At 38.4% G+C, this 57,860-nt stretch overlaps 1 protein-coding gene across 3 annotated transcripts; it reads left to right on the top strand.

The window, feature by feature from the left end:
- The first annotated feature begins 2,160 nt into the window (after positions 1 to 2,160).
- Positions 2,161 to 48,554, top strand: TEX26 (testis expressed 26). Of its 3 annotated transcripts, XM_020997258.2 has the most exons (8): positions 2,161 to 2,363; positions 3,708 to 3,786; positions 30,907 to 30,991; positions 32,211 to 32,376; positions 37,367 to 37,523; positions 40,230 to 40,406; positions 44,770 to 44,931; positions 47,833 to 48,554. In XM_020997258.2, exons 3-8 carry the CDS (start codon positions 30,942 to 30,944, stop codon positions 47,892 to 47,894), a joined length of 774 nt encoding a protein of 257 aa, XP_020852917.1. In that variant the 5' UTR covers positions 2,161 to 2,363; positions 3,708 to 3,786; positions 30,907 to 30,941; the 3' UTR covers positions 47,895 to 48,554. The 3 variants fall into 3 exon arrangements, with proteins under 3 accessions (XP_020852917.1, XP_020852916.1, XP_020852915.1); XM_020997257.2 differs by lacking the exon at positions 3,708 to 3,786; XM_020997256.2 differs by lacking the exons at positions 2,161 to 2,363; positions 3,708 to 3,786 and adding an exon at positions 18,062 to 18,182.
- Positions 48,555 to 57,860: the final 9,306 nt, after the last annotated feature.

Here is a 57,860-nt window from a genome sequence, read left to right as displayed (position 1 = left end):
GGGTAAGGTTTCATGAGAGAGAAGAGGTTTGAAAGCTTAAAGGAAATTTTGATTTCATATGTTAGAAACAAACAGGCTTGCCTTGAGCTTTTTTTTTTAAAAGGTACTTTTAATCAATTCAGAATTAATTTAAACAACTATTCAATATCACAGAGATAGAGCTGGTTTATTAACAATCAATTTGTTACTGTATTTTACCCTATTAAATATACTATGGTGCTACTGTATCCGCGTAGTCTATCTTGATCTTGCTGACTTTTTCCCTTCTCAATTCCCAACTCTCTCCCTTGTAGTCTGTCTTGAGATGAACTGAAATGGATGTTTGAGTGTCCCAACTTTAACTGGCAAATTTGTGACTCAGTTCAATGAACTTAAGAGCTCTGCTTGAAGTGGGTTGTAAATTGTTTGCTTGGATATTAACTATTAACATGATGTAAAGCATTAAAAAATAATAATCTAAGTCCCTATCCGAGTGATTGCTAAATAATCTAGAAATACCTTGGATAATCATTTCATCCATTGATCAGAAATAATAATTGTGTCCTTTAAGATTCATTGCTGAAAAATAATACTAAGAAAACCATTCAGTCCTCATTTTCTCAGACTATAAAAGTGACATGAAGAATTCAAAGTCTTGAAATCTGGATAGTACAACAAGAAATATCTACTGCTTTAGCACTATTGGCAACTCTTCCCCATCAGTTAACTTAGGAAATATCAGTGATCACGTGGGGTGTTTCTTTTTTAATGAAGATGTCATTTCATCAATTTCATTTCACCTGAAGTGGAATGACCCTCTGTTGATGAAATCTTGCTTTGAGCTGTGTGTAGAAAGTGGTGGAACGTGTTATGATGGGTGTTGGGACCGCTCAGTTCCCTTTTTAAGTCTCTTAGACTGTTGGAGTGGACCTGGGAAGTTTGTGGACATTTAGGATATGGCATGAAAGGACATTCCTTTCTCTTGGATCATTTAGTGACACCTTAAATAGAGGCAGGAGGTCAAAGTACAAAGTTTAGATTCTTTCACAGAAAATAAGAGGTTAATGATACATTTCTCCACGTAAATAATAAACAGTGCTAAAAAAAGAAGAGAAATCTGATGAATAAAGACACTTTGTGAATTAGAAGTGCTATGTATTAAATAAATGCCACTATAATAGGAATTCATGGTTGGGTGCTATTCAGCCACTCTCAGTGTGATATTTCCAGAGCCTGAAAACAAATGAACTTCATTGTTTAAAGGGGTTGCCTTGGACAACCAGATGACATATGCAGAAACAGTCCTCAGATCACAATAGAAAGAGCTAACATGATGCCCTCATATAAATATTGAAATAGTAAAGCTTCTTCAAAGGAATGAACTACAGAATAGTAATACTGTTTTACAAATGCAAGCTGTTATTAACAAGCACTCTTTGGAAATTCTATAGACTTCCCATTCATTTTAGAATATATTTTTCATGAATGAAGCCATTTTTACTAGTTCTATCAATTTCAGAAGGGGATCTGTTGTGATGATTGCTATCTTATTTTAGATGCTAATGTAGACTCATAGGGGCAGCTGAGTGATGCAGTGGATAGAAAGCTGGGCCTGGAGTCAGGAAGACCTGAGTGATAATCTAGCCTCAGACACTTACTAGTTGTGTGATCCTGGGCCCTTAAGTCACTTCACCCTGTTTGCCTCAGTTTCCTCATCTGTAAAATGAGCTGGAGAAAGAAATGGCAAACCATTCCAGTATCTTTGCCAGGAAAAGCTCAAATAGGATCACTGAAGTAGACTGAACAACAACACAGGAGAATAGCTGTAAGGATATATCCAAAGATTCCCTCGACTCCCAACACCTTTTTCCATTGATCACACTTGAAATGATCGTATTTCTAGGCTGTGTGTTACTTTAGGTGAGAGTATGTTCAGTTGAATTGAACCAAGAACCTCAAAACCCTGAGCAGGCTGAGAGTTTTAGTAGAGAGTTGGTGAGCAATGGAAGGGAGGAGGGCAGTGTCACCTCCCCCTCCCACTAGTCCCAACACACACATACACAGCCCGCTCCCTCCCAGCCCAACGGTATACTACAGCCCACGGACCACCAGCTCAGGAAAGCTCACTGGGACACAATGCGCAGTGATCGCGTGGTGCCCACGTAGAGCCAGGTCTTGGGGACGTGTCCCCGAGTCTCCAAGGTGACGGGTCATAATAAATGCGCGGGACCCTGTCTTCCGGCCCCCAGATCTCAGCCGGCTGCTTAATGAGGCCGGGCAAAGGATCCTAACGTCCGAAGCCCTGCTATCAGAAATACACAATCAACTGGTGACTGAAAGGAAACTTTGTTTCCCAACATCCATTCCCGCTATGTACGGGCCAGGTAAGAGAGCGGCCGAAAAAGGGAAAGGGTCAGGGCAGAGAAGGCTAGATAGGGAGAGAGGAACTACCTGGAAAGTGGAGCTTCCTGTGTAGCTTAAGGCAATATCCCTCCCAAGCCAGTGGAGAGAGAGAGAGACAGAGAGACAGAGAGAGACAGAGACAGAGAGACAGAGAGAGACAGAGACAGAGAGACAGAGACACAGAGACAGAGAGAGACACAGACCGAGAGAGACAGAGACAGAGAGACACACACAGAGACATAGAGAAACAGAGAGACACAGAGATAGAGAGAGACAGAGGGACATAGAGACAGAGACAGAGACAGAGAGATACAGAGACAGAGGGACAGAGAGAGAGAGAGAGAGAGAGAGAGAGAGAGAGAGAGAGAGAGAGAGAGAGAGAGAGAGAGTGAACACAGAAAGGGAAACAGAGAGAGAGTTGACTCGTGTGTGCATGGCTCATTCACAGCCACCCTCCACCTGGGATCCTTTTTCCCCAAATGTGCACTTAACTGCTTTCAGTCCCTTATGATGAGTCTAAAAAAGGCCAGGATGGGGTCAAGCCGATCAGTAGAACAAGGAGACAGGCAGAGCAGGGAAGGAATCAGGCAGCTTTGAAGAGAGAGTGGGCACAGACAGCATCCCGGAATCCATTCTCAAGGGAGCATCACACCCTCCTCTTCTACTTCCCTTCCCCCTCGTCAGTTTGCAACTGTAAAAGCAGTTGGAATAAGTCCAAAGTTAGCACATCAGTAAAGGGAGGGGGATGGAGGAGGAGAATAGCAATAGAAGCACTTGAAATCACTGTGGTCGTGGTCATTGAAAGCAGACCTGGCTTTGGACACCCGTGGAGACTTTAATATGTAGTGGAATGAAAATAAATTCCAAAGCAAAGGGTTTCTGTTTCACAGTGGTATGGAGGCAGGACAGCTCAAGCTAATTCTAACCTTGACTGGGGAGGGGAGACAGTGGTTATTAAAAAGTAGATTTGTATGTAACAGATGTGGTGGTGTTCTTAGTGCAGAGTACGCATACATATGCAGCAGCTTTCCTGAATTTAGCTATTCGATCTACATGGAGTTGGGGAGGAGAGAACCTCCTCCTGCTGTGATACTAGTGGCTGATTACTGTGCCTTCAATTCCATCCTTGCCATTCTAATGACCCAAAATACCCAGCTGCAGCTGTCTTGCTGTGTAATTGAGGCTCCAACATCTATGGAGCTGTGGGATGTTGTGAAACTTTAAGTTAACAGAATTGTGGGCCTGAGCATGAATGAAAGGTGTATTTCTATAGCCAAGGGAGAAGAATGGTGGGTTCATGGAGAAATCCACCTCTTTATTCCTAGGTCACAAATTGATTTAGAACTGGAAGAGGAAACAGAGATCAAGAGAGGGGAGGAGACTTTTCCTAAGGTCCCATATGCAGTAAGTCACAAAGCTAGAATTTGAACTCAGGTCCTCTGACTTCAGACTCAGAGCTCTTTCCACAGCACTGAGCCTGCCTCCTTGGATTCTTGGGTTATGGAAATATTTGGGAGAGGAAACAACCTTTATCTTCAGGGCCTTTGCTGGGAGTATAATTTCAAGGACCCTCCCCCAATTTTCTTGTTGAAGCCTGCAATTACCTTATTAGGTACAAAGGCAGGTAAAAGAGGCTTAAAACATCAACAATGGCTGGATAAAAGTCACAAACATATTATTGACTGAAACTCATTCATGTTAAAGTGTAATCAGTTAACCTATCTGTTAAGAGTAAATAAATGCCAGATATAAGATACCCAGCTGGCCACTGGAGTTAGAAGGCAGGGGGCATTCTGGAATTCTGAAGAAGCAGGAGAGGAGGAAAAAAGGGTATAGAGCAGGGTTTAAACCATAGACTTCATTAAAAAATGTATTTTGATAACTATTTCAATATAATGGGTTTCTTCTGTAATTCTCTGTACTTTATGCATTTAAAAAAACATTATTCTGAGAAACGGTCCATAAGGCTTTTAACACAATGCCTAAAGGGGGTCTATGACATGAAAAATAGGCCAACAACCCCTGGCGTACGTAGCAAGAGAAACTTCACTGACTCAACAATTTTGCTTGCCAGTAGAGGCCTTGTTTATGTCCAACTGTGATCAGATGAAAAGACACTCAATATTTTTGTTCCAGGCAGCTTATGTACTAGTCCAGCTCAGCAGAAAGTGTCACTAAGCTGTGTAACCCACTGACATTACTTTGTACAATTTGTGAAGTCATTCTTTTCTTTTTTTAATTTTTTTTCAAGTAACAAGTTTTTAAAAATGAATGTGTCCCTTCCACTATCTTTAATTGAGCAAATTAAGAACAAAGAAACAAACCTCCAAATAGACAAATCCCTCAACGCATATCTACAGAGTCCTGCAAAATAAATCCCCACAGTAATCATGTCTGAAAAAGTATGTTTCTTTCTACATTTTGATCACCTCTCTGGCAGGAGATGAGTAGTAGGTTTCATCTTCATTCTTTCGGATTCATGGTTTATCATTGCATTGATAAGAGTTCTACAGTCTTCCAAGATTGTTTTTCTGTATAATCATTATGTCAATAATAATAATGCCTGCTTCAGTCTTCTCCCATCAGTTCTTAAAGGTGTGGCAAAATAAAACTCCATTACCTTCATATTCTACACTTTGTTATTGTTGTTCAGTCTTTTCTGACTCTGTCCCTATGGATTTTTATTGAAGGGACTTTCTTGGCAAAGATACTTGAGTGGTTTGCCATATCCTTTTCCAGTGTGCCCCCATTTTACAGATGAGGAACTGAGACAAATGAAGAATAAATGACTTACCCCAGGGTCATAGCAGCTGCTGTCCAAGGCTGGATTTGAATTCAGGTCTTCCTGACTTCAAGCCCCAGTGCACCACCTTTGTTTAGTCATTGCTTACTAGAAGAACATGCCTTTAATGTCCAGTACTAAGTTACCTTAAAAGGAAGTGCTATAAATACTTTTGTACATATATATCCTTTTCCTCTTTAATTTTTCTGGGACATAGACCTAGTAAAGGAATATATTGCTGGTTCAAAAGGTATGCACAAATTCAGTAACTTTTTGGGCATAGTTTCAAATTGCTTTCCAGAACATCTGAATTTCCCAGCTACATGAACAGTGCTAGAGCACCTGCTTTTCTCAAAGCCCTTCCAACATTTGCCATTTTCCTCTTTTGTCATCTTTGTCAGTATGATAAGGATGATGTAGAACCTCAAAAGGACTTTAACTTGAGTTTCTTTTAATTAATAGTGATTTAGAACATTTTTAATATAATTGTTAAGATGTCTGATTTTTCATTTGAAAACTGCCTGTTCATACCCTTTGGACATTTATCTATTGGGAAATGATTCTTAGTCTTATAAATTTATGTCATTTCCTGTGTATCTTGGAAATGAGACCTTTATCAGAGAAACTTGTCGCAAAGATTTCCCCCCCAGTTACCTATATTTTCCTTCTTTGGCGTTATATTTATTAGTGCAAAAACTTAAGTTTTATCACAATTGTCCATTTTATCTTGTGTGGCTTCTCCATTACTTCTTTAGTCATGAACTCTTCTCCTAAATGTAGATATGAAAGGTAATTTCTTCCTGATCCTCTAATTTGTTTATGATGTGATGTTTACGTGTAAGGTCATGTATCCATTTGGAGAGCCTATCCTGGTATATGGTATGAGGTGTTGGTCTAAACCTAATTTCTGACAGATGGTTGGTTGCCTGGTTTTGCCAGCAGGTTTCTCTGCTATTGGGTTTGTTTGATTCTGAATGTCATGTGCCTAGTTTGTGTTCCACTAATTGGCATCTCTCTCTCTCTCTCTCTCTCTCTCTCTCTCTCTCTCTCTCTCTCTCTCTCTCTCTCTCTCTCTCTCTCTCTCTCTCTCTTTCTTTCTTTCTCTGTCTCTGTCTCTCTCTCATAACAAATTGCATTAATGATTACTGCTTTGCAGTACAATCTGAAATTTGGTGTTGAGAGACTCTTTTCCTTCCCACTTTTTTTTCTTTCTTACCTGTAACATTCTTGATCTTTGGTTCTTCCATGCGAATTTTATTATTTTCATATCATTTATTTATTTTAAAATTAAATTTTATCTATCTTACTTCATTATGAAGGAACTTAATTCCCAGGGAATTCATTTATGTTGGTAAGGCATGTGTGGGAGTAATCTTAATCAATCAATTGAAGAACATTTATCAAACACTTACTAGGTGCCAGCAGGCATAGTACCAAATACTTGTTTATCCAAAGAAAGGTAAAAACAGCTTTTACCCTCTGGGAACCCACATTCTAATGGGGAAGACAACATTGGCTATTCAATCCAATGGGCATTTGTTAGGCACTTAATAGAACTAGGTACTTTGCTAAGTGTTGAGGCTATAAATAAAGGCTTGGGTCCCTACCTTCAAGAAGTTCATATTTTACTACAGGAGATAACATGTGTATACACACAGATACACACACACATATGCATATTTTATATATATGATCATATCAAAGGGAAGATACTATCAGAGGACTGGGGATGAGGGAAGGGAAATGGGAAAGGCCTTGTGTAGGATGCCAACTTTGATTTGAGTCTTGAATGAAGCAAAGGAAGGTCAGGAGTTGAAAAAAAAAAGAGAAGAGGGTTGAACACTGTGATAATTTAACAATTCTAAGAGACATAGTTTCTGGGTAACTTAATAATTTTTAATAAGGCCAACATGTTTATTAATAAAAGGAGGGCCATTTGGTCGTCATCTCTCTTAGACCAAATACTCCTTCTGGCTATGGGCTCGCAGTTTATATGCCCTTTGAAGAGTAGGTGTTACTGAAGGGTACCAGTCAACTCTGATTGGTTAACAACAATGGGAGGTGGACTACATTAAAATGAGGGGCTTGGGGTACATGACTTGGGTCACCCAAATCTTGGTCAAAAAGACTTATCAATTTCCATATCAGCTGTCTACAAAAGAGAGAATCAACAGTTCCCCAGACCTATCTGAGCAAACATAATGAGGAGGAATATATCTATTAACCCAAACTTAGAATTTCTTTTGCTGTCTGATTAGATCTTGGCCTGGGTAAGTCTTTCAGAGAGATTTCACACACTGGTTGGTTTCTGGATGAGGAAGTAAAAAAGGGGAAAATCCTTGGTCTCCTAATACAATAATTAGTTATTAAATACAAGAGAGAAATATTTCTCACAGCATTCCAGGAAAGGTGAAAAGGTACCAATTCAGGAAATGGAGCATTATGTATAAGGAACAGGAAAAAAAGGGGGGGGCCATGGTGTCACTCAATCTTGGAGGAGAATAGATTGGGTTTTTTTTTTTGAGAATAGTTTGTAAGATTTGAAAGGTAGGAAGGGAGTCCACATTGTAAAGGGCTCCTAGATTTCGAAGTGCTTTAAGAGCCAAAGAGAAGAGGATTTTATATGAGGAGAGGATTTTATATCTGATACTGGAGGACATTGGGAGCCACTGGAGTTCATTGAATAGAGGGAAAAGGGTGACAGAGTCAAATCTGTGCTTTAGGAAGACTACTTGGGTAGCTGAGTTGGAGGGTGGAGTGAAATAGGGAAGGACTTGAGAGGAAAGAAGAGAATAATACCCCTCTTGTAGGCAAACAGAAACATTAGGAAACATAAAAGCTAAGGTAGTCCAAAAGTCATCACCAATATTAAATAACATCAAGTCTCCTTGTAGCCAACTCCAAATCAGAAATTGCATTTTTTAAACTTTTTTATTTTTTATTTATTTTTAAAAATTAATTTATTTTTAGTTTTCAACATTCACTTTCATAAGCTTTTCAGTTTTAAATTTTCTCTCCTTCCTTCCCCACCTCCCTCCCCAGGAGAACTTGCAATATGATATAGGCTGTACACATACATTCCTATTAACATTTTCACATTAGTCATGCTGTAAAGAAGTATTAGAACCAATAGGAGGAACCACAAGAAAGAAGAAACAAAACAAAACAGAAGAAAAAAAAAAGAGCAAATAGTATACTTCAATCTGCATTCTAACTCCACTTCTCTGGATGTGGATAGCATTTTCCATCATGAGACTTTTGGAGAGATGTCTTAGATCCTTGCATTGCTGAGAAGAGCTAAGTCTATTAAAGTTAGTTATCACACAGCATAGCTATTACTGTGTACAATGTTCTCCTGCTTCTGTTCACTTCACTCAGCATCAGTCCATACAAGTCTTTCCAGGTTTTTCTGAAGTCCGCTTGCTCATCATTTCTTATAGCACAATAGTATTCCATTACATTCATATACCACAACTTGTTCAGCCATTTCCCAATTAATGGGCACCCTGTCAATTTTCCCTGGGAAATTCTAGAAGAGGCCTCATTCTCAGGGCAGCTTTGGAGGGGGTTTCTAGTATATCTTCTTCTCTGGTTCCAAGTCACTTTTGGAGATTTCCTAAATTTCTGCTAAAATCTGCCAGGAACAAGGACTTACCACAATTTAGTATAATCTCCTTAATCTGGTTTTCTGGTAACTAGTTCAGATGGTGAAAACCAGCCCAAAACTTATGGAACAAATCCTATTAACAATAGAGCTATGAGAGGAACACAAATTAGGAATCCATATTCACCTGAAACTTCAGAGAATATCAGTTTTTGCATATCTCTTGCTCTTTCTATCTTTATCTAAAACCTGTACCCAATATGGAGAATGTAATCAACAGTCTGAAGAAAGAATTTTAAAAAGATCCTTGAAGACCTGACTTGTAAAAATGAGCCCTTCTGTCTTTTTATATTATCAGAGATTTCAAAATAGGAAAAAAGCCAACATGATAAAAAATTTCTTTATAATCATTAATGTAATTTTACATGTAAAATCCTTAATCTAGTTTTGAGAACTTATTACTAAAATATACTCAAAGCCTGTATACTCCATTAGAAATGTTTGGAAGCCAAAGATATGTGTGTGTGTGTGTGTGTGTGTGTGTGTGTGTGTGTGTGTGTGTTTGTGTGTATGTATTGTGTGTGTATGCATATATATATATATATTTTATATATATATATATATACTATTAATAATCTAATATCATCCAGATTTAAAGATAAGTTCCTTTTCTAATGATATAAGTGTGTCCTCTTCTAGGTATCATTTTTCATATTAACAGCATTTTTTATACAATGGCTTTTCAAAATTTACAATACAAGAAAAATTAGAAACCTAACAATAACGAGAATATCATGGATTTTAAAAAATCCCATAATACAAAACATTTTGCCAGTCAAATAATATAAATTGATTTGAATTCATTTCTGAATCTTCTTACATAAACAAAAATCACCGTCTATCAATTTGGCATTCTATAGTAAATCACATTAAAAAACAAGTAGAGAGTAATTACACTTATTAACAATACTAATGTGGAGCATTTATATAGCACTTACAATGTGCCAGGCACTGCACTAAGTGCTTTACAATTATCATCTGATTCTCACAACAAACCTGAAGAGGTGGTGCTATTATTATCCCATTTTATAGATAAGGAACCTGAGGAAAACAGAAGTGAAATGACTTGCTCAGGTCACATAACTAATAAAGTTCTGAGGCTGTATTTGAACTCAGGTCTCCCTGAGCCATGCAGTTTCCATGCATGTATCGCCTTAATTCCAGATAGCAAATGTATTTTGCATTAAGTTCTTATTTACCACAATTATCCTAATATGAGAACACTTGTCAATTAATCATTGCAGTTGTGTTAGACTCTTTGTAATGCCATTTAGGGTTTTCTTGGCAAAGATATTGGAGCTTGTCTGCCATTTCCTTCTCCAGCTCATTTTAGAGGTGAAGAAACTGAGGTAAACAGGGTGAAGTGACTTGCCCAGGGTTACACAGCTAGTAAATGTCTGAGACTGGATTTGAACCCATGAAGATGAGTCTTCCTGACTCCAAGCCCAGCACTCTATCCACCATGACAACCCAGATGCCGGTATGTGAGAACACATCTCATTGTAAACGAGACCACATCATGACTTTGTTTTAGGACAAACTTCAACCAAATCAAATCTCAACTTACAACAAATGGTAACATTTAAAATCTCAATTTTCCCAAGGACCATAATCTTAGAACCAACTGCTTTCAGTTAGCTAATCTTCAAAGACGTGGTGTCAGTCTCACATTCCCATCACCCTCTTTAGGATCCCATGAGGCTCTGAGGATTTGTATGTCCCTTTCCAATGGTCCTTCAAGGACAGATTTTTAGTATGCTATACTCAAATAATTTCAAGCTGCAGATTTATTTCTACAGCTTCCATTTGGTAACCATTATAATTTGATAGAATATTATCTGTCTGAAATTAACAGGCATTCCCCCCCAGAAGTTTCTCAAATCTTTATCTCAATAGAATCAAAAACCTTAAATTTCTTTCCAAAACTCCCAAAGTCCTTGACTTTCAAACTCTCCATTTCAGTCAGTGAAAACAGACTCCAACTTTAACTTTCCGTCCATTTTCCTCCTATCTCTACTTATTTAAACCTTCTTTCCTGTAGTTTTTTTTCTTTTCAGTGGACTACCAAGTTCAAAATTGACCTCTCATTTTCATTCTGATTCCTCACTTTGCTTCACCTTTATTGCTTTTTCTTAAATCCATCTCATTTCCCAGTCACATTCTAGTCTTAACATCTCCTATGCAGATTTTCTTATATAATGCCAATTAACTGTTCTGCTTTTACTTCTTGAGTTGTATAGTTTATTTTAACTCTGGTGACTTTTCTACTAATTTACATAAACAAATTATGATAAATCATTTCAAACTAACTTCAGTTCTGCCTATTCTTTAGTAGGTAAAATCACCACCTACTACAACAAAATGCATCTGTCACCCTCAAGAAAGGGGAGAGAGGAAATTAAAGGATGTGTGTGCCATTTGCCTCTCTTTATCTCTGCAATCTCCAACCTGGCCAGAGTTGTGAAGGCAGTGAGAAAGAAAGAATCTTACACTAAACTCCCACTAAGTAAAAAGGTCAGTGGAAGTTAAATCCCTGCTCAATATGCTGTTGTTGCTGTTTGTCCTTCATTCCTGAAGAGGACCATGATATCAGAGAGGTGATGCCATGACGTGCAAGTGAATTGGCCCTGCTCAATATTGCAGATAGTTGGAAGAGATGTTTTAGTGATGCAATGCATTAGCTTTCTCTATCCTAAGGTTCCTTTCTGGGCTTTTTTACAGCAGTTTTTATGAGTGATGAGGTACTGTTCTCATTCCAAGTTCTCCAAGGTAGACAAGAAGCTTGTGAGCATAAGAGAATTTTGGAAGCAGAAGCCCCCAACAAACCCTCCACCTCATCGCCTACCAAGTTTCTCTCACTAATCCTAGGCTCATCCTAAGTAAATGAGTGTAAAAGTAGGATATCCAGGTTGCTACTGACCAGTCTCATAGACCAGGTATCCCATTGAGGAGAAATGCAAAAAGAGAAAGAAAAAGAAAGAGAAAATTAAAAGAAAAAGTTCTACTAAACGACTTCCAGCCTAATTTTAACTATTTTTTTTTTTAGTTTTTAGCAGTTGCTTACCAAGCCCTTGAGTCATCAAGTCAAGGGGATCACTTATTTGCCAATTAGGGCAGCTTGGGCATATCATGCCCCACCTGAGTCTTAGCCCCTTAATATTCTGGATACCTGGATTTAAGGCCTTGATCTTGTCTGACTTGAACCTGAGGGGACCAGGTTCTCATTGTGTTTGATATGATCCTGCTGGTCAGTCCTGCCCACGGTCAATTCTAGAATCATAGGTACTTACTCAGATTCCATGGTCTTGGAGAAGCTTTGGATTTATTCAGGCAACCACCAGGGAATCTCATTCCTGATACCATATTGTTGTTCCTGAGAACAAATCCCAAAACCTGAAAGAGTTTTATAAAGAAATTTATTAGGTTGTTTGATAGAGAGAGTGAATGAGAAAGAAGGAGTGGCTGTCTCTCCCAGGTTCTGGAAGGTTTACATTATATAAAATTTTGACAAAGGTTTCTGAAGCACACAAATCACACACAAGTCACCTGACAAAAGTATCACGCATGAGTCACACAGGAATCATATGAAGGGAACCCAAAACATAAGTTTGGGTGGACTTCAAACAAGATCTGGGTGTGGGTTCTCAAACCAAGAATGCTTTGGGTGGATCCAGGACCTGAGGGAATCCAAAATTTCTCAATCCATCTCCAGCATTCCTAAAGAGTTACTGAAGTCATTCTGGATGCAAACAACCTCTAATCACATAAAGTTGGATCCAAACATCATTTTTTTTATTAATTAATTTATTTTGAATTATCAACAATCTCTTCCATAAGCTTCTGAGTTTTAAATTTTTCTCCTCCTCCCTCCCCAAGATGGCATGCAATCTGATATAGGCTCTACATACGCATTCCTATTAAATATATTTTCACATTAGTGATGTTGTAAGTAAGAATTAGAACCAATAAAAGGAACCACCAGAAAAAGGAAACAAAACAAAAATAGCAAATAGTATGCTTCAATCTGCATTCAAACTCCATAGTTCTTTCTATGGATGTGGGTAGCATTTTTCATCAAAGGCCTTTGACAATGTCTTAGATCCTTGGATCCAAACATTATTAATAAATGATAAATAATCCACAAGAGTCAGGCAGATAGGAGGAGGCATACCAGATGAGAGCATGTCACAAAGACCTAGTCTAGCAAACAGAATAGCCGGGAGAAGATAGTGATCAACTATGTCAAAGGCTGCAGAGAGGTTAAGAAGGATGGAGAGTGAGAAGAAGCCATTAGATTTGACAATCAGGAGATCACTGGTAATTTTGTAGAGAGCAATTTCAGTTGAATGATGAATTTGAAAACTAGGCTTCAGAGAGCTTAGAATCCAGTGAATGGAAAGGAAGTGGAAATACTGATTATAGACAGTTTCTCAAGGAATTTAGTCACAAAAGGGAAGAGAAATAGATATAGGATGATAATAGTAGGGATACAGTAAGATCAGGTGAAGGTTTTTAGAGGATAAGGAAAACATGAAGGGGTTTGCAGGCAGCAGGAAAGTTGCCAGAAAAAGGAAGAAACTGAAGATTAGTACAAGTCAGAAAATGGGGATATTAGACAGGGCAACCTGCTGGAGAAAATGAGATGAAATGGGAGAAAAATGGAATGAACAGAAAGAGGACTTTGTCTTGACAAGGAAAAGGGTTGCCTTTTCATGTGAGACAAGGGTGGAGGAAGAGATGGTGGAGGAAGATGTATGAATGATATGAAATGAAAAAAAAAAGGAAAGAGGGAACTCTGTGAGAATGGTCTCAATTTTTTTGGTCAGGTATGAGGCAAGGTCCTCAGCTAGGAAGGTGGGAGGAAGGAAATGCCATGAGAGGCTTGAGGGGGGTAATGAAATGTTTTGGAAGAGACTATATGGTGACTGGTATAATTAATTGATGAGGGAGGCTTAAGAGGATTGCTGTGATTTGGAGAAAGCCTAGCTGATATTATGGAACATAACTGGAGTGGACCCAGACAGCATGGTTTTCTGCTTTTCACTAGGCTCTGTTCAGAGCACAGGTAAGGTCTGAAGGCAGTAGATACTGGTTGGTTGGTTGTCCTTTGTTCTTGAAGAGGAACAAAATGACATCACTATGTTAGAATCAAGTTACAATGTGTTCAGCTGTGGCTTTTCAAACCAATAGGACTCAAAATATTCCACCACAGGTCGGCACAAATAGACCATGTGAACATTTGGGGTGGATTTTCTAAATCTGCGCATTTCGTATTTCTTTTGAATTTCAATTCTGCTTTGCTCATAGAGCACACAGCACCTCTCATGAAGGCACGCTAAGCTGAGTGGTGCTGTTGCCAGTGTCTCTCATATTATACAGTCAATTCCAAAGTTCTTAAGAGAGACCTTAAGAGTGTCCCTGTATCACCTTTTCTGATGAACATGTGAGTGCTTGCCCTGTGTGAGTTCTAGATGATGGAAATAATTCAAGGTTGGGACTTGGCAAGACATAATCAATGGTGTTAGAATAAAGGTGAACAATGCACTCAAGTACAGAGGAAAGTATAGAAGATGATTGGTGCACCAAGGAGTCAAGATATAGGGAAAGAAGAATGTATTTAGTACGAGGCTGATAGCCTGGGAAAGAATTGAGGGATGGAGGAACTAAAGGTGATGGTGAGGATGAAGAACAGGATTGGGGTGGGGTGGGGAGAGGATAGAACGATAAAGGAATTTCAGAGTTCATGAACATGGAAGTGGAACACTAAGAAATGATGGCAAGATCAAGGGCATGACCATCTCTGTGTGTAGCTGAGGTGGAGTGGAGGAGGAATAGGTGATGAGAACTGAGTAGATTTAGGAACTGTGAAGTTAGGGTGTTGGAGGGAATAAGCATCAATCCATGTGTTGAAGTCCCCTAATATGAGGAAAGGAGTTGGGGTAGAGGGAAAGACAGTGAGCTAGTCACTGAACTCACTGAGGAAAGAAGAATGTCCTGGGTATAGGGGTGTCGGTAAATAATAGCTATCAGAGTCTTGATTGGGTGATAAATTTGGATTGAATGAACCTCAGAGGAGGTGTTGCTGGTGAATAGAGATGATGCCATGTTAACAGGAGAGAGCCGGGACTTATTAAGACCCAGAAAATGGAGGGAGGAATGGAAGAGTTTTAAAATGAAAGCACATTTGTTAGCTATGGAGTAGGCATTTCATAGAGTACAGTGGAAGGAGCAGGCAGATCTAGAATGGGACATTTGCAGGGCAAAGTTGAAGTAGAGAGAGATTGAGATATAAGAGTAAGGGAGCAGGCAACTGGGGATGAAGGATGAGGTTTGTATGATTATGTTTGAGAGTTCCAGAAATATCAGGATAGGGGAGAATAAGATGGGAATATGTTAACCATTAAGTGATAGTGCCAGACCAAAAAATCAATTTTTGAAAAAATCATATTAGACTGTTCATAGCCTTCCTTCAAGGCCCAGCCTTAGGACAAGTAGTGATTCTGTGTTTTGTGAAGCACAGGGAATACTGCCTCATAGCAAACAGAGGTATGGCTTGGAGGAGTCCCAACAGGAGGCAGGAGCTGGAAATTTTCTGAGGAGAGGTGAGGAGGCAGTGATAACACTTCTAAATCCAATCAGCAAACATTTATTAAGGCCTACTCTGTGTCAGACACTGTGCTGGGATTTGGGGAAACTAGGACAAAAAATGTTTCTGGTCTCCAATAAGACCTTCTACTTGGGAGGAGGAGATGGGAATCCTTTGGTCCCTTGGAGCTTGCCTGAGTGCCTTAGAAGGAGAAGAAAGGAGTGGTTAGCTTTGGAAATTAAAATACTAGAGGAGTAGGATCCTCCTCTGTTCCCTCTCTACTCACATTCTCTCTCTGTGACCTCATCATCGACATTTTAACCTGGAAAGACTTACGTGAACAGAACCAGGAGAACATTGTACACAGTTACAGCAACATTATGCTATAATCAACTATGATAGACTTAGCTCTTCTCAGCAATACAACGATTCAAGACAATTCCAAAAGACTCCATGATGGAAAATGCTGTCCACATCCAGAAAAAGAACTGATGAAGTCTGAATGCAGATCAAAGCACTATTGTTCATTTTTTGTTGTTTTTAGTTTTTTCTTTCTTGTGGTTTTTCCCTTTTGTTATGATTCTTCTTTCACGACATGACTAACATGGAAATATGTTTAACATGATTGTGCATATATAGCCTATATTAGATTGCTTGCTGTCTTGGGGAGGGGAGAAGGAAAGAAAGAGAGGGAATAAAATTTGGAACTCAAAATCTTATAAAAATGAATGTTGAAAACTATATGAGTAATTGGAAAAAAATACTATTAAGTAAAAACAAAAGACGTTTTAGTGAAAAAGGAGCCAAATTATGGTGTCAAATTTTTGGTGTTCAGTGTAGAACATCTCCTTTAATAAGACTTTGGAAAAGCAAATGAATGCCTGGATGAGGTAACAAATACACGACTCATTCACATTGTAATGTAAACAATTTGTTTCCTATGTAACAGGATGTCCAACTTAAAACTTCCTTCTGATGGTAGAAGGAGATTCCTGAGATTCTGAAGAGAGAGGAGAAAATATAGAATAGGTATAAAATAATAAAAAAAACTTCAACAACATGACTGTTTGCTTACAATGGACCCTATTTAATTCCATCTATATATAGACAAAAAAGAAACTAAATATTTTTGTGCCAGGTACCCAGGATAATGCAGCTCAGCAGGAACATTGTCTGTCCCTATGTGCTAACATACACCAATACTGCTTCTTTGTAGGATTTATGAATTTTTGAAAATTGGACTGACTCCACTTTTAAAGAGCCCAGTGGCCCAATGTGAAGAATCCTGTAGGTCAAAGGACCTGAATTTGAATTCTGGTTCTACTGCTAGTCTTATCTGTATGACCTTGGAAAAATCATTTAATATCTGAGCCTCTGTTTCCTCCTTTGTAAATGTGAGGGGCTTGGACTAACTGGCCTCTCCTGTTAGTGCCATTTCTAAATGTGTTATCCTATGGTTCTGTGATCTATGCAAGTCATTGATGGGTCAGGGAGGTCTGGGAGTCAATGGAGAAAACAACTCAACATATGGTTATTGTTACCTTATGTGCCAGTGCTAGGAGCTGGGAAACACAAGAACAAAGCAGCCTCTGACCCCAAGGAGTTTTGTCTGCTTGGGGGAGTGGTGGTGGTGGGGGAAATCTCTAGATACTTAAGATTCTCATGCAATTGTGTCATTGGCCATAGCCAGCCTTTGTATTAGAGGTTAACCACTGCTGCCTTAAAAGAAGAAAGGAATGGTTAAATTTGTCTAGTGAGAGATTTTAAAAAATAAAGGACTGGAGTTGCTGTTTGTCCTTCATTTTTTATTATTATCATTTATTTTTAGGCAATTGGGGTTAAGTGACTTGCCCAGGGTCACACAGCTAGTAAGTGTCAAGTGTTTGGTCTGAGGCCAGATTTGAACTCAGGTCCTCCTGATTTCAGGGCTAGTGCTCTATCCACCATGCCACCTAGCCACCCCTTGTCCTTCATCTTTGAAGAGGACCAATGATATCATGGGGTTATGTCTTGCCTTGCACGTGAATTGGATTTAAGTGAAGCAGAATTGCAAAAAGTTGTTAGCCTCGTGCTATTTTACAGAGTCATCTAAGTCCCATGGCAGGTCAAAAGTCAGGACAACTGGTGATGGCCTGGGATGCAGTGGATGATGACCTTCGTGTCTTTGATGTCTGACCAAGCTCTAAGCATTCCATAGCATCTACTTCAGCCTCCTTCATATTGTTGTTGGAACAAATTGTTCTCATCCACCCATTTAGCTGGGGGTTGAGGGGGTCTTCACATGCTTGGGGTAGACATCGCCTTAACTGACTAGTTGAGGCCTGCCGGTTACCCTCAACCTAGTTTAGCCCATCTGCCTAGATGGTTTTATCAGGCTGTGGCTGTTGTGCATTCTATACAGCTTTTTGGAGTCATAGGTGAGAGCTGGGTGACCAGTTGGGACACCAAAAGTGGATGAGTAGCCTTTGGCAAGCCCTGACACCAGAAGTGTAACGCCCCTCACACCCAAAAGGACTAGACTAGTAATTAAAGAAAAAGAGAATCAAGCCAGGATGTCCAGGTTCCAGGGTCTTGTCTCCTTTAAGAAGAAAAGCAAACAATGCTTTGATGAGGTAACAAATACCCACCACTTTCATATTACGGTGTGATAAGGCCATCTACTCAATAGACAGTGGCTGTCATGAGATCTTTATCTCTTCTGAATATGAAAAAAAGAGTTAAAGACTTCGAGATGAATCCCAGGATTCTGCACCCTAGGCTCATAGAAGGTCAGGAGTGGGGGCAAAAGTATAGTTGAACTTAACTGGGTATACACAATTATGTGGATGGGACCTTGGGCTGTCAAAACCTCTGCACAAGCTTTGGGCACTTTAAATTCAGGCCTAGGGATGGATTGAATAAGTCTGGATATAGTCATAACAGTTCTCAGAGATTGCCTCCTGATTCATAGAGGGGTTACTGTGTTGGGTTAGAAGCAGTTACACCAAGAAAAGAAAGGGTCCTTAAACTATTGGCATATAGCATAATTAGACAGTTTTGTGTGCTGTCTTAGAAAGTAAGATTATAGGTTCATAGATTTAGAACAGGGATTTGGAACCTTTTTTTGGGTCATAAACCTCTTTGGCAGTCTGGTAAATCATATGGCCTCTTTCAAAGAATTTTTTCTACTTCTTTATTCTTTAGTTTTTGATTTCATGTAAAATATTTAACATTCATTTTTAAAATTCCTTTCTTCCTCCTTCCTTGAGAATGCAAGCAGCTTGATATAGTTATACATGTAGTCATGTAAAACATATTTTCACATTAGCCTATGTTGTAAAAGAAAATACAGACCAAAAAAAAAACCCAAGAAAAAATAAAATAAAAAAGTATGCTCTGATCTGCATTAAGACTCCATCAGTTCTTTCTCTGGAGGTGGATAACATTTTTCATCACAAGTCCTTTGGAATACTCTTGGATCATTGTATTCCTGAGAATAACTAAGTCATTCACAGTTAATTGTTGATCAATGTTGTTACTGTGTACACTGTTCTCTTGGTTCTGCTCATTTCACTTTGCATCAGTTCATGTAAGTCTTTCTAGGTTTCTCTGAAAGCAGCCTGCTTGTCATTTCTTATAGCATTATAGTATTTCATCACAGTCATATAATATAACTTGTTCAGCTATTCCCCAATTGATGGCCATACCCCTCAATTTCCAATTCTTTGTCACCACAAAAAAAGGCTGCTATAAATATTTTTGTACATATATGTCCTTTTCTTTTTGAAAAAAAAATTTCTTTGGAATACAGACCTAGTAGTGGTATTGCTGGGTCAAAGGGTATACTGGATTTTATAGCCCTTTGGGCATAGTTCCAAATTGCTCTCTAGAATGGTTGGATCAGTTCACAACTCCACCAACAGTGCTTTAGTGTCCCAATTTTCCCATATGCCCACCAACATTTGTCATTTTCCTTCTCTCTAGCATTTTTTTTTTTTTGGCGAGGCAATTGGGGTTAAGTGACTTGCCCAGGGTCACCCAGCTAGTAAGTGTCAAACAAATGTTTAGTCAGAGGCCAGATTTGAACTCAGGTCGTCCTGACTTCAGGGCTGGTGCTCTATCCACTGCACCACCTAGCTGCCCCATCTTTAGCATTTTTCATATGACTATAGATAACTTTGATTTCTTAATCTGAAAACTGCTTGTTCATATCTTTTGACCATTTATCAATTGGGGAATAACTCTTATTCTTATAAATTTGATTCAGTTCTCTACATATTTGAGCAATGAGGCCTTTATCAGAGAAACTTGCTGTAATTTTTTTCATAGTTATGATTATTGTGTATTTCCTTCTATCCTATTTTCTTTCATTTATCTCTCTCTCCTTTCCCCCTGTACTTCCTCAAAAGTATTTTGCTTTTGAGTTCTGCCTCCCCCAATCCACCCTATCTTTAATCAATCCCACCCCCTTCTGTTACCCCTTTCCCCTCCTCCCACTTCCTTGTAGGGTAAGATAGATTTCTATACCCTACTGAGTATGTGTGTTATTCCCTCTTTGAGCCAATTCTGATGTTGTTGTTTGTCCTTTTTGCTCAAAGAAGACCAAAATGACATCATGATGTTGGGTTCAATGTACTATGTATCTGGCTGTGGCAGATCAGACAGTATGAGTTTGGAAGACTCTTACCACAGGTTGGGTACAAATAGTCTGCATGATCATTTGGGAGGAAAATGTCTAAATTTGTGCATCTCACATTTCTTTTGAGCTACTATGATTCTGCTTTGGTCATAGAATATAGTACCTTCTTTGATGTGGGCATGCCATGCTGGACAATCCAGTGCCAGTGTCTCTCATGTCTCACAATCAATATCAAAGTTCTTCACAGAGACCTTGAGAGTGTCCTTCTATTGCTTTTTCTTTCCACCATGTGAGTACCTGCCTTCTGTGAGTTCTTCACAGAACAGTCTTTTAGGCAAACCTATATTTGATATTTGAACAATGTGGCTAACCCATTTGAGTTGTGTTCTCATCTGTAGAATCTGAATGCTTGGCAGTTCAGCTTAAAAAAGGACCTCAGAGTCTGGTACCTTATCTTGCCTAAGACAATTTAAATGGAAGTGGTTCAATTTTCTGGCATGGTGCTGGTATACTGTCTGGATTTCACAGGCATACAACAATAAGGTCAGCATAGTGGCTCTATAGACCTTCGCTTTGATAAGCAGCCTAGTGAACTTATCCACAGCATTCAAAATTTCTGCATTTTCTGCAACAAATGGTTCCATGTATGGATGGTGTGGTGTTGGCTGGTGGAGAACCTCTATTTTTCCGTGGTGTTTGGACAAAGTTAGCATAAGCAGCAGAGAATCCATACTTTGTTCTCAGACTTAAAGACTGCATCGACTACACAATCATCTGGAACAAAAAGTGGAGCACCAATTCTTCCTCCATTTTAGTCTCGGCTTGTAGCCTTTTCAAGTTAAATAATTTACTGTTAGTGTGATAGTTGATCTTGATGCCATTTTAATCCTTGATGAAGGTGTCTGACAGCATCACTGAAAACATTATGCTAAAAAGCATGGGAGCAAACACATAGCCTTGTTTCACTCCAGCTTCATCTTCCCCTTCATTGTATAAGCTCTTTCCTGTCTCTTTTATGTGAAATAATTTATCCCATTATACCTCTTCTCTCCCCTTTCTCCCAGTGCATCCCTATTTCTCACCTCTTAATTTAATTTTTTAAAAAATATCATCCTATCTTAGTCAATTCACACTCATGTCCTCTATGTATATTCCTTCGAAGTGCCTTAATAATGATAGAGTTATTAGGAGTTACAAGCATCATCTTCCTATGTAAGAATCTAAAACATTTTAACCTTTGAATTCCTCATGATTTCTCTTACCTGTTTATCTTTTTATGCTTCTCTTGAGTCTTGTATTTGTGGCATGTGAAATTCCAAGAGACAAAATTTCCAGGTATTAAAATCAATTTATTAATTAGGCTAGCCAATAATCAATAAATTGATGATCAATAATTTCTCTTGGTAATCAAAGATGCTAAGGGAGAGTCTCCCACCAGTATAAATCCAGGTCTGTCTTCTTGACAGCAAATTACCGGGAACTCCCCTAGCAAGAGAAAAGCAACCCTGATATTACATGAAAAGGTGGGCTAAGAGTTCTTAATAACTTCTGCTGAGTACATGGCTTGATCATGAGACCCAGTAGCCTCCAGCAATCTGGGCAGGGGAAGCCATTTCAATCTTGAGTCCTCTGGCTAGTTTTCTCCTTCATGAGCCAGGCTGCTCTAAACTCTAATGAAGGGAACAAGGACCGAAGCACTGCCCTTTGGGGTGTGTGTGTGTGTGTGTGTGCGTGCGCGCACATGCATGTGCATGTGTGTGAGGGATCTAACTTAAGATGCCTCCTATTTATAAACAGAACTCAGATTCCCAATTGGGTGAGGCCCAGCCCAACCTAGTTAATGAGCAGATGCCTTGAGAAGAGTTAGAGTGAGATGGCATTCCTTAGCTAGAAAAGAATATGACAAATTAATAATTAAATGATGCAGCATTAAAAATTAATTTTCCTAATAATTTGAAAGTCACATTTTCTATTTAACTCTGGTCTTTTCATCAGGAATGCTTGAAATTGCCCTCTATTTTATTAAATATCTATTTTTCCCCTGAAGGATTATACTCAGTTTTGTTGGGTATGTGATTCTTGCTTGTAATTCTAGCACTTTTGCCCTCCATAATATCATATTCCAAGCCCTCTGAAACTTTGCTGTAGAAGCTGCTAAATCTTGTGTGGTCCTGATTGTGACTCCATGAAATTTGAATTGTTTCCTTCTGGCTGTTTGCAATATTTTCTCCTTGACCTGGGAACTGTGGAATTTGGCTATAACATTCCTGAGAGTTTTCATTTTAGGATCTTTTTCAGGAAGTGATTGGTGGAGTCTTTCAATTTCTGTTTTACCTTTGCCTTGATAATTTCTTGAAAGACGATGTCTAGGCTCTTTTTGATCGTAGCTTTCAGGTAGTCCAATAATTCTTAAATTATCCCTCCTGGATCTATTTTCCAGATAACTTGCCTTTCCAATGAGATATTTTGCATTTTCTTCTAATTTTTTCATTATTTGAATTTGTTTTATTTCTTGATGTCTTAGAGAATCATTAGCTTCCACTTGCCCATTTCTTAGTTTTTAAGAAATTATTTTTTTCAGTGAGCTTTTGTATCTCCTTTTCCATTTGGCCAATTCTGCTTTTTAAGGAGTTTCTCCTCTTCAGTGATTTTTGTGCCTCTTTTTACCATTTGGCCTATTCTGTTTTTTAAGGTGTTATTTTCTGTTATTTTTTGTGCCTCCTTTAACCAAGATATTGGTTCTTTTTTTCATGATTTTCTTTCTCACTCTTCTTTTCCCAATCTCAATCTACCTCTCACTTAATTTTTAAAATCCTTTTTGAGCTCTTCCAGAATTTTTTTTGGGGGGGCGGGGCTGAGACCAATTCCTTTTTTTTTTTTTGAGGCTTGTGTTTTTTTTCTGAGTTTGTGTTTTGACCTTCCCTGTCACCATAGTAACTTTCGATGTTCAAGTTCTTTTTTGTTTGTTCGTTTATTTCCCAGCCTATTTCTTGACTTTTAACTTGTTGAAATTGGGCTCTGCTGCTAGGGTGGAGGGATCACTGCCCCAAGCTTCATGTTTTTCATGCTGCAGTTTTCAGAGCTAGTTCCAGGGGTCTATAAGTTTTCTGTATTTCCAAGGTGGCGTGGTATAAGGAGAGGTATGGTCACTGCTCTCCTGGCCTGTGCACTGTCTGTGAGTGACCATAAGCAGTCTTTTTCACCCTAGAACTGTGACCAGGGTCCCTACTCCTTTTTGGCCACAAGTTCTAGTGTGCTAGTCTAGCACTCCTCTCTACCCTGGGACTGAGACCAGGAATCGAGTATGTACAATGCGACAGAATCCTAAACACAGCATCAGCAAAGGGGCCTATGTTCAAACCCCTTACTTCTGGGCTGAGTATTCCAAAAGTCACTGCTGCTGCTGATTCAGCCGCCCTCAAGGCCTGTGCTAGACTGTGCTCCATTTTCATGCCAGTGAGACAGACCTTTCTTGCCAACCTTCTAAGTTGTCTTGGGCTAAAATAATTGCTTCACCCCATCTTCATGTTGGTTCTGCCACTCCAGAATTCATTTTGAGTCATGATTTTGAAGTTGTTTAGAGGGAAATTTGGGAGAGCTTAGATGAGTCCCTGTCTTTATTCTGCTAGGCTTGGCTCTGCCCCTATGAAGGACAATGTTTCAAAATGCTTAGAATAAAATACTTAAGGATTACAAAGGAAAGCCATTATATTGAAATACAATTATATATGGGTAGCTAGGTGGCAAAGAGGATAGAGTTCAGGGGCTGAAGTCAGGAAGACCCATCTTCCTGAGTTCAAATCTGGCCTTAGACACTTACTAGCAATGTGGTCCTGGGCAAGTCACTTAACTCTCCCTCAGTTTCCTCATCTGTAAAATGAGCTGGAGAAGGAAGTAGCAAACCACTCCAGTATCTTTGCCAAGAAGACCCTAAATGGGGCCACAAAGTCAGGCACAACTGAAAACAAGTGAACAACAAAAAACAGTAGATTCATACACACATATCTATATCTATATCATAGATCTCAGGTTAAGAACCTTTAATTTAGAGCTTGAAGAAACCCTCAAGAGGCGATTTACTCCCAAGCTCTCATTTCATAGACAAGGAAAATGAGAACCCTGTGACTTATCTATCCAAGGGGCAATAAGAGGCGGAGTCAGAATTTGAACTCAGGTCCCCTAACTCATCTGTGCTTTGTGAAATTCAACAGAAGGTAGACAGAGGTGCATTTTCTCCAAGCAATATAGTAGTGTATTAACAGGGTACAAATTTATCAAGTCTAATTACTGCCTCAGTTTGGCCAAAAGACAAAAAAATTGAAGATGCATTTCCTTTTTTTATAAGCATAGAACAAAGAAAGCACAGAGTAGATGAGGAAATCATACCATTGGTTATAGGGTTGGCAACATCCTGGGGTTGAGGAATCATGATTGGTTACATTAAGGGAAGGGGTTTACACATACATGTGACTAGGACCACCCCTCTGTCTTAAAGGAATGCTATGGATTTATGGGGCCCATCTGCATCCCAAGGCTATTGAGAGTGAACCAGGTGTAGTAGTTCACTGGTGCCTGATAATGAGATAAGATCACCTTTAATTGGGCAATGAGGGGCTAAGCTGGGGCCAGGTCAGCTTGTGTGCTCTCAAGGCTAACATACAAATGTCACGGGGTTTCTCAAGAGATGAAATTCTGAGGGATAACAAGCTTCTTTGGCACAAAATGATTTACAGGTGGTTCTAGGATAACAGTTTCCTTAAAATTAGAGTGTTTTGTGAGAGTATTGGACTTCCAAACTTTAGCTCAGTGTTTTTCTTTAAGTGATCAATAAGGAGAATAAACTTTGGTATCCAACTGTGAGAGAGGAAGTCTGAACTTTTGAATTCATGAGCTTCTACACTCACAGACAAAGAAAAGGCTTAGGTTTGTTACACAGAATGCAGATCAGGTTACAGAATAGAATCAATTGCAGAGTGAAATCAATTATAAAATATGGGATCAATAATTAATTTTCACAGCTTTTTCTGCTGTAACCATGATGCCTCTTTTATTGTAGCAGTCTTCAAGTAGCCATTGTACCTCAAATAACCCTTTCCAGCTTCCTCATAATCATAATAATAGCCCCCATTTTTAGAGTTTTGATATTTACAAAGCAATTTTCACCCAGTTTTTTAAAAATTCATCTTTGTTGCTGTTTGGCTATCACAGTCCTTTCTGAGCACTTTTTTACTACAACTTTTTGAATAGTAAAATGTCCTAATATTCCCATTTTATAGATGAAGAAATTCTGGCATAGTGAGTTCAATTGACCTTCTCATACAGCTCACGTTTGGTAGAGCAGATGGCCTTGAATTCAAGTTTTCTACCTCCAAATCCCAGGGCTCTTTTCACTATACTACAACCAGATGTCACCAAAGATGATGACACTACCCTTTCGAATATTATTTTTGACTTTGCTCTCAATCACCCCCTATTACTTGCAATCCATCAATCCATCAATCATGCTGTTCCATTCTTTTCAGTTTCTCTGGATTCACCTCTTCCTTTCTATTTTTGAAGGAACTGTGACCCCAACTTTTCATTGCTGGATGATGGAGATAGTGCATGTAAAGAATTTAAAGTGATCTATAAGTGAGAATTAGTTAGCTGGCCCCCTTCTTCAGTGGATCCAGCTCTAATGATCTCCTTCTAATAACTTTGTATCACATCACTCCCCTGATGAAGAGCCTCCTATACTTCCCTGTTGCCTGTTATAAAAAGGTAACAACTCTGGAATACTATTTGAGTCTTTGCATCAATTACTTTTTCCATCTCCTTCCCCCACTTCAACTTTCTACCCCTCCAACCTTACTTTCATATTTTGATGGATCTGGGATAGATGTGGGTACTTGTTCCAGCAATATAAATTACAACCCATCCTTACACCTCTCATCCTGATTCACTCTCATGCAGTTGTCCTGTAGATCCTCCATAAAGAGGCCCACTGTAGTGGCTCATCCTGGCATATCTTCCCAGCTATGACTCATTCCCATCTCTAGGTCTAGACTCATGTAACTCCTCTTATCTGCATTACCCCCACTCCCTCACCTTCAAAATGAAACCATCATTTGCTTTAAGCTCAGCTCAGAATCTATTTTCACCAATGAACCTTTGCAGACCAACTACTAACAAAGGATTACTGAAATGAGAGAATATATTTGAAAAGGCTAGGTAAAATTACGTATTGAGGATAGTTAACTCATTAGATTACAGTCAGGATGCAAAATAATATTGGTGGATAGATGGAGTCAAGATGGCATAATGAAAGGAAACATTAGAGGCTAGATCTCTTTCCACACCAAGTAATGCAAAACAGAGAAAGAAAATTATAGACCAATTTTCCTAATTAATATTGATGCAAAATTTTTAAATAATATATTAGCAAGGAGACTACAGTAATTTATCACAAGGATAATACACTATAACCGGGTTAGATTTATACCAGGAATGCAGAGATGGCTCAATATTAGGAAAATTCTAAGCATAATTGACCATATTAATAACAAATCCAACAAAAATCATATGATTATTTCAATAGATGCAGAGAAAGCTTTTGACAAAATACAACCCCCATTTCTTCTGAAAACCACTAGAAAGCATAAGACTAAATGGAGATTTCTTTAAAATGATAAAGTAGTATCTATCAAAAAACAAGAGCACACATTATCAGTAAGGGGATGAGCTAGAAGCTTCTCTAATAAGCCCAGTGGTGAAGCAAGGATGTCCATTATTATCATTAATATTCAATATTGTACTAGAAATGCTAGGTATAGCAAGAAGACAAGAAAAAGATATTGAAGGAATAAGTGTAGGTAAAAAATAGAAACAAAACTTTTTTTTTTGCAGATGATATGATGGTTTACTTAGAGAACTATAGAAACTCATCTAAAAAACTAACCAAAACAACTGCTTTATCAAAGTTGCAAGGTTTAAAGTAAACCCATGCAAATCATCAGCATTTCTGAATATTACCAACAGAACTCAGCAGGAAAGGATAGAGAAATTCCATTTAAAACAACTACAGACAGTATAAAATACTTGGGACTCTACCTGCCAAGAAACACACAGGAACACAATTATAAAACACTCTTCACACAAATATGGATCTAATAGTTGGAGAAATATTTATTAAGTATGGGTACACAGATCCAATGTAAATAAAAATGACAATACTACATTAAATTACTTTACTTATTCAGTGGCATACCAATCAAACTACCTAAGAATTACTTTATAGAGCTAGAAAAAAAATAACATAATTCATCTGGAAGAACCAAAAAGTCAAGGGTTTCAAGGGAATCAATGAAAAAAATGGGAAGGAAGGGGGCCTTAGTAGTGTAAGATCTCAAAGATGTAATTGTCACAACAATTTGGTGTACTAGGTAATAAATAGAAAGATTGATCAGTAGAACAGATTAGGTACACAACATACAGAAGCAAATGAATGTAATAACCTGTTGTCATATAGTCATTCAGTCCTGTCCAACTCTTTGTGACCCCATAGACTTGTCCATGGGGTTTTCTTGGCAAAGATACTGAAATGGTTTGCCATTTCCTGCTCCTGTGCTTCCCCATTTTACAGAAGAGAAACTGAGGCAAATAGGAATTAAAAGTGACTTGCCCAGGGTCACACAGCTAGTAAGTGACTAATGCTAGATTTGCACTCAGTCTTCACAACTCCAGACCCAGTGCTCTATGTACTGTATCACAACAACCTGGTTTTTGATAAACCCAAAGATCCCAGCTATTGGGGAAAAAAACCTCACTATTCAATAAAAACTGTTGGAAAATCTGGAAAGTAGTCTGGCAGAAACTAGGTATAGACCAACATTTTGCACTGTATAGCAACTTAATGGAACATGGAAGAATTACTTGTCAGATCTATGGATAAGGGAAGAAGTTTATGACCGAACATAAGATAGAGATGCTCACAGTAAGTAAAATGAATAATTTTGATTACATAAAATTGAGCAGTTTTTGCACAAGCAAAATTAATGCAGAGAAAATTAGAAGTTTGGAAACTGAGAAAAAAAACCTTAGCAGCCAGTTTCTCTGATAAAAGTCTCATTTCTGAACTATATAGGTAACTGAGTAAAATATACAAGAAAAAGAACCATTCCCCAATTAATAAATGATCAAAGATACGAGTAGACAGTTTTCAGAGGAAGAAATCCAAGCTATCAATAGCCATACGAGAAAATGCTCTAAATCACTAATAATTAGAGAAATGCAAATTAAAACAACTGTGAGGTACCATTTCATACTAATTAGATTGGCTAAGATAACAAAAAGGGAAAAACCACAAATTGTGGAAGGCCTGTGGGAAAATAGGGACTCTATAATGCACTATTGTTGGAGCTCTGAACTAACCTAACCATTCTGGGCAGCAATTTGGAACTATGTCCAAAAAGTTATTAAAGCTATGCATCGCCATTAATCCAGAAATACTACTACTAGGTCTACATCCCAAAGAGATCAAAGAAAGAGGAAAAGGACCCATATTTATAAAAATATTCATAGCAGCTCTTTTGTGGTAGCAAAGATTTGGAAACTGAGGGAGGATGGTCATCAATTGAGGAATGGCTGAACAAGTCATGGCATATGAATATGATGGGATAATACTACTATGCTATAGGAAATGATGAAGGGGATAGTTTTAGAAAGACCTAGGGAGATTTATACGAACTGATGCAAAATGAAATTAGTAGAACTCAGGACAATTTTATACAGAACAATTTTATGCAATAGTGGTAATATTGTGAAGATAATCAACTTTAAACACTTGGTAACTCTGGTCAACACAATGACCAAACACAATTCCATAGGACTCATGATGAAACAGGCTGTTCACTTTCAGAAAGAGAACTGATGGTGTCACAGTGCCAATGATACATACATACATATATATATATATATATATATAGATATATATATATATATATATATATATATATATATATATATATATATATATATATATGTATATATATATATATACACATACATACATATATATATATGTATATATATATATACACATACATACATATATATATGTATATATATATATATACACACACACACACACACATACATACATATATGTGTATATATATATATGTATATATATAATATATATACATACATACATATATGTGTGTGTGTATATATATACATATACATATATATATACATATACATATATATATACATATACATATATATATATATACATATACATATATATACATATACATATACATATATATATATATTTGGATATGGCTAGTCCTGGAATTTATTTTACATGATGATTATACATATCTACAATGCATTTTGTTTTACTTGTCTTCTGAATGGGTAGTGGGGTGGTGAGAGGAAAAGAATTTAGAGCTGAAAATTAAATAAAATTGACTTAACAAAACAAAATAATCTTGGTTGGCTATAAGGTTCAGCAAACCACAGCTTGAGGACCAGATCCAACCATTCTTAGTTTATGGTTCACACAAAAATAGGCTGTGATAAAATTCAGACACCCCTAGGCTAGAATAACCCTGGGATGAGATAAATTTATGAAAATGAAAATTAATAGGGATAAATGTACTGTACACTTGAATTTTAAAAAATCAACCTCATAAGTTCAATATGGGGGGGGGAGGATATGTGTCTAGCGAGTAGTTTTTCTGAAACAAATGTGGGGATTATAGTGAGCTGTAAGTTCAGTGTGAATCAACAGAAATGTGAGATAGCAGCCCAAACAGCTAATACAACCTTAGGCTGCGGAAAAGATACAGAAGTACAACAGTATTACTAGAGAACTAAGAGTTCTATTGTAATTTGCTCTGGTCAGATCACATCTGGAATATTGTATTCAGTTATGGGCTCTACATTTTAAGAATGGCATTGAAGAATAGCTTAGCTGGAGAACATCCAGAAGAGGCCATTGGGATGGTGAAGGGTCTTGAGAATCCTCCAAATGCCATCTGAGGATTGGTGGAAGGAACTTGAGGTATTTAACCTTGAGAAAGGAAGACTTAAAGGGAAAATGATAGCTGTCTTCACCTCAAGAACTGTCATATGGAAAAGTGATTATACTTGTCCTGCTTGTGTCCCAGAGGGCAAGACTAAGGACAAAGGGTAGAGGCTATAATAAGGTGTATTTGGGCCTGATAATGGGAATAGTTCCTAACAGTTCCCTGTCCAAAAGTGATTTGGATTGCCTGGGGAGGTAATGAGCTCCATCTCCTTGAAGAGTTAGAAACAGAAAGGCAGGATGATGACTTGCCCCAGGACCCATTAAGTTGTAGAGGGGATACTTGCTTAGATATGGACTAGACTATAGATGGCTTCTGCAGTCTCCTTCAGCTTTGTTATTCTGTAATCCTGTGGCTGTCTATTGAAGCAAAAGAACTTAGAGTCAAACAATTGGCCAAATTCTTATAAAGGAATTTCTTTCAATGGGCACAGAGAATTTGGATGATCCAAGTCCACATCCCATCTTTTTCTTAGTAACTGGATTTAATGGCTTGTATTATCCAGAGAGGTGACTTAATTCACGCATAAGATTCTTTCCAGTTATGATCCTCTAATTCATTACCTTATATGTGCATAGTCTCCAAACAACGAAAGAAAAAACTTTCTACTCTTTTCTCTTAACCATTCTGAGCCTATTTCTAATAGTTAAGGGGCTACATTTGCATTAGAAAAGTTTCCTTTATAGCAAAACTGTTCTTATGCCAAAACATTTTCCTTGTTGAATTGATTCTCTCAAACAGTATGCAAACAGAAACTAACCTATGTTTGTCAACTCTGAAAATGCTATGTTGTGCTTTCAGCGGGGGATACCAATTGGAATTCCTATGAAACGACAATGATGCATGTGTACACTCCTAAACGAATAGAAGTTCCTGACCCAATTCGGTGAGTTATGTTTTGATATAAATACTTCTGACTAGTTCATTTTGTTTTGTTGTGTAGCACCAAAATTTTAAAAAATAATTATCAGTCAATAAAAGCATCACTGAACATCTACTGTGTGCCCAGCACTGTTCTAGGTGCCATCAGCACTGAAAAATGGAAGGAAGAGCCATCCATACATCTCCTGCCCTCCAGGATTTATAGTATAATTTGGGAGGTTGAAGAGACTGACAAATAAATAACAACAATGGGTAGGATGGCCATAACATAGCATCAGATATCATAAAAGTTTTGTATTTGGAACCAGAAGACTTGGATCCAAATCCCTGCTGGCTACATCACTTGTTTGGCCCTGGACCAGTTACTTCCCATCTCTGGAACTCAGTTTCCTCATCTTGAAAATGAGCAGGGGGGGGTTGGATGTGGTAATAACTAAGGACTTGTCCAGCTAATAAAAAGATATAATCCTATGATCCTGGGAAATATGAAATTTATAATATCTATATCTACATGTAATATAAAATGTATGTAAAACATAGAAACATGTGCATGGCTCATTAGAGCTATCCCAAAAGGGTTGCCAAGAGGATTTTAAAAAAAAAAACTACCCAGGGATTCAATCTAAATTTAACCCATAAGAAGACATCAAGAAGGGTTAAATGGCTTTCTTAAAGGTCCTGTAGAAAATTGCTCTAGCCTGTGATTTGACCACATGTAAGATAATTAATATATTTACACAGTTCTCTATCATCCCAAAATGTTTTCTCATTTGGTTCTTAGAACAGTCCTATGAGGTAAGTTATCCCAAATACAGTTTCCATTTTAAAGTTGAAGAAGCTGAGGTCAGAGAGATTATGTTTTAAAATATATAGCTACTTGGCTTTCCTGTGGATACAACCTGAATTTTCTCAATGGTTTGTTGTGTTCAGTCTTTTAAAATATATGAAAATACTTTTATTAGAATATGGCCCCTTCCTTCTTTTTTTCTTTCCAAGTCTGGCATACTTTTGCAAACAGCCATCTCGCAGCATTGTTTATCCTCAAGAAACTCTACAGAGTTTATTATATTTGGCCTTGTCTACTTGGTTCAGCCTATCTTTAAAAGTTAGAAGTTTCTACCAGTATTTCTACCAGAAATACTTCTGGTAGAAGTGCTTGGCATGCTTTGTTGTAACATATGTCATCAGATTCCCTTTTACAATTTCTGTTGTGTTTCTTACAGTCATAGTGATTTCAAAAGGTTAGGATATTCATACAAGCTCAATGATCCTATCGGCAACCAAACGGTATACAATGAACAGTATGATTGGAAACCATACTCTAGAGAAGAAATGATAAATACTGCAACATCTTTGGGAGGTGTCATCAATAGGCCCCATCCTAGCAAGGTAAGCCATGTAAATACATACAGATAAACCTAAGCAGAATTTCATTGTACAGCAATAATGAATCTGAAAACGTACAAATACGTATGTCTCAAAGAAACTTCAAATGCCATTATGAAGACCATAGTTTCAAGTAGCATTTCATTGGATCAAATGTGAATGGAACCACCTAATAATAAAATTCCAGGGTTAGCAAGTGTTATTATGATGTCTTAGGTGTGGGTTTACTTGGAGGAATTTGGTATGAATAGTCTTTCCTCCCTCTCACCTCACATTTTCTATGTATTTTCTTTTGTACTATAATTTTTTTGTATATTCACCATGTTCCTCCTTCTAAGTAGCAGCAGCTCCATGCCAACCTTGTCTCCACACTCTTTGTCATATCTCCTCTAGTGTCTATTAGTGTTTAACATGTAGTAGGCTCTCTCCATAAATAGTTATTGAATAGATTTGAAATGCATAACATTGAGAAAGCATTGTCTAGAATTTTGCAGATTTTTATTGACCTTCTTAATTTATGTAGACTGGGGCAGGGGGAGTGGTATATAGGCTGTGGGCATGAATCCAGGTCAGCAAAATGGAGAAGGGAACAGTAGGTTACTGAATTGCAACTTCAAAATTTCAGGAATTTGGAAATCAAAGATTCCTTTGATGGAAAAAGATTAAATGAAGCATTTAACTTTTCTGAAAGTGAAACTTTGTGGAAAGTATGCTGGTCCTGATTCAGGGCTCTCTTGGAGTTTATATGCAATGACTTTTACTTATTTCTGAAGGGTTGTGAGGTCATCCTTAATGCCCCAAAATTCAAAGGAGTGACCTGGTCAGACCTGAACTTTAGGAGTAGTACCTGGAGAGAGCCAAATTTCCCTTATTCCTTAGAAGATGAAGAATGGAAGTGATCTAAGATAAAGAATTAGTTAAGGATTCCAATAGTCATAATAGAATGGTGTAATAGAATGGGATGACAGATGACAGTGTGGACTGAGGTGTGGGGTAGGGCTAAAGTGTGGGTAAGGAAGCTGTGTGGAACATGGATTGGAGAAGAGAGAGATGAGGCTGGAAGCTATTGCAATAGTCAAGGAAGAGGTGATAAGGGCCTGACTTAGGGTGAGTTGTAGAAGCAGAGATAAAGGAACATATGTGAGATGTTTCAGAAGTAACCTGATTGGCTGAGAAAAAATGAGGAGCTGAGGAGAACCTGGGTGATTGGAAGGATGTTGGTTCCCTTGACATGAATAGGAAAGTTCAGAGTAGGGGGTATGGGTTTTTGTTTTTTGGAAAAGATGATGAGTTCTGCTTTGGAACATGAAGTTTGAGATGCCCATGGGCTGTATCTCTGGGTTGAAATGTCCAATAGATTATTAGTGATATGTGAGACTAGAGCTTAGGAGAAAAGAAACTAGGAAGGATATGTAGATTTGGAAATCATCTGCATAAATGTGGTAACTGAATCCACAGGAACTAATAAGGTAGCCAAGTAAGAGTGTAGAAAGAGAAAAGAAGGCCTTGGACAGAGTCTTGGTGGTTGGTGGGGCAAGGTATGTCATAGGGTCATGGGGTCTAAAGATGGACAAGACCTCTCAGAGACCATCTCAGTCAGCTCCTTCCTTTTACAGACAGAAGAAACTAGGGTCCACAGGAAGTTAAGTGACTTGCATAGGGTCACACAGTCAGAACCAGAGACTGGATCTGAATGCTTACTAGCACTGAGCATCCCAGTGCTGTTTTCACTGGGGTGTGGGTGATTCAACAAAGGGCACTGAGAAAGATAAGTAGGAGGAGAGTCAGGAGAGAGCAGTGGCATGAAAATAAAGGGAGGAAAGAGCATCCAGGAAGTTAGAAAGAATATTCAACAATGTGACAGAGAGGTCAAGAAAGGATGACAACTGAGAAAATACCAAAGAATCTCGAAGCTAAATTAGTAAAGAAAGTCCACCAGATTTGAAGTATATTTCCCCCTTTTCCCTCTGGAGAGGTTTTAGTTTGGCACAGTCACCAGAGGTGGGGTACCCTCCAGTTGGTGCCATCTGGCCATTCCTTCCCAGTGCTTTTTGCTAGATTGTCCATAATGCAATGGAAAGATTGTCCATACTGTCTTGGAATCAGTAAAGCTGGGTTTAAATCCAGTGTCTGGGGCTGACTCTGTGGCCTTAGACAAGTCACTTAATCTTCTGGAGACCTCATCTGCCAAAGAAGGAGGGTATTGGATAAGATGATCTCTGAGGTCCTTTTTAGCTTTAGACCCATGATCCAATGAGATGTCTTGACAGTGAACATCATGGGGTCTTTTGTGACCAAGGGAACTATAAAGTCAAGGCCTCCTAAATGGGTTGGAGTAAAATCACTTGGACATTGAGCTAAATTTATAGTCACTACCTCTGTGCAGGTAAGTAACTGGGGAAGTGGGGTGGAGGGTGGGGATATCCAAGGACTGAAATAGCTGTGAACTGAAGTTTCAGTGATAATAATACGGCCTGCTTTTATATAGCATTCTATACTTTACAAAGCGCTGTACTTAAACAAAAATCGAAACCTGTGTCATGAGGTAGAAGTGTGTTGGAGGTTCAATTTTTTCAGTGTTAGCATTCATACTTTGGAAATAGATTATAAATCAGGGCTTGGTTTATTAGTTTGCTAATTGTCTTAGAGCCTTAAGAAAGTGATGGAGAAAATATTAATAATGCAGATTAAACATAAAAGTATATTGGCTGTTCATTTCTCATTTTTCAAGAGCTGGTTGCAAACATTTACCAGCACACCCCTGCCTACAAGTGTTATTGTTTCCATTTTATAGATGAGGAAGAAGAATCAAAAGGGTTGTTACTGGTCTATGGTGGCATAGCTAGTTGGTGGTGGAGCTGTGTGTAATTCAAACCCAGGCCTTCTGGTTCCTATCCAGTCCTCTTTCCATCATACCATTGCCAAGAAGTCAAGGCCAACTAACTCTGTGTATAAGGTTTCTACATACAGAAGATGACTTTCTAGCTGTGGTGGCATGTGAATAGCTCAGGGATGCTGAGCAGATGTCTCTGGGAGATCTTATTTGTACTGCTAATGCTCATTTCTCAGGGGAGCTCTGGGGAACTTTCCAACCTACTAGTCCAAATAGAGCTGTAAGAAACCCCAGCAGTAGCCCCTACATATCAATAGTCCTAGATGATCATGACGTGAAAAATAATAGAAGGAAAAATAAAGACTATGAATTTATAAGAAATGGATAGATAAAAAATCAAATATTTATGGAATTTTGAGGAAACTGATGCTCTGGCTGGCCATATAGGCTATGAAGGCTGGGCAGTGCAGTAGGAAATCTGTGGGACCTCTTTGCTACTCTGACATGGGAGGCCAGAACTGGAATGACTTAGAATTTCTCCTCAGTATTAGAATCTTGGTGATAGGTATAAGGCAAAGGTGGGGAACCTGAGGCCGTCAGGCCACATGTGACCCTCTAGGTCCTCAAATTTGGCCCTTTGACTGAATCCAAACTTCACAGACAAATCCCCTTAAAAAAAAAGATTTGTTCTGTAAAACTTGGACTCAGTCAAAAGGCGACACCCAAGAACCTGGAAGGCCACATGCAGCCTCGACACCACAAGTTTCCTACCCCTGAACTCTAAGGTGGCCACTCTTCAACATTTTCCCCCTAGGAGAAACCACTAAGGAGGCCCTGGTGTGGATGCACATACAATTTTGCCTTGTTGGTCTTATTTTCTTACCTTTGCAATGAATAATGCCTAGAATGTTAGAACTTGAAGAGAGCTTAATTAACGCTAATCTAGGCCAAACTCTTCATTTCACAGATAAGGATGCTGAGGAGGTTCAGAAGTGACTTTCCCAGGATCACATAGCAAGTCTGTGGCAGAGATGGGAGGGAATCAAACCCCATTCTCCTGATCCCCAGTTCAGCATACTCTTGTTCCTCTAGTGCAGCACTTCTTTTTTGTTTTTTGTTTTTTGTTTTTTGTTTAATTTGGTTAGGCAATGGGGTTAAGTGACTTGCCTAAGGTCACACAACTAGTGACTTACGCAGCTAGTAAGTATTACATGTCTGAGGCCAGATTTGAACTCAGGTCCTCCTGAATCCAGGGCCAGTGTTCTATCCACTGCATCACCTAGCTGCCCCTATTGTAGCATTTCTTAAACTGTGGGTTGTGACCCCACATGGGGTCATGAAACATTTGGCAGCAGTAAAAGTTTTCTGAACACGCAACGACCAAAACTTAATTACAAATCAAATGTGTAATGAATCCGAGGTGTTTCTGGCAGCGCTTGCCCATGTTACATTGTGCAACTTCACTGCAGCCTTGGTTCTGAACACAAAGCATGCGCACTTTGCACTGTGTGTGCCCTCAGGCAATGAATGTTGCTGAAACACCAAAAGGGGTCACTAGTGGAGAAAGTTTAAGAAGTGTATATAATAACTAAAGAACTGTGTGATAATAGAAAGTCAGGTAAATTGGCAATGCCTTGTAGAATGGAATTAATGATTGTTTTTATATTTGGATTTAGCTGTGCATAGTCTTATTGGAATATGTATTACATATACATGTGTGTATATATTACACGCATATGCCCATATACACATACACATATACCTATACCTATACCTATACCTATACCTATACCTATACCTATACATTGCAGCTAGGTGGCACAGTGGATAGAGAACTGGCCCTGGAGTCAGGAGGACCTGAGTTCAAATCTGACCTCAGACACTTACTAGCTGTGTGACCCTGGGCAAGTCACTTAATTCTGTTTGCCTCAGTTTCTTCAACCATAAAATGAGCTGGAGAAGGAAATGGCAAACTAGTATCTTTGCCAAGAAAACTCCAAATGGGATTACAGATTGTTGGACATAACTGAAAGAACACAATAAATACATTTATTTATATAATAAATAATATAAATATATATGTGAAATGCTGAGTGGTATACCAGCTGCATTTTTATTAGAAAGGATGACTATTTCTAACAATTTTGTTCATATTGATAGGAATTTATGATCTGGAAACTACCTCGACAATTTTCAAATACGCAATCAGACTGTTCTTCTCCATGGAGAATTCCTGCTACAATCAAAGAAATCCATAAAGCAATAGCAGATCAGTATACCTCTAGTTTCCGAGAAGACTACTTGGACAAATCAAAATGTAAACCCCCTGGTTTTCCTTGTTTCCTGCATGTGTTGGGTTCCATTCTTCTCTTCATACATAGAGACTGATTGCTCCATTTCTCCTCTGAAATGTAGGGGAATTGACCAGCAATTAGCCCCAGTCTCCATCTAGGACTAATGACGCTGGAATGGGAGCAGTGCACCAAGATTTCACCATAAGTCAAACAGTGTAAAGCCTAGGTGCCCCCTTCCAGACGTGCTAGGCCTTTAGAAAAGTTCACTCTGCAGAATTCTTAACTAAACAAGGCATAAAGGATATCACAAAAGGTAAAATAGATAATCTTGACTATATGCAATTAAAAACATATTTGTACAAATAAAATAAATGATGGAATAATTAAAAATATGTAGGGCAGGGAAAATATTTTCATCAAATATCACTGTTAAAAATCTGTTATCAAGAATATACAGGGAAATGATACATATATAAATGTTATGCAACATATAGACATGTATCCCTCTATTGAACATATATTCCAAGGAACTCAAAGAAAGACAAAGCTCCTATACGTACCAAAATATTCATAGGCAGAGCTCTTTGTGGTAGCAAAGAAGTAGAAACAAATTGAATGTTCGCTGATTGAGAAATGATTGAAAAAAAAACACATTATACAAATATAATGGAATAGTACTGTGGAATAAGAAATAACAAATAGAAGGAATTCAGAGAATCATGAGATTTGTATGAATTCATGGAGAGCAAAGTAAGCAGGCCAAGAGACTAATATATACAATGACTACAACAATGTAAATATAAACATTGTTAAGAGGGAATTGAGCTCTAAATAAAAGAAAAAGCAGATCTTGGAGAGGAGATAATAAAACATTCTGGCTCCCTCATGCTGGATAGGTGGAGGACTACTTGGACAAACGATATATTTGTGTAATGTATGTATGTATACACATGTACAAACATGCATGTATAAGTGATATATGTACAGGATTATACATGATATACAATTATTTGGTATATGTGTATATATAAACACATACATATGTAGTATAAATATGTTTCTGCTAAATTGCTTTTCTTTATCACAAGAGAATTTGATCTAGAAGGGATACTGGAAATGAACTATGATGTATAGGCAAAAGACACAAATAAAATGTATTTCTTAAAGACAGATGAGCTACCCCAAGTTTAAGGTACTTTCTAGGTCCACATACACTCAACAACACCACAGCTAATGAGCCCCCACTTTACTTTTAGTAGTCAAGCACAAGAAGTGATTAGTTCAAAGCAAAAGTAGTTAATAAAATGGAATAATAAGTAGCAATAGAACATCCCTCCCACATATTCCCACAAATACAGACATTGGTAAGAAGAGCAAAGGTGTAGGGATCATGCATGAGGACACAACCATAGCAGATGTGTGGCACTCGTGGATAAAGAAGCATATGAAATAACCACGTGGGGTTTATACAGAGGTGTGGAATGTCATTTGGTATCGTCATTATATTGCTCAGGTTTTTGCTCGGAGAAGCAGCTGAGCCCGGCAGAATTTTGACAGCTACCAAAGTCTTAGCCCTATGGCTTAAGTTCATTGGGAACACAAGCCAACTAGCCAGCTAATTTGACCCTAATGACATTTAATTTGTCTTTTGAACTTATTTCCTTCTGCTCATAGAATCAAAGCTCCTGTCTTAAACCCCTTATTTGATCTAGGAATAGGAAGCCACTTTTAACTTTAATTTCTAATTGTCAATAAGCCTTTCCCTTCAGCTCGTTTTTATGAGACCAAATTCCAAATGTCAGTGAACATTCATTAAACACCTATGTGCCAGATATCCTGCTAAATGCTTAGAGATACAAAGAAATACAAAGGCCACAAATGGCTTTGTGGATCTGAGGGATTACAGTCCCCCTCCCAAATTTCTAGATCTCCCACGCAAAAGAAAAGGGAAAGGGAAGACCAGAACAAAAAAGGCTAAGGAGAAGTTGGCTTGAAGCCATCACCTTCAAATCTTTCATTCCAAAATATTGCCTTTCACATGTCAACATGTCTAGCAACAAACTTCCCTGGCTTTGAAGTGACTATACAAAAATTTTCCGCAATGAGAGAAAACTCTCTAGTTCTTGAGCAATAGCACACATTGCAGTATAACTGGCCAGGCTGAGGACTGCAATTTAGAATCATATAGTAGGACAAAAGAACTAACCAACACATATGAAAATAAGTCCTTTACCTTGGCCTGATTAGTACCATGTTCCTAACCAGTCAAGCCAAGCGGCCTCAGACTCCATGTTTCCAATAAAGGAGCGGATTGCTTCTGCTTCTCATTTGGTCATTTCAGTCACGTCCAACTCTTTGTGATCCCATTTGGGGTTTTCTTGGCAAAGTTACTATACAGTAGTTTGCCATTTCCTTCTCCAGCTCATTTTATAGATGAGGAAACTGAGGCAAACAGGGTTAAGTGACTTGCTACTAGTAAGTATACATGGTCACATTTGAACTCAGGTCTTCCTGACTCTAGGCCTGGCACTCTATTCACTGTGCCACCTAGCTGCTCCAGATTGATTCTTGGTTATATAGTATTTATAAATCAGATATGTTGCCTCCATCTCTAAATATGGGGAGCATATTTCAGTGCAGGAAATAATGAAAGGCAGAGAAAATGGGCTTAAAGTGTTAATTCCACTAAGTTAATTAGACATAATTGGTTACTTTTCCATTCTTTCTAGTAATAAAACTGAAACAAACTATGCAAGTGCCTCTTGATTGGAAAAAATTACTTCCTCGGCGTCTAGAAACTGAGTTTCGGCGTAATTTCCAAGTCCCAGTGAAGATACCTGAATTACGAGACTTGACTTTCAGATATGGATGTAATGCATCATTACCAATTGCTGCTTATGGACCTGGTATGGATAAATTTGGTATTTAAAATAGTGTTGAAGGCTTATCTTCCCAGCTCTAGAAGAATTTTCCCTCAAGAACCACTAACAGGCATCACCATTAAAGCTACATTTGGGGAAGGGAAATAGGAATCAAATGTACCAACTCTGAGTTGTCTCTGTATTACACATCTTGATCGTGTATCTATTTTTGTATACCCCTATCAAGCATTTAAAAACTTATTCACTTTGGAGCCTTTTTATGGGAAGAGGCAGGAAGTAGAAAAACCAGAAGTATCACTTCTTCAAGTCAATAGGACCACTGTGCAGTTAAAAAAGGGTATATTTGGGGCAGCTAGGTGGTACAGTGGATAGAACACCAGCCCTGAAGTCAGAAGGACCTGAGTTCAAATCCGGCCCCAGACCAAATACTTGACACTTACTAGCTGTGTGACTCTGGGCAAGTCACTTAACCCCAATTGCCTTAAAAAAAAAAAGGTATATTTCACTGCTTGAAACACTACTGAGGTACTATGAGCAACCTTAATCTTCGTGGAATTAGGCTTTAATTCTAAATGCAGTGGATTTTTTTCCTGTTCTATTTCTATGCATAAGTCTCATGTCTTCAAGTACTTACACAAGATGTGATATGTGTTGGGGAAAAGAAAAGGGTTGCTCTAATAGGAGAAAAAAAAACCCCACAGAACATCTTTTATCCCAACTTCTCCCATTCTTTTGGGCTCTATGATAGCTTTCTCTAAGGTAAATGTTCAAACTGATGAAATTTAAGCTCCAGATTCTGTTCTCATCAGACTCATTCTTTTATTTTATTTTTAGGACATAAATTCAGATAGTTTGCATATATTGGATGTCTTCAATAATTTGTGGTAGAATCCAGGATTCTGAATAATGATATTCTGGAAATGCCTGGATAATCTAAAGGACATGTGTTCACATTGAACATTGATGCAACAATTGTTTATGTGGAAGAAGAAGAAGAAGAAGAGGAAGAGGAAGAGGAAGAGGAGGAGGAGGAAGAAGAAGAAGAAGAAGAAGAAGAAGAAGAAGAAGAAGAAGAAGAAGAGGAAGAAGAAGGGCACACACACTAGTCATATTCTTGTTCTTTTTGACATCACACTCCCCTCAATTGACTTTAAGAGGGAGCTTTAGCAACTCAAATACTAAATATTTAGCCATCTTCCCATTCTGATGAAAGACTGATAGAGAAAACCTTGTTGGCTTGGGCATGGGTTGGGACTCCCAGAATCACAGAATTTGAGGACCTCTGCAGCTCTCTAGCTGAAACCATGCACAAAAGTATTCCCCATTAGAACATAACTGCCAAAATTAATCCACCTTCTGCTTATAGGCTTCTAAGGAGGAGGAGCTACCTACCATCTTTCAAGGTAGCCCATTCCACTCAGTCCACTAATTGTTATAATTGTTAGGAAGTTTTTCCTGTCATCAAGCCTAAGCTAGTCTCTGCAGCTTCCAACCACTGACTCTGGTTTGATCTCTGGGACCAAATAGAACGAGCCTAATCCCTCTCCTATGTCCTCCCTGATAGTCCAACAAATACTTGAAGATAGCTGGCACGTCCTCCTTGAGTCTTCTCTAGGTTAAATATTCTCAACTCTTCAATCAATCCTAGTGTGACATGGACTCAAGGTTCTTCACTAATCCTGCTAACTCTCTCTAGACACCCTCTGGCTTATCAATGCCTCCCATAAATTGAGGTGCTCAGAACTGAATACAATTCTCTGGGTGTAAGGTCTGATGAGGTCATAGTGGGAAGTTTAAAGATCATTTTTGATAAAGGAAAGTGAAGCAAAACAAAAATTGGACAGATTTCCCTTCCCTCTCTGTTTTCTATCAATGTCCTTATCATCCTCATTCCTTCTTTAAAGCCTCCCTTTTTCTCTCAGAATATTTTTTTAAATGCCTTTATTATTGATTCTACCATCCCTGCTAGCTATCATCCCAAATCTGCTGTGCCTCTTGTGGCTAAATTCTTTGACAAGACTTACATTACTTCCTCTCTCTTTTCTCAACTCTTTACACTCTGGCTTCTGACTTCATCATTACAACAAAACTGTTATTTCCAAAGCTACAAATGGTCTTTTAATTGCCAAAGCCCGTGGCCTTTTCTCAATCTGCATCCCTCTTGATCTTTTTTGTCAAAGCCAATGCTGCCTTTTCTCAATCCTCATCCCTCTTGCTCTCTTTCTAGCTTTTGACACCATCATGTTAATGTTCTATTCTTCCTAGAGTTTCGGGATAATAGTCCATCCTCATTCTCCTACCTATCTGACCTCTCCTACTCAGTCTTCTTTGCTTTAGATTTATGCAGTTGATGGCCATTAAGGGTCTGCTACTTCATTTTTAGCTCCCATGGATTCAATTATCATCTCTATGCTGATGATCCATGGATTCAATTATCATCTCTATGCTACCAATCCTCAAATCTACTTATCCAGTCCTCACCTTTTTGCTGACTCCAGTCTCATATCCTGTATTTAGCTTCTTTGCCTATAGTTGTTCGAATATTGTATACCCCCCATTAATTGTGAGCTCCTTGAGGGTAGTGGTCTGTCTTTTCTCTTTTTAAAAAATCTCTAACACTTAGCACAGTGCCTGGCAAATAGCAAGCACTTAATAAATGCATATTGACTTTTGTCCTTAATCTTCTTTACAACCTCAGCTTATTCAGAACTTTATCACTCCTTAGATTTCATGTAGGACCATGCCATACTTTTAAAATTCATCTTTTATTACCTGGCCTTTTTTCCATCTTCTATACATCCACTTAAAAATTAAATTAGTTGGTGAGTTCCCTATATGTCCACATCATTCTTTTCAGACAAATCCCATTTTTCCTTCAATTTGAACTGTTGATTTTGTGACTTAAGTATTTCATTCTTGAACATTTCCCATAGTTTGTGGACTGACTTCCCCTATAGAACTAAATCCTATCCTTCCTTTCCAAAACTCTTTAAAATGTGCTTTCTTATAATAGAGGGTACATGTCAGATTATTCCTGGACTTCTCTTTTACAAACTCTAGAAGGCGATGGTCATTTTCCCATGAATTCCTATCATTTCCATCCTAGCAACCACTTTCTGTTAATGAGAATCAGATCCAGAATAGAATTTCCTCTTTTTTGTTCCTCTGCCTTTCAGAGGATGAAATTGTCACTAAGGTAATTCAAGAAATTATTAGTTGCTTTATTTTTGGTAAAGTGATCAGTCAGATGTCTGGATAAATGAAGCACCCTATCACCACTCTATTATGACCCTGTTCCTGGATTGTTGTTTCCCAAACTCCTCATCTATTTCTTATTCCTGTCTAGAATGATCTATTAAATTATCTGGTTGAAGGAGATTGTTTTCATCCTTCAAATTTTTCCTTAATTTCTCTTCCCCAAATTCAACCTTTGGTCTCCTTCACTAGAGAAAATCACTCCAAATGACCTACACAATTTCATTATTCTTCTTAGTCAAGGAAAGTCATTCTTTCTATAATTTTGTCTCCATAGAAGCCAGAAGTAGTACCAGACAAATCTTCACAGTTGCTTTGTTTGAAGTGAATCTTCAGATCTTCGGACACAATCATATTCTAATAGAAGAACCAAAACACCTTCCCAAACCAAGCTACTTATAAAGAGTACTTACAGACCTTATTTCATTTGGTCCTATAGCATCAGGATGAGACATTTTCAGCCTCATTTTACAGATGAAGAAACTGAGGTACAGAAAAATAAAATGCTCAAGGTCATAAACATACTAAAACAGTCGAGCTGAAAACCAAATTCACATCTGGCTCCAAGCTGAGCTGTGCTTCTGAGGTTCTATGACTTCCATGGTCTGCCAACTATCAGTCTTCAGGAATCAATTTGATTCAATGAGCTGTCTTAAGTGCCAGACACTATGTTAGGTAATAAGGGTACAAAGACAAAAATGAAGCAGCCTTTTTTTATTTAAAATTTTTTTCTGAAAATTTTCCTAACTGATTTTTTCCCCAATTACATGTAAAAACAATCAGTCTCTACTTTCAAGAAGTTTACAATCTGCTGTACTCATACAATTTCCCGACTGTAGTCCCAGGTGACTAGAAGCTCAAACCTGGATCTCTCTTACATAGTCTCCCATCATTGCTCCAGCAATAAACCCACTAATCTTGTGGCCCTATACCTCCCTCCAGATTTTCCTGGCTTGGTTATTTAAAGAGGTTTTATTTAAAATGGTAAGTTAGTTCCTCACGTCATTGAGGATGCAGATTCAGCCCATCATGGGGATCCATGGCTTCCAGTATAATGTCAAGAGATGGTGATGATTCTTTGCTTACCCATAGGCTTTCTTCCCCTTGACTTTTTTCTCCTTTGTCTTCCCAGTTCCTTCTGTTCTGCTTAGTCACATTTGGAACCAAGAACATTCAAAGAAACAGAGTACATATGAAAGACATTATGGAAAAGAGTACTTAGATTTTGTAATGATTTTGAATTCTCTCAGTGAAACTGAAATCAAGAAATACCTTGATAAAGTTCCAGAGCATGGTAAGTTGATAGACATACTAAGATAAAGTTTGGTCCCTTGGTAGAACAAAACCCATTGGGTCTTCGTCAAATACGAACTGTCCCACTTTATGGTCATCCCCCATCACACTACTTACTATGCTCAATTCTCTGAATTGATATTTCCTTTGAAAGAGGCCCTAATCATAATGTTTCTATATAGGAAATGAGCTACATGGTCATTTTTCTTTTTTTCTGGCCTTTTTCTGGCTATTAGTTAGTGCCCTTAAGATGGCTATGTCAACCAATCAGGTATTTATTATGCACCTAGCACTATGTTAGGCATTGGGTATACAAGACAAAAAACATACAATGTTAGAGTGCCAAGTCTGGAGTCAGGAAGACTCATCTTCCTTTAAATCCAGCCACAGACACTAGCTGTGTCACCTTGGGCAAGTCACCTTATTTGCCTTAGTTTCTTTATCTGTAAAATGAGCTAGAGAAGGAAATGGTAAACCATTCCAGTATCTCTGCCAAGAAAACCCCAGATGGGGTCATGAAGAGTGAGACGTGACTGAAACGATGAACACTACACTACTACTAGGATCCCTGAAGTCCATAGTCTTTTCTAAAACTATTTCCATCCTTCAAATAGAAGAAAAATCAGCTCTTATTCCTCTAGCTTTCTTCTTTTATTCACATACCTCTAGCTCTCTTCTCTAGAGTTACATCTCAGGAATTCCTTTTTTGGAGCAAAAGTAGGAGCTGTGTACTTCCTGAAGGCTGAGATGCAGCTAAAGATGAGGGAAGAGGGAAGGCAAGGAAGGGGATAGAAGAGGGGGAGGAAGGAGATGGAAAGTGCATAGCAGAACAACTTTGATCAACACAAAAGAATGGGTTGAAGGCAAGGGCTTCAGACCAGTTGAGAAAGAGCTGGAATAATGTCCTACCTTCTTCTCCTTTCCCCCTTCACCATGTTCTTCCTCCTCCCCAAGCTCAGACTAAGGACATGTGTAAGAAGCAGATGTGCTGCCTTACTCAGTCAGGAAGGGGCCAGATCCAGTTGTGTGGGCACTGAAGACAGTTAGTGGCTCTCAGCCAGGGTTTGACAACTTCATAAGCAAGCTATAGACCTGTTAGTTAGCTACACTGGATCCAGCTGGTTTACTTTAAATTCTTCACCTTGTTAATTTCCTTCAGCTTTATTTTAGAGCTAGAAAGCCATTTCCTAAGATTTCTAAGTTCATTGGGGTGGGAACAGAGAAGAGGGAGTTATTGAGGCATCTGCAAGAGGGTCAGACTCGCCACCAATGCTAAAAGCAATAGACTTTTATTATATGAATGTTTTAATCTAATCCAAAAGAAGGCTTGAGACTTAAGGGGACATCTAAGGCTGGGAGCACAAGGAGAAAGGCAAGGAACATCAAGGAAAGTCTATAAGCAGAGTGGTCATCAGGAGATGAAAGAGGTTCAGCTACTGTCCGTGCATGTGGGCTATCAGGTTCAGCTATCTGTTCTTATTCCCTAATCATTGAAGGAGGGGGACTGGGAGCCCATTTTTTTCCCCCAGCAAATGAAGGATGCCAACCTCTTACCCTGGAAACTGGAGCCAATATTTCTGAGACTGGAGTTATAAACTGATTTCCTTTGGATACCATGTGTACTTTCCCCCATACTAGGTCCACATACTACGTCCACAGGCTGATCTCTCATGCTAGGGCCAATTCATATACTAAGACAGCAGAGGGTTCACTTTTGGGAGCAACCCCTAAAAAAAGGGAACCCAGAGGTTTTGCAGGGCGTCGGGGAGAACCTCATTTAGGCACATCTAATTGGTTCCCATCTCTGATGTCTCAGGCAGTCAGGTGCCATTTAGCAGAAGGAGGTTTCCAGGCATAAAAGATCCCAGAAAAAGGGAGGGAGAGGGGGTGGTATTTGGAGCAGGGACAACTTGTAAGAAAGGTCAGAGAGGTTTTTTCCTTATCTGCCAAGGAGATGATAAAATGTGCTAAATAATCAAATTTTACTATTCACAGTTAACTTTTTAAGGCAGCTAGATAGGCATAATGGGTGTGTGTGTTAGACTTGGAGTCAGGAAGGCCAGATTTCAGATCCTGCCTCAGACACCTGCTAGTTGTGTGATCTTGGACTTAAACGCTTACCCACACTCAAACTTAGTTTCCTGTAAAATAATAATAACTTGTTATTGTAAAAATTATCATTATTTACAACAATACAAATAGTTAATAATATCTCTAATTTATTATTGTAAATATTATCATTATAATAATATAAATATTTAATAGCCCCTATTTAACAAGGTTATTTTGAGGATCAAATATGTATAGTGTGCCGCAACCTTAAAGTGCTATTTAAATGCTAGATATTGTTAGTATTTTTATTAGGGGCTCCTTTCTATGAATGTGATTCATTGTTGGTAGCATCTGTTTTCAATCAATTGTGGTTGACATTTGAATTAAATCAGCAATTTTTTCTCAGTCATATTAATTGAAATATAGTTATGATTTTATAATGAAATAAATAATGATTTGTGTATTTTTCTTTACTTGTCTCTTATCTTTCAAGAAGAGGAAAATAATTCATTAAATTAGCCAGGTTGACCAGAAAAATAACTCTTTTCCCCTACAAAATATTAGTGACAATAGCCTAAGATATTTGCCACTGCTATCCATATGGCCCAAGCTGATTTTCCAAATATTAAGTTTACTCTTGCCAATCATTAAATAATTATGCCCTCCTATGTACATTTGGATCATATCCTCTAAGTCACATTGTTCTCTACCTGTAACATTACTTTGTAAGTCTTACATTCCTTAACATACTCAACTTTATTAAAACAGTGGTATACATTACTTGCTTCTATTCTAGACTCTTTTTAGCATTCTAAAAAAATTAAACAAAACTTTTCCCCCTTACTTCCAGAAAGAAAAATTCTTCAGAACTTCATTAATGAAAATTACAATAGTGGCAACAAGCATAAATAAGTAAGTTTAGCCAATGTCTGTGGATATCAACCTGGTGCTTAAGGAACAGATTCATACTTCTGTCAATATTGGAAAATAATAAGATGGTTTTTAATGTGAATGTGTTGTCTTAAAGTTCTTGTGTTAATCATAATCAATTCCTCATGTGTCACTCACCTCCTCAAAAACCTTCAGGGGCTCCCTATTGCCTTTAGAATAGAATATACACTTTTCAACCTTGTGTTTAAGAATTTCCACAGCCCGATTTCACCTTTCTACACTCCTTTCACTTTGCTCCTCTTCATGTCCTCTATAGTCCAGTCATACCAGATGATTAAATGTTCCCAGAATCTGACATAGCATCTCCTATGTCTGGGCATTTGTGCAGGCCTCCTCATTCCTGGAGTGTACTTTCTCCTTAGCCCTGCCTTTTACAACTCTTCCTTTCTATCAAAGTTCATCTCAGGTGCTACCTACTGCAGGAAGTCTTTCTTGAATCCCCCAGCTGAAAGTCTTCTCTTTCCTCAGATTATCTTGGAGTACTTTGTCTATCTCCTTTGTCCCTACTGTCCCCTCCCCACTTTGTATTATACTTATCTATGTTCAGGTCACATTCCTTTTCCCCACAATTGAAATGTAAGGTCTTTATATCTCTAGCACCCAACACAGTGCCTTGCATATAGTAGGGGTTTAATAAATGCTTGTGTAATGCAATAATGAATTTAACAGTTCATCATTTTAAAATCATCAAGAAAAACTAAAAATATAATCTTAATTTGGTTCTTCCTTTAGCAAAATTGTAGACTGATTACCTCATCCTACTAGTCTTTTTAAAGGGAGACAATCCTAATTTTGGTGCAAACTTCGGTGTAATAGAAGAAAGTGATTATTTCCTACATACATGTACATACCACGTAACCTGGAAAAAGCCTCAAAAATGGTGGTCAGACCTACAAAGCCTGTTTAGAAGCATGTTATTTTGCTGAACTTTCTGTGTTAAATACCAGAAATGAGCACTAATGAGTGTGCCAAGGAGATGCTTTGCCTCAGAAAGCACTTAGGCAGGAGATTCTGTATAAAGTACCAGAAAACTTGCAAGCTAAAGACATTGAGGTGCATTTGAAAATTGTGCCTCTGCCCCCACACAATTATACTTCCTAAAACAGCAGTTCATTTCCATTTGGAGGTAGGGCAGTACAAAAGGCCATAGCTATGATATGCAGGTCCAGTCACAGCTTTAACAGAGACTACCATATAGCTTTCCTGGCTTTAATGGCTCCAAAGTCATGGAAGGTACTATCAAAAAGGAACACATACTGGATAATATCAAAGAATCATAATTTGAGAGTAGGAAGGCATCTCATTGGTCAACTAGTCCAGCCTTTGATACCCAAAAGAAACCCCTCCCCAACTATAACAACCTAACAAGCAATCATCCAGCCCTCTGATTGAAGACCAATGGGTTGAGGAGCCTAACACCTCCCCAGGCAGCTCATACCATTTCTGCACAGCTCTAATTATTGGGAGAGGTGTCAGCTAAGTGATGCCAGGCCTGGAGTCAGGAAGACCTGAGTTCAAATATGGCCTCAGACACTTACTCGTTGTGTGACTCTGGGCAAGTCACTGTTTGCCCCAGTTTCCTCTTCTGTAAAATGAGCTGGAGAAGGAAATGGAAAACCACTCCAGTATCTTTGCCAAGAAACTCCAAATGGGGTCAGGAAGAATCAGACACAACTGAAACAACTGAACAACAATAAAGCTGATGATTCTCCAATGTACTTATCTAGCTCTACTCTCTCCGTGGCCCTTCAGTCTCCCATCTCCACTTGCCTGTTAGGCAGCTCAAACTGGAGATCCCACAGATACCTTAAACTCAGCATGTCCAGAATTGAGCTCATCATCTTTCCCTCCTCAAACCCACTCCTTTTCCAAACTTCCCAATTACTTTTGAGAGCACCATGTCACAACCTATATGTCACCCTTAATTTCTCACTCTCTCTCAATCCTCGTATCTAATTAGTTACCAAGTCCTGTCAATTCTACCTTCACATTTCTCATGTATCACCCCTTTCTCTTCTCTGATCCTATAACCACTCTGATGTAGGTCCCTCATGCCTGAACTATTGCAGTATAACCTCCTGGTTCACCTCCCTTCCTTGTCAAGTGTCTCCCCATTCCAGTACAGGCTATCAAATGGAGCTTTCTAAAATTCAGGTCTGACCATATCACTCCCTTATTCGACAACCTCTAGTGGCTCCCTATTACCTCCAACATCAGATAGAGGGCGTCCCAAAAGTTTTAGTGCAGTTTTAAGCTTTAATAGCTCTCTTCGGCTTTCGAGGTCTTCCATGACTTTGCCCTTTCCTGTCTTTAATGCCTTCCCTCTGAGATTATTTCCAATTCACTCCTTGTTTGTGCATAGTGTTTACATGATGTTTCCCCCATTAGATTGTAAGCTCCTTGAGGGTAAGGATTGTTTTTCCTTTCTTTGTATTCCCAGTGCTTGGTGCAGTGCCTGGCACATAGAAGGAGCTTAATAAATGCTTGTTGACTTGACTTGATTTTCTTACTCTTTTTTTTCTTACTTAGGGGTAGGGAAATCTATGTGGCCTCATGTCCCTGAATAGCCAACCTGACTTAGGAGAGTTGATCATTTGTGCTTCTCTTTACAGAAATAATTGTGAGCCTAATATCTTTAGGATTATTGTTCAATATTTTTATCCTATGTTATACGAGTAATTTTTGATAGATTTCTATGTATAACACTGATATAAGACTTCTCCTATAGTGTATTTACTGAGAAAGGAAACGAGTTTATTAAGCACCTACTTATGTTCCAGGCACTGTGCTTAAGCACTTTGAAAACATCTCTTTTAATCCTCAGCTCAACCCTGGGAAGTAGGTGCTATTATCCCTATTTTGTAGCTGAGGAAGCTGAAGCAAACAGAGTTTAAGTGACTTGCCCAGGGTCACACAGCTAGTAAGTGTCTGAGACCAAATTTGAACTCAGCTCTTCCTGACTGCAGACTCAGCACTCTTTCCACTGAGCCACGTAGAGGCCCTTCATAATGGGCCCTATTAAATAGCTCTCTTTGTTTAGCAAATTTGTGTGGTGATTTTGTGAGTCCTGAAAGGAGCCCAATATTCCTGTCCCCTGACAGATTTGGAGGGGTGCAACAAATTCCATAGCTGTAAAGAGTGGGCTCTTCTTCCTTTTCCAGCAGGCTGAGTGAAAATGAAACATTGCTGCATCAAGCAACTCTTACTCTCTGGCAGAATCAGCAGCGATGACAGGCGAGGTGGGCTGCCACCCACTTGCAACGCAGAATCCCAGGATGAAGAGGCCTCAGACAGTCCGACTCGCACTTTATAGATGAAAGAATGGGGAGGCCCCATGAAATGAAGTGACTTCTCTAAAGTCTCGCAGAATCTCAGAGTTCAAAGTGACCTCATCAACCACCTGGCCCAACCTATACACCAAAAGGGACCCTCATGTTAAGATACCAAAACAAGTCATGATTCATTCTCTGCTTGAGATCTCTAATCGGGAGGAAATTTATTCTGACATCAGACCTAGATTTGCATCTTTAAAACATCCTTCCAATGACCCTGATTCTGCCCTACCGGGGAAATGCAGAATAAATTTTCTTGGGCCATCTTTTCTGTATGACAGCCCTTCAAATATTTGAAGACAGCTATCATCCCACAGGCCGCTGGACGGCTCAGTGGATAGAAGGCTGGGCCTGGAATAGGGAAGATCTGACCTCAAATCTGGCCTCAGATACTTAGTAGTACCCTGGCCAAGTCACTTAACCTCTGACTGCCTTAATCCACTGGAGAAAGAAATGGCAAACCTTCAGTATCTTTGCCAAGAAAATTCCATGGTTAGTATGGGTCATAGGGTCATAAAGAGTTAGATACAACTGAACAACAAGGAATCATCCCACCCTCCCCTTGCATCCTCATATCTTCTCTAGGTTAAATATCCTATCTTTCTTCAACCAATCTTTGTATGACATGGACTTGAGGCCCTTCACTTTCTCTATACACTTTCTACATAATCAATACCCTTCCTAAACTGAAAGCTCACCTATCAAAACCCAGGGTCCCAATATATCATTTCATGTTACTGATTTATGTTAATACTAATATAATTTATATTTACTTCTGGCTAACTGCATTTCTCCCCAGCTTGTACTTGTGAAGGTGATTTCTTGAAGGCAAACATCAGACCTTCCTTTTATCTTTATTCAATTCCATCTGACTTTATTCAGCCTGATATTCTGGCTTGTCAAAATCTTTTTGGATCTGACTCTGTCATTCAGCATGTTGGTTATCTCTTCCAGCTTTGTGTCATCTGTAAATGTGACAAGTGTGTTTTCTATGCTTTTATTCAAGTCAATGATAAAAATGTTGAAATAGCTTAAGTCCAATCACAGATGCCTGGGTAGCTCCACTGCAGAACTCCTTCCAAGATGACATAGAACCACTGATGACTAGTCTTTGAGTCAGGTTCTATCTCTATCTAGCTGTACTATTAGCCCACATTTCTCTATCTTTTCCATAAGAATGGCATGAGAAATTTATAAAAAGCCGTGCTAAAATCTAAGTAAGTTAGAGCCATGGCACTTTTTGGGTCTACCAGTCTAATAGCCCCTTCCAAAGAGGAGATAAGGTGAGTCTGACATGGTTCTTGCTGGGTCTTTGCAGTCATTAACTTCCTTTTCTAGACATTTATTAATCATTTCTTTAATAATTCATTCTAGAATTTTGCCAGAAATCAAAGTTAACCTCAGTTGGCTATATAGTTTTACAGACTCCATTCTCTTTCTTTTTTTGAAAATTGGAACATATGCCCCTCTCCTGAGGTATTTCTCCCCATTTCTACATCTTTGAAATATCATTTGCAGTGAACCAGCAATTATATCGTCTAGGTTCTTTGGTACTTGAGGATACGTAGCTTATCTGGGCTAGGTGACTTGAATTCATCAGTTAGATATTCTCTTGGTAACTCCTTGTTTATATTGACTATCAATTTCCTACCTACCATTTTTGTTCTATTCTTCCAGTCCAAAGGTCCTTCATTATTTTTGACAGAGAAGACAGCAACAAACAGGTAGCTGGTAGAACTGGTCCGGCTTCTAAATGCAGAGCTGCTTTTTACTGGATCAGATACAATGGGTGGGGCAGCTAGGTGGTGTAAGTGTATAGAGTGCTGAGTCTGGAGTCAGGAAGACCTGAGTTCAAACCCAGCTTTAGACACTTGCTGGCTGTATGACCCTGGGCAAGTCACTTAACCCTGTTTGCCTCAGTTTCCTCACCTGCAAAAATGAGAGGGAGAAGGAAATGGCAAAGCACTCCAGTATCTCTGACAAGAAAGCCCCAAATGGGGTCATGAAAAGTCAGACACAACTGAAATGACTGAAGAACAACATACAGTGGGTACAACACATGCAAGGAATACAGCAAAAGGTACTTTTAAAAAGCATTTTCAATGTCAGAAAATTGCTCCTCTCTGTGACATGCATGTATTCTTTTGTGATTAGTCATAGTATATGAATAATGAAACTTCATCATAATGCAACCTTCTAAGCCACAGCACAATGAAAAAAAATAGACTATTTAAATTTCCTTTTATTTAATACTTCCCAATAAAAATGTCCAGATGCAAAGCAACTATAAGTTTTATATATATATGTATATACACATACATACATACATACATACATATATACATATACATATGCTTACATATATATGTATGTATATATATATAAAAGTTATACTTTGTTGCTGTGTATTTTATATGGAAAGAGAAAAGCTAACAGCTCCATTCAGAAGAATATAGTGCACATAAGTGACATATTTGATCAGGAATGCAGTGTGTTGTCTTCATTAGAGGAATTACATATTTGTAATTTTGTAATGTACATATGTACAAGTAATTTTGCTCTGCATTTTCTTCCTTCATCTTCAAACTCAAACCAACAGAAGATGCCAATAATTAGGGGGGAAAGCACCTTTTAAAACATCAAGTCTATCACTGATTTAATGCCACTAATTGTCCCCCATCATTACTGGCAGAAATATGGGGTCACAGGAAATAAATCTTAAATGCTCATTACTGGCTATCAAAGGATAAATGATATTCTTGACCAAAAACTCCAATGAAAGTAAAGTGGGGTTAAGTGCTAAATCAAGATGGGCTGTTTTCACACACAATCTTTATATTCTGAATAATTTATAAGGTAAGTAAGTAGAGAGAAATCATCTCCTTTTCTCTCTCTTCATATAATGAGATAGTCCTGTTGGGTATATAACATGGCATCCAAATAAATGTCCCTTGTCAGAGTTTTCTCTGGGGGGATGGGTAGTGAGGGAAGGGAGAAGATGGTGTAAGAGGTATTCATTGACTATTACAGCACTGACAGAAATAGTTAATCACAGATGACCCTAAAAAAAAGTCCACGTATATTACATAGACTTCAAGAATGAATCATCCTCATGAAAGACTAACACATCCAAGTATGATTGGCTTAATTAATAGCGAGCCATCTGTGAGTAGTTCTGGGTTGAATTCCAAGGTAAAGATGTTCTCCTCAAAGCAAACCAAGGTGATGGCTATTGCTGTGTGGACTATATAGTTTTACAAGTGGTATTCCAATGGAAATTTAGTAAGCAGGAGATAGATGTATTGCAAATGGGTCTTTGTTTTCTTTTCAGTGTCTTCAGCAAACAAAACTTTTTTTCAAATCCTTCCAAAAATAATCTGGCTGGAAAGTTTGCATTCATTAATAAATTCATTAATAATAATATCATTAACAATGATAAAGTTAAATGGCTTCATAGTGGGATCTTTCTATTTTGGAACTGGTAAACCATAACACCGAAAGAGATGATTTTGAAGAACTTCCTTGGTTCTATAAATTAGAATGAACTAAATTAACTCAATGACTTTTCTGGGCATTCTGAAATAATTTGTAACACCAAGAAATAAAAATAGTTTTAATTTGTTCTTGTGTTCACCAACACAAGAGAGACAAATGAACTGGTATTATGAGGCAACTAGGTGGTACAGTTGATAAAGCACTGGACCAGGAGTCAGGAAGACTTGAATTCAAATCAGGCAGTATGTGACCCTGGGCCAATCACTTAACCCATGTTTGCCTCAGTTTCCTCAACTGTAAAATGGCAATAATAATAGTAGTACCTGTCTCCCAGAGCTGTTGTGAGGATCAAATAAGGTAATATTTGTAAAGCACTTAGCACAGTGTCTGGCACATAGCAGATGCTATGTAAATGCTATATAGATTTAGTACTATGGTGTGCCAGCACTACTGGTAGAAAGAAATAGAATAATATAAAATGCATTCATGCTCACGAAAAGACTGAAGGGTTTGTGAACACAAATTCTTCATCAATGGTGATTGGATGAAGATTACATTGAAATGCAAGAGGCTAAGGGTGTGACAATACAGAAGAAATTTCAAGAAATTTCAAGAAAACATGCTTCAAAATATATTTGCCAGATCTGCGCCATGTGCCCATGGTAGTCTTAATCTCCAAGGCATCAATTGAGGCTGTTTGAGTAATGCAGCTCTTGCAGTTTCAGGAACAGAACAAAATCTTTTAACATTTTTTCTCAAGTTTTACCAGGTTCTGGGAAATGTTAACATGCACAGATATGTTGGTTTTTCCAAACAAAAGCTCCGGGCTTGTTAAGCTTACCAGTAGCAGAAGTGCTAAGGTGTTAGATAATGCTGTTGGCAATATCTTGGCAAATCCAAAAAGGATTTCTATGGCCTAAAATTTTCTCCACCAAAGGGATTTTTTATTTTTGTGTGCACTGGTAAGTTGGAATAAAATTCTGTATTGTGCCAGCGAAGTTAGCCGAGCATTACAGTCTTAGGTTATAATAGTCTTGCCAACCTTAAAAATCTAAGTTAGATTGAAGACTGTGTTAGAGTATTATGTGAATCTGTAGCTGAAAGAATCTCATTTATATTAAGCAATTGCCAAAGAATTAGGTGTTCCCATGACATTTCCACCAAAGAGACAATAAAGAAAATGAAGTAAAAAAAAGTATGATTTTTTTCTGCAAAATTTATTTTTATGTACGGGCAAAAGAAACTTGTGATTTTTTTCCCCTCATAGTTGACATAAGTCCAGGAAGTTGTTTTGCAAAGAGCTTCATTGACCCTAACCCTTTGTAGTTCTGCCCTCACAAATATTGAATTGACTGAATTTAAACCCCTGCCAACTATGAAATATAACCAAGATCTTGGCACTTTGAAATTCTGTAGAATTCTTCAAGCATCAGGCATAGAGTTCTGTCATGGTTAAATGCAAAGAGGATTGAATTTGAAGTCTGAGATGATGGGTTCAAATGTTGGCTTTGCTGCTTACTATCAATGTGGCTCGGTATAATAATAATAGTAACAATAGCTAGCATTTATACAGCAAAGGGTTTTACAAATATAATCTCATTTTATCCTCATGATAGGCCCAGAAGGTGGGTGAAAAGGGAAACTGAGGAAATTAGAAGCCAGGTTACTTACCCAGGGTCACATAGCCAGTAAGTGTCTGCAACAGGATTTAAACTCAGCCATCCCTGACTCCTTGAACATCCTCTTTCTATTCACTGTGCCACTTAGTTCTTGGGTAATTAATTTAACTTCTCCGAGTCTCTTTTCTCATCTGTAAAATGGGTTTGGACCATTGACATCTGAGGACCCTTCTAGCTCAGCCTCTATGATCGTATATGAAATCAGCAACTGTTCTTTGCCAGCTCATATGGTACAGAACCTTTGGGGTCTGCTCCAAACATAGAAATAGTGTGAGGAAAGAGGAAGAGGGAAGTTGGTGGGTAGCAGGACTTCTGTTTTCTGATACACAGGTTCAATTTCCATCTCTTGCTACACCTTCTCATGCTTAGTTTCCAGCCTTGGAGAGAAGAGGGGAGGGGAAATAAGGCTTCCCATCTGATCATGTGCCTTCCTTCATTCTGAATATGGCTTATGTCTGACATCCAGCATTTTCCGGTGAGAGGAGTGACACCTTACACTCAATAATGAACATACAATGGATAGTGCACCGGCCCTGGATTCAGGAAGACCTGAGTTAAAATCCAGCCTCAGACACATAACACTTACTAGCTGTGTGACCCTGGGCAAGTCAACCCCATTTCCTGGTCAAAAAAAATAATGAACATATTCACACTTATTCACAGCCTACACATCCCAGTGATTCTAAACTCATGTAGGTCATCATCTGAATCCCATTTCCTATCCCCCACCATCCAATTTTTATTCCCATCCTCCTCAACCCTCCCACACCCAAGCCCCAATCAAACACCATCCATCCTTTCCACTGTGCCCTTTGGAATGTCCTTTCTATAGGCAACAAACTTTTCTTCATCCTAAATATTTTCCTCTTCTTGCATATTGTAGCATTCAGAGACCTGCCCTCACCTGGATGACATAGCCTCCCTGGCCACCCTTTCCAGTACTGGCTGTACCTTTATTCATTCTTCTTGGCTTACCAGTCAAGATGGGAGAGTTAGAATACTTCTTGTTCTTCATTGCCACCTCCAGGTTCTCCCCCAACCTCCATCACTCAGTATACTTTCCTCCTTTCAGGTCCATACAAGCTGCATCTTCTAATCAATTTCTTGATAGCTACAGATATCTAGGATACTACCCCATTTCCTTCCTCAATGGGTTCAGTAGCTGGCTTACAATCTCTCTCTCCTCCCCGACTCCTGCTCTCATACTAAAGAACTTCAACATACTTATTGACTTTCTCTCAAACACCCTAACCCCTCAGTTTCTCAACCTACTTACTTCCCATGACCTATTCCTCCATCTCCACTTCAGGCACATGCAAAATAGTCATACCCTTGATTTTGCCATCACCCACAAATGCACCACCTTAATGTTTTAGAATTCTAAAATCCCCTTATCTGACCATAATTTATTGGCTTTTCAC

The sequence above is a fragment of the Phascolarctos cinereus genome, unplaced genomic scaffold (genome assembly GCF_003287225.1).
Source record: "Phascolarctos cinereus isolate Bilbo 61053 unplaced genomic scaffold, phaCin_HiC Scaffold_726;HRSCAF=1367, whole genome shotgun sequence".
Classification (NCBI taxonomy): domain Eukaryota; kingdom Metazoa; phylum Chordata; class Mammalia; order Diprotodontia; family Phascolarctidae; genus Phascolarctos; species Phascolarctos cinereus.
This window is presented reverse-complemented; position numbering and strand designations above follow the sequence as displayed.

Excerpts from the sequence above, each read along its gene's own strand:
- TEX26 (XM_020997256.2), top strand. The coding sequence starts at position 18,095 with ATGAGATCTTTATCTCTTCTGAATATGAAAAAAAGAGTTAAAGACTTC. Across the intron at positions 18,183-30,906 it reads GCACCCTAGGCTCATAGAAG|CGGGGGATACCAATTGGAAT; the intron begins GTCAGGAGTGGG and ends TTGTGCTTTCAG. Across the intron at positions 30,992-32,210 it reads GAAGTTCCTGACCCAATTCG|TCATAGTGATTTCAAAAGGT; the intron begins GTGAGTTATGTT and ends TGTTTCTTACAG.